The sequence below is a fragment of the Artibeus jamaicensis genome, unplaced genomic scaffold (assembly GCF_021234435.1).
Source record: "Artibeus jamaicensis isolate MK-2021 breed Jamaican fruit bat unplaced genomic scaffold, CSHL_Jam_final scaffold_660, whole genome shotgun sequence".
NCBI classification, from domain to species: Eukaryota; Metazoa; Chordata; class Mammalia; order Chiroptera; family Phyllostomidae; genus Artibeus; species Artibeus jamaicensis.
In genome coordinates this window covers 9,689,611-9,747,367 of record NW_026522052.1, presented here as the reverse complement: position 1 = coordinate 9,747,367, position 57,757 = coordinate 9,689,611, and the positions used below count along the sequence as shown (strand labels likewise).

The following is a 57,757-nucleotide window of genomic DNA, read 5'->3' as shown; positions in this document are numbered from 1 at the left end:
CACAGGGGGGCTAGAAGCCGCTCATGTAGTTGGGGGACCCCAAGGCGAGCTGATGCAGAAGGAAGTGCACCTCGGTGGGGTCTGAGGTGGGGGCTGCTGTTCAGAAGGGGGAGGTGAATGGGCATAAACACAGCTAGTGAAGGCCCCCCACCCCCAAAATGCCTTTGGGGAGAAGACTGAAGCAAAAGATGGAGGTGGACCTTATTGATGATTACCTGGGGCAGGGGATGGGGCCAGGGGTGTGTGTGTGGATGTGCTGTCAGTAAGGTAACATGAGAAGCCCCTGGACGGTGAGGGGTTAAAGAACCAGGAAAGGAGGAGCCACCGGAATTTGGTGCTGAAAGACAGGAAGGAACTTGCCAGGGGCACCCTTAGCCTTGTGGGTCACCCTTAACCTTGTGGGCTGGCCTCCTTAGCGGCCCAGCATCACCCTTCAGTGCTGACACAGCTATTTATGGATCAGAGGAAAAAGGCCTTCAACCGGCTCAGCACCCGAAGCTACTTCCTTCGAGAAAACAAATGAACTCAGTAAGGCATAGGTGAATCCTCTATCCTCCCCCAGGGCCTTGTTCAGGAGGCTAGGAGAGTCTGTACTCAAGACTGCTTGTGTCACTGTTAAACTGCGAGGGACAGGGACTCAGTCTCCCCTCCGAGCCGCCACGGAACCCTCTCTACTCCTTCTGGAGCCGGAAGATGGGTCCCTGGCCTCAGGGAATCTTCAGTCTAGGGTGAGGGCTAAGCCGCAGGAGCACAAGCTCCCAGTAACACCAGGTGCTGCAGGAATTTGGAGAAAGAGGAGGGAAGGGAGGGTTAAGCAGAGTTTTCCTGCATAAGATACAAAGATAACTTTCCAGTAGCGGGGTTGTTGAAGGCAGATCTAGGAAAAGAGAGGGCCCTGTGGGCGCAGGGGACTAGGGGGCCGAGGCTGCGGGGGTTCCTGTGAGCGCAAGGGCTCATCTGCAACTCTCTGCCCAAGTGGTAACTCCGTCGGTGCCCACGAGCCCACTAGTGGCCACGGCGCCTCACCGCAAGCGCAGAGGCCGGGCCAGGGACTGAACCCGCCTGCACCTCCTAGCGCCACTGGGCGGGTGCAGGAGGAGGCGGGACGCAGGCTGGGCGCTTCCGGGGAGGGGGCCGCTCCCTGGCCCGCGCTGGACTTCCCCTCGGCCAGGGCACCCAGCCCCGGCCCGAGCCCGCAAACACCACCACAAGCCAGTGCTGCGCAGGTGAGCGCATGGAGGAGGTGGGGGGAGGGGGGCGTATGCTGGGGTCCAGGGAGGGAGGGCGGGCAGCCTTGGGGTAGGCAGGTCCTGCGTCTGGCCCGGAGCCCGCACTTGGCCCTGCCCCGGGCGCACTTGCCATCCACCGCCTCCCTCCCGCCCCTTTACTTGCTGCCTCGGGCACCCAGAGCACGGAAGCAGGATGAAAAGGGCTTCTGAGACAGCTGTCACCATCCTGTCGCAAAGAAGCTGGTTTGGGGAGCCTTCCTTGAACCGGGGAGGAGGGCTTGGTCGGGTTTCTCCCACAGTCTCCCCTGCTGTGCTCACCACTTTGTCTTGTGACCGAGTTCCTGGGGGAACAGGACTGTCCTCAGGGTAATGACCTGCAGGCATTCCTGCCACAGTCATTTCACCAACATCTGCCGTGGGCTGGGCACCGTGAGAAGCGCAGGAGTGCCACCACGGAACAGGACAAATTCACCTCCCCCCTGGAGACAGGCGGGTAGGTGAGAAATCACAGTCCCACCTGGCCAGCGCAGCTTGGAGAGGGGAAGTTCTGTAGCTGCCCAGGAGGTACCAAGGGTCAGTGATGACTGTCACAGGAAGTCGTATTAGTTGGTTTTTAAACTTTTTTTCATGGCACAAATCGTAAGTGTACCTCGTACGCGAAACTTTCTGACCTGTGCCACCTGCAACACTGCTCGCTCTGCAGAAGCCCTTCTGCACCACTTCCAGGTGCCACACCCCAGCAGGGCTACTCTCCTGGCATCCAGCCTCCTCAAGGAGTTTTACCTAGTTTCGAACTTTTGATGCATGGAGTCGCACGGTGTGTACTTTTTGCATGTGGCGTTTTATACTCGACGTGTGAGATTCACCCATGTTGCATGTGGCAGGAATTCCTTCGTTCGCTTTGGGGTGCGACGTCCCACCGTACAGACAGGCCGCAGGTCATTTCTGCTGGACCTGGGGGGGGTGCGGCTCGGGCTGTTTCCAGCACGGGGTTGCCTTCCGTGGTGCGAAGGCGTCCCTGTGTTTGCCTTTCAGGGAGCCCATGTACGCGCTTCTGCTGAGTTTGTTCCCTGAGTGAACTTGCTGGGTGTGTCCGTGGTCAGCTTTCAAAACCGGTCCTACCGATTCACGTTTCTGCCTGCCATGTGTGAGTTCCTGTTCGTCCTCATCCTCACTGATATTTGATATTGTTTCATTCACAGCAGCCCCGCTGCTCAGGGTGTGGGCAGTGGTGTTGCAATGAGGGTTTAATGTGCGGTTACTGGTGACTAATGAATGACCTGTGCTTATTTTCCTGTCTGTTAGCCATGTGGGGGTTCTTTATTGTGATGTGTCTGTTCAGTTCTTCCACGCACTTTCAAATAGAGTTTCCCTCTTCCTCTTGCCAGTTTGTAAGAGTTCTTAAATATTCAGAATATGAAATAGTGATTGAAAGTGTAATTTTAAGATATCTTTTTTTCTCTCAGAAGATTGCCTTTTCATTCTCCTAATGACATCCTTTGACGAACAGAAGTTTTTTATTTTAATGTTGTCCAGTTTACTGGGGATATTAAGTCCAGTTTGAAAAAACAGTCTTTGAGGGAACTCAAAGTAGCTGAAGGGGGTCAAAAGGGACCAACTTTTGGTTTTAAAATAAAGTCACGAGGATACAGTGTACACCGTGGTGACTATAGTTAACAATACTATATTGTATACTTGGAAGTTGCTAAGAGACTAGATCTTAACAGTTCTCATCACAAGAAAACAGCATCGTAACCACACACAGCATAGTAAGCAGATTGTATACAGACAGGGTGGGGCAGAAGTAGGTTCACAGTTGAGAGTACAAACAGACACAGAGTTTATTCTTTTATTTTTTTATTAACTATTATTTTCTGAACAACTGTACACCTACCCTGTATATTGAATCATTATGTTGTACACCTGAAATTAACATGTCATATGTCAGTTATATCAATTTTTTGAAAATCAGGAAGAGTTTTGAAAAAATCAGGAAGGTAATCAAAGTTAGGAAGATAATTTCCTGCAGTTTCCTCCAACAGCTTTACTGTTACTCTCCCGTATATCTACTCTCCGCTTGAAATTAATTTTTTGGTATGGTATTTTGATAGGAATTATGTTAAATCTATAGATTGCTTTGGGTAGTATGGACAGTGTAAGGATATTGATTCTCTTTCTATCCATGAGTGTGGTATATGCTTCCATTTATTTGTATCTTCTTCGATTTCTTTCTTATCTTATAATGTTTCAAGTGCAGGTCTTATACCAGGTCTTGGTTAGCTCTGTTCCCAGGTATTTTAATTTATTTTTTGATGCAATTATAAATGGGATTGTTTTCTTTGTTTCTCTTTCTGATAGTTCATTATTGGTGTATAAAAGGCAACTGATTTTTGAATATTTTGTACCTTATTACTCTACTGAATTCATTTATCAGTTCTAGTAGGTTTTTTTGTGGAATCTTTAGGTTCTCTCTGTATTATCATGGCATCTGCAAATAAGGACAGTTTTACTTCTTTCTTTCCAATTTGGATTTATTTTATTTCTTTTTTAATTGATTTTTTATTTTTATACTTATGAGCTTGAGAGAGGGTGGGGGGAAGAGGAGCAGGAAGAGAGAGGGGGAGAGAGAAGGCCGGGGGGAGGGGAGAGAGAGAGAAACTGATTTGCTAGTACACCTACCCATGCATTCATTGGTTGACTTTCATATGTGCCCTGACCAGGGATCAAACCTGCAACTTTGGCGTAACTGGGTGATGCTCTAACCAACTGAGCTGCCTGGCCAGGGCCCTTGTTTGTGTTTTATTTCTTCTTCTTGTCTGTTGTGGCTAGGACTTCTGGTACTATGTTGAATAAAAACTTCCATTTAGTAAGTATTCACTTAGTAGGGAAAGTGGATATCCCTGTCTACTTCTTGATTTTAATGGAAACGCTTTTAGTTTTCCCCCATTGAGTATGATGTTAGCTGTGGGTTGGCGTTATATGGCCTTTATTATATTCAGGTAAGTTCCCTCTATTCCCACTTGTTGAGAGTTTTTATCATAAATGGGTGCTAGATTTTTGTCAAGTGCTTTTTCTGCATCTGTTAATAGGATCCTATGATTCTTATCATTCATTTTGTTTATGTGGTTAATTATTTGCAGATATTAAACTATCCTTGAATCTCAGAAATAAATCCTATTCGATCATGGTATGTGATCTTTTTAATGTATCCCTGGATTCAATTTGCTAATTTTTGTTGAGGATTTTTGCATCTGTGTTTATCAGGGCTATTGGCCCATAATTTTCTTTCTTTGTAGTGTTTTTATTTGATTTGAGAATCAGGATAATGCTAACTTCATAAAAGAGATTGTGGATCTCCCCTCCTCTGGAATTTTTTGGGACAGTGTAACAGGGAGAGGTGTTCATTCTTCTTTGAGTGTTTGGTAAAATTCACCCATAAAGCCATCCAGTCCAGGACTTTTGTTTGTTGCAAGTTTGTTTAATACTGCTGCTTTTTTGGATGAGATTGGTCTGTTCGGATTTTCTCTTTCTTCTTGATCAGTCTTCAAAGATTGTGCGTTTCTAAGACTTTATCCATTTCTCCCCAATTGTCCAGTTGTTGGCATATAATATAATCCTTTGTATTTCTGTGGTATCTGTTATTACTTCTCTTTCCTTTCTGATTTTATTTATTTGGGTTTCTCTCAAGTCAGGTTAAAGGTTTATCAGTCTTGTTTTTCTTTAAAAAATCAGCTCTTAGTTTCATTGATTTTTTTCTTTTTTCTTTTTGTTACATTGATCGCTTGTATTTTTAAATTTAGACTCTATCTTATTTATTGCCACTCTGACTTTTACTATTTCCTTCCATTTACTGACTTTGAACTTTGTTTTTTGTTTTTTTTAGTTCCCTTAGGTGTAAGATTTGATTGTTTATTTGAGATTTTTCTTGTTTCTTGAAGTAGGCCTGCATTGCTATGAATTTTCCTCTTACTACCACTTTTGCTGTGCCTCATAGATTTAGGATTATTGTGTTATCATTTTTCATTTGTCTCAAGGTATCTTTTGATTTCTGCCTTTATCTCATGGTTAACCTGTTCCTTGTTTCATAACATGTTATTTAGCCTCAATGTGTTTGAGCTTTTCGGGTTTTTTTTTTTTTCCTTGTAATTGATTTGCAGTTTCATACTATTCTGGTTGGAAAAGATGCTTCATATGATTTCGGTCTTTTTACTAAATTTATTGAGACTTGTTTTGTGCACTAGTTTGATCTGTCCTGGAAAATGTTCTGTGTGCAATAGTAAAGAATATATATTCTGCTTCTTCAGGGTGAAATGTTCGGGAAATATTAAATTTATCAGTGTAATGTGTCCTTTCAGGCCACTGTTTCCTTGTTGATTTTGTGTCTGGAAGATCTATCCACTGATGTCAGCTGGGGTGTTAAAATCCCCTACTATGACCGCGTTACTGTCAATTTCTCCCTTTATGTCTATCAAGATTTGCCTTATATATTTAGGTGCTCCTATGTTGAGTGCAAAAAATAGCTTCTTATCTGCTTGACGACTGTGTCTCCAAAATCTCAATGTATGACTGTTACTAAATCTTTTCAAGATTACAGCATATTTGAGTGTAAAAGTTCCACAGCCTCAGCTGCACAAGAACCGAAAAGTAACGAGCAAGGTGTGCCGGGGTTTTAGGCTCCGGGAAGTAGACAGTCTCTATGGCTAATGGGACTTATGTCGTCTCTTGCTCAACTATCCTCTGTCAAAGATGGTGTTATTTCCGGTGTTTAAACCTTTCCCCATTAGTCACAAGAGCTTATACCAACCCACTTCCAGTGGCATCTGCTGTTGGGCAACTGGAGTTTTTCTTAACCAAGCAATGAAAAAAGGCCATTACCCCCAAATCAGCACGCATTGCCAGAAGGGCAGGTCATTTTATAAAATGAGACACTGACACTTTTAAATCTATATCTGTTGAGTAGATTCAAGCATTATGTTAATTTTTGACCTTTAGGCTATCGTTAAAATATCAAATGGTTCTCTGGTTTATAAGTGTAGCAGGGACAAACAACACATTTTATAAGACAAAATGGAAAAAATCTCTGAGTCCTATAAAAGCCAAGTGAGAGAGTATGTTTACTGCTTGGGGGTGGAAAGCAGTATCTCTCGAATGGTTGAAAGGAAGATGTTGACAGCCAGTAATCCCCGACCAGGGAAGAGATTTCAAAACCTGGCCGAGGTTATCAGGCACGGCCCGGCCCCACAGCACTGAGGCTGCCTGAACCCCTGGGAAACTAGGCAGGGAGAGAAACACATCCATAATCTAATGTTTGTCTGTTAGTCTTTCTGGCTGGCTTAGCAGCTTAACTGCTGATTCCTGTTCCCATTCCATCTCCTCTCTCTGCCCCCCTTGCTGCTGTGGTTCAAGTTTTCTTCTTTAGCTTTGATGTATTTTCATGAATGAACAGCACCTCTCTTCACACATTCACCAGCTTAATGATGAACAGAGCATTGCTGTCCAACACAGAGTGACATTCTTTATATTTTGAATCCCTTATTTGTCTGTATCTGATGGTACAGGTTGCTTCTGTGTTAACTCCCAGGGGGCTGGTTTTGACCTTTGCAGATTCGGCAAAGTGAGGAAGCCATTCTCCACCAGCCCTTCACCTCCGGCCCTGTCTCAGACCAGGGCAGGCTCTGCTCCTCCAGGCGTCCTCCCAGAAACCTGGGCCGAAAAAGCCTCTACCTTCAGGGACGTCCTGGTCGCTGTGGTGGGAAGAGAACTCGGCAGCTCCCGCATCCAAGGTATTCTCGGTCTTCCGCATCACTGTGCGCATTTAGAAGCAGTGTGACCATTCCTTCCCCCCCAAACCAAAACCCTTGTGGAATGTGGGGTAGCCCTTATCTAAAGAGGGGTTTGGGGAGAACTGATGACAATATTTAGTCTCCTAAACCACGTGTGTAATATACCCCTCCAGTATCTAGATGATTTTTTTTAAGTTTTAAAAAAATATTTTGTTTGTTTGTTTATTTTTAGAGAGAGAGGAAGGGAGGGAGAAAGCGAGAGAAGCATCAATGTGCGACAGAAACATCGTTCTGTCACTTCTTGTATGTGGCCCAACAAGGGACCAAAGGCGCGACCCACTCCTGCATTCTGACCAGGAAGGTGAACACTGCGACCTTTCTCATTGTGGGGTGGTGCCCGGCCCACTGAGTCACACCGATCAGGGTTCTAGATGTTTTTAAATCCATACTAACCCACACTATTTTCTGAGCATTATATGCTGTGCACCATTAGTACTTTATGTAAGTGGTAATATAAGGGCTAAAGGCCACAGTTAATGAAAGGCGAGAACCCAGCTGCAGCCTGCACAGGCTGCAGCCTTTGTCATTATGTGGCACCGCTTCCCTGAGCCTGCAGCTGAGGGAGGAAGAGATGGATGCAGGGGTGGACAGAAGAAGAGAGGGAGGGAGGAGTGAGCTACTCAGGGGAAGGCCAAGTTAAAGGAAAAGTTTCCCGAGATTTCTTCCATGTGTTTTCCTCTTCTGCTCCATGTCTGTCTATCTGGATACAAAATAATTTGCCCAAATAGCAACTGTTCTCCCATTTCAGCTTTAACAGGAAGCCCCCGTAAAGAGCTGGCCGCCCTTCCCCGGACCCCGAATGCACGCCAGGCCCAGAGGAGCGGAGAGCAGGCGCCCTCCTGGTCATGCTGAGCACACACGCTGTACGTGTGGCCACCCCACTCAGGTTCCGGTTTACCAGAACCCTGCCCCAGTCACGCCAGTATCTTTCCCAGGAGGGTTGAGGGGCCCCTTAGAGGCTGAGCCTCCATCAGGCAATAGAGAGAAAGAACATCGGAGCCTGCCCCTGGGTCCAAGAGTAAGGTAAGTACAGCTTTCATGACCCTCTTTCTCTGTCTCTTGTAGGATGGCTGTTCCGTGGGTTCAAGGCTGGGTCCCCTCCCTTCTCCCTTGTCACCAATGCCTGGTCTCCAGGGGTTAGTTTTCAGCCTAACACTATGGCATCACCCACCTCCTTCCCAGCTTCTGGCTCCAGGTCCAAGAAGCCTTTGGGCAGGATGGCTGGTGAGTGGAAGCAGACTCCTGTTGCCGATCTCGCTCCCCGTCCCCTTCGCCCCTCCTCCTCCCCCTTCCCCTCCTTTTTTCATATTGTTATACCAAGGAGTATTTTTAAATTGAAATGCGATTGGCACAAAACATTATATTAGTTTCAGGTGTACAGCATGCTTCACTATATACATTGCAAAATGACCAGCACAAGTTTAGTTGACATCTGTTAGCATGCAGAGTATCTTTCCTGTGTAGAGAACTTACAGTACTACATCCACTTTCTGTACCCTACATCTCAAGACTTACAAAGCAGTCAGCGTTCTTCTGTCTTCCAGAAAACTTTAAGATAGTGGGAACTTTGGGCAAGTCCTGAAGACACGCCCAATAGCCGGCGCTGGGTCTGCCGAGTTAGGCGGTATTGGCCAGTGCAGGAAGATGGGCTGGATTCCTGGCCCAGGCCACCCTCTGTGGCAGGGAGGAGGAGGCCTGGGGAGAATCGGGCCTGAGTGGAGTTTCTCCTGCAGGCTGGCTCAGGCAGGCCCTGTCCAAGAAGTCCAAGAAGATGCCCGTGTCCCAGGAAGGCCCCGGCAGTGACGCTCTGCCAGGATGCTCACAGGACAATGCTCCGCCAACGAGCTCACAGGATGACCGCCCACCACAGTGCCCCCAGGACCACCCCCCATCCTCGGGCCTCAGTTCAGCTGCATTGGCCGAGTCTCCTGCCCTGCCACCTGCACAGGAGGGTGCCACCAGCAGCAGCAGCAGTAGTGGCCGCTGGAGCAGGGACTACGACGTGTGCGTGTGCCACAGTGAGGAGGACCTTGCAGCCGCGCAGGAGTTGGTGGCTTACCTGGAGGACTGCTCCGCCAGCCTGCGCTGCTTCCTGCAGCTGCGCGATGCGGCCCCCGGCAGCGCCATTGTGTCTGAGCTGTGCCGGGCACTGGACAGCAGCCACTGCCAGGTGCTGCTCATTACTCCTGGCTTCCAGCGTGACCCGTGGTGCAGGTACCAGATGCTGCAGGCCCTGAGCCAGGCCCCGGGGGCCGAGGGCCGCACCATCCCCCTGCTCGCAGGCCTGGCCAGAGACGCCTACCCACCTGAGCTGCGTTTCATGTACTTCGTGGACGGCCGGGGCCCAGAGCGAGGCTTCCGCCAAGTCAAGGAGGCCATCCTGCGCTGTAAGCTCTGCATGGAGGGGACCAGGAAGGGGTCAGCATCTGATATGCTTGGGCTCTCAGGATACAGCCCCTGTCGCCCGGTAGTTCAAAATGCAGGCTCCGAAAGCGTTGTTTCTTGGGCAGTGACTTAACGCCTGTGCCTGGTTTTCCTCATTGGGGAAATGAAAACGGTACCCTGCACCTCAATACGGGTGCGCCCTAAGTTGGCGTTCCGAGCAGGGCTTAGCAGGAAAGCACTCCTAACAAGGCACACGTCAAGTCCTCCATAAGCTTAGCCATTATTAGCATTTTTAGTATATTCGTAGTATGAGTTTCCCTAACAGAGGCCAGGTTGGAGCTGTCCTCCAAGAGCTGGGAAGATGCCAGGAGGAACACTGGTGTAGTAAAAGGCAAAACGGTGCAAAATAGCAGGGAAGAATCGCCTCCAGTCCGAGTACCCAGGGGAGGACATTATATGACAGTAGGTTGGGAAGGAAAATCTGTAAAAAGTTAGATGAGGCGGAGACCTGTGGCGGGAAACAGATGCTGCTGGGCTTGGGGAGGCTGGCAGGCCCTGTTATTCTTTTTGGTGTCTTTCAGATCTGCAGACGCTCAGGTGACACTTCTTTTGTCATGGTTGGACCCAGGAGGCTGGCGCAAAGCTGGAAATCAAGTTAGAGAGCCCAGGGCCTTGGATCCAGCAGGTGTGACAGGGCCTGATGAGCTGGAGCTGGTAGCACTTCCTATGTGATCTGGGATCAGATTGCCTAGCAGGCTTCCATTATTGCTGGGGACTCCCCAGGAAGGCCCTGCGGAAGCTGGGGATTCCCCCAGAAAGGTCATGAAGAAGCTGGGGACTCCCCAGGAAGGCCCTGGGGCAGCCAGAAACTAGCGGTGTAGGAGGGGTTGATACCCTGATGACCACCAATGTTTTGCCTCTTCCTTATTGGACGTGAGTCTGGCGCATCCCTAGGTCTTCTTCCCCTGGAACCGGGCACAGGTGTAGGGATGCATTCCTCCTGAACAGGTGCCTCACCTGATGCATCATCAGCCCGAAGCCTAGAGTGCGTGTCTCAGCATGGATGGTTTTTCCGGTTGCCTGGGAAGCCCTGGAACAGAGGCCAGGAGAAAGCCAAAGGTATCAGGTCTTTCACACTCACACCGCTGCCATTCTCTTCCCCTTCATTCACTTCAGAAAGCTACATGAAAATAACACTCAGCATTGTACCGTATTTATTTTTACTGCATGCATGTCGTTCAAGACTCAGACCTAGAAACCTTCCTGAATAGACAGTAGACTGGGAGTAGGTGGGGTGAGGAGAAAGAAAGCTCTGACCTTTTACCTTGGGTCAAAAGCCCACCCACCAATGCTTTGACATGTGGGGGCCTCGTGGGGGTCCTCTTCGCCGAGAGAACCAGCATTTTTCTTCTGGCAGGTGACTGTGTGCCTTGATGACAGGCAAGGTTTCGTTCATCTGTCCTCGGGGAAAGTTGGTGGTTGAGGCAAAACGAAGTTTTTGTTCCACCACTGTGTGCCTTTGTGCTTCTCTCACTGCCCCCTCCTTATACTGAAAAATATTTATACATATATATATTTTTTTGTAATTGAAATGCAGTTGACATGTGACATGATACTAGTTTCAGGTATAGGAGTCAATATTTGTATATATTGTGGAAAAAATTATATTTTTAGCTATGAATTATTTTATTATATACAAAAGGACTAAAGCGTACTATAATGTACACTCGTGTGCCTTCCACCCGGCCTAGGAAGCAAAACGTAACAATCCTTCGTATGTTCCCTTTGTGCCCTTAATTATCTCCCTCCCGTCTCTCACCGGAAGTAACCACTATTCTGCATTTCTCCCCTTTGTCTAGAAATGTATTACATACATATGCATCCCTTACAACATGCTCCTTTTGTATGGTTTGAATGTTTACATAAATAGCATTATGATGTGCTCTGCGACTCCTGTGTTTTTCGTGTTGGTGAGATTTAGCCACATTGAGGCACGGGACTGCAGTGAATCCACTCGAGATCCGTCGTGCACACATACCACTGAACCACACATTCTGCCGCAGATGGACGTTTGGTTTTTCTGGTGTTCTTGCCATTAAAAAGGAGCAGCTTTTTTGGGAAAAAAAAAATGAGTATCTTTGTACCTGTTTCCATGGGCATGATTTTCTAGGATTTAGCCTGGATGGGGAACAACTGGGTAGTGAAAAATGTACATGTTTAGTTTTGGTGAAAGATACCAGATTTTCTTCCAAGAGTCGTGGCAGTTTATGTTCCTACCATTTGTGTATGAGTTCCCGCAGTTTGATGTTCTTGCTAACACTTTAGAATGACCAGATTTGAAAATGTTTGCCAATCTGGTGGGTGAAAACTGGTATCCTGTTATCATAATGTTCATATTTTCCTTTTTACAAAAGATTTTTTAAAATTCATTTTTTAGGGAGAGGGTGAGGGAGGGAGAAAGAGAACGAGGAGAAACATTGATGTGCAAGAGATATGACTGGTTGCCTCTCTTATGCCCCCTGCACCGGGGACCTGGCCCACAACCCAGCCACGTGCCCTGATCAAAAATTGAACCAGCAACCTTTTGGTTCACGGGCTGGCACTCAGTCCACTGAGCCACACCAGCCATGGTGTCCTTTTTACCTTATTCATGATAATCTGATGAATGAATCCCTATATGATGATAAATCCTAACACTCAGCTTTAACAATTACCAACTCGGAGTCAGGCTTATATCAGCAGTTACCCTACTCGTTCCCTCACCCGCCCTGTCTTCCAAAAGCAAATCCCAGGCTTTATTTTATTCCTCTGTATTTAAGTATGTATCTCTAAATTACTAGAAGTTTAAAAAATATATGACAATATGATGGTATCTTTTAAAGGATGTCTTATATTTTTTTAATATAAAAACTTTCACCTATTACTTTGTAGTCTGTGTTTTTGTGTCTTACTGAGAAAATCCTTCCTTACTCAGAAGAAGGTATTTTCTTTCAGAAGTACTTCACATGCAGGTCTTTAATGCACCTGGTTGCTTTCTTTGGGTTTCTTTTTGTTGCTGTTGCTCTTGGCTTGTAAGTCAGGATGGATGGCCTTCCCCCATTTGAACAGCTGATATTTACTAATTAGTCCATTCTCCCCCAGATGACTGTAATGGCACTGTTGAATGTAATGGCAGTTTGTCACATGTGGCCTAGTCCTGGGTTCTCCCTCCAGTCACCCCCATTTCTGTGTGTGTCTCTTTGTTAGTGGCATGTGGCTTATGGTTTTTAATAAGTCCTGCTAACTTGTGCATCGCTCCTTCCTACCCTTCTCCTCTATCAAAATCACTCTTTTCTTGTTCCTTTACTTTCATAGAAATTGTTTATTCAGTTTCTAGGAAAATACCTGTTTTTGTCAAGTTCCGGGAAAAGGGAACTTGACATTTTCCTGTTTTGTTTTACTGTTTTTTTCTATTGGGCCTACACAGAGTTGAGAGATTCATTTGGGAGTTGAGAAAAACAGATTTTTTAATGATATTTCATATTCTTAAAAATGGTACGTGTCCATTTTTTGATGTCTTTAAATGTATTTCAGTAAAGCTTTATAATCTTTTTCTAGGTCACTCAGTGACACCTGTTATTAGATTCCTTCCTTAGTATGTCATATTTTCTGTTGTTACTGTAAATATTTTTAAATTGTTTTTGTCTATTACTGATAGAGAAGATTACACTTTATTTTGCATACTAATCTGATAGTAATCAACCTGCTGAATTATTTATTCTCTAAGGCTATAGATTTGGTTGAGTTTCTATAAGACAATCATAAAATATGAGACAATCCTAAAAACTCCCTTGTCCTTCTGTGTTGCCCACCAGTGAAATGCTGAACTTGACAATGGCAGCCATGTTTGCCTCCATGATTCGAAAGGGAAAACTTCAAACATTTCACCGTTAAACGTAACATTTGTTGTAGGTTTTTGGTTTGGTACATATCTTTTAAAAGTTGTAAGTATCCTGTTGTTTCTAGTTGCTTCTCTAGAATGGGTTTTAAATTTAATCTAAAATTCCCACATCTACTGAGGTGATGGGTTTTTCCTCCTTTTAATCAGCTGGTGCAATGAATAAAATTGTAAAGTTTTCTAATGTTAAGCCAGCTTTACATTCCTGGGGTAAACCCAGCTTGACCATGATGTATTTCTTTGTTATGAGCCGCAGAATTCGGACTGCCAACGTGTTCTTTAGGATTTTACATCTAAGTTCATCTGTAGGGTTGGCTCATATTGCTCTCTCTTGTATCATCCCTCTCTGGTTGTGTCACCAAGGTTGTACCAGCTTTATGAAATAGTTGGGGAGTTGTCCCTTTTTTTTCTGATGGAAGAGTTTAAACTTAGAATTAATCATTCCTTAAATGTTTGGTAGACTCATCTGTAAATCCATTCAACCTAGCATTTTCTCTATGGGAAGATTGACAGCTGAAACTTCAATGTCTTAAAGGAGTTATAGATCTATTTCTTTCTTCTGGAGTCAATTTGGCCTGGAGTTAAGAAGTCAGTAAAGCACACAAGAGCAGCTTGAACAGATTTTTCAGTTTGAATTTCCTGGATCACATGGGCAGTATGAAACCGAATTTCAATCCTACATGAAGATTGGCCTGTGGTTATTATACCTTTGCAGGTGATTTTTTGTCTCTCCTCCACAGCCAGATGTTGAAGCAGGCAAGTTTACTAAATATCTTGTCTCCTTTAGTGGGGCAGCTTTTGTTTTATTCATTTTTAAAATAGTTAGCCCTTGTATTGAGGTGGTGGCCCTTCAGAGATCTCTCTGGGGAGTTCTCGCTCACCAGACACAAGCTCAGGTCTTGTTTCCTATGCGCAAAACATCACATTTAAAGCCCAAGGCTCTAGATTTCTCGAAACCAGAGATCAGTCTTAGAACTTCAGTTTCTATATCTGCTTCACATTATATAAATTCGTGCTCCCACATTTTTCCTTTCAGATTTTTTTTCTTCTGAGAGCTGTAAGGTAACCAAAAGGATGTTTTTAATCATGCATCTGAAATTGCAGGTGTTTTTAGCTGAACTGTTTTTCGGATATCTGGTGGAAGTGTTTAGTCCTTTAAAAAAAGATTTGGGAGAAGTTTTGAGATTCAAGAAGACTGAAGGGGGTTGATGCTTACAGAGACTACGGTTTTCAAGTAATAACCTCCTAATACAGCACCGTCCACTTGAACTTGTTGTGATGACAGGAAATGGTCCACATCCGTGCTGTTCAGTACAGTAGCCACGATTCCTACGTGGCTCTCAAGCACTTGAAACGGGGCTGCATGATTGAGAAGCTGAATTTTTAATTTTAATCCTAATGAATTTAAATAGCTACACGTGGCTACTGGCTATCAAGTGAATAGGGCAGAGCCTTCTGATGATTCCCAACGAGCTGAACCAAAACCATCAACTGACAAAGGCCTCTGAGAACCAGCAGTGAGCTGAACAGTGATCTGTGGTGTTGGTAAAGGTCCCTTTCACTCTGCCAGCTCGTATTCCAGTAGGTCCTTTGATAGCTGAGGCCCTTGTGAGCTCATCCTTCCCTTGAGCCAGGGCTTAAGACTAGAATTCTGACTTTATGGATATTTGTTTTAAAGATTTATTTTTAGAGAGAGGGGAACAGGGAGAGAAACATTAATATGTGGCTGCCTCCCTTGCATCCCTTGCTAGGGACCTGGTCTGAAACCCAGACACGTACCCTGACTGGGAATCAACTAGCAACCCTTTTTCTCATAGGCCAGTGCTCAAACTACTGAGCCGCACCAGCCAGGGCTGTTTCCTTCGTATCATTCCAGTTTTAGGTCAGTGTCATCTCCAAACAGGCCCATGACCACCTTCTCTAAAGTCCTTCCTATGCCCAGCTCTGTCCCATTGCCCTGTTTATTCTATAAATAATACATTAATCATTGTCTGAAAGTATAGTATTTGTTCACTTCGTGTCTATTTGAACATGAATTCTATGAATATAGAGGTGTCTTCTGTCTTAACTGAGGACGGACTGAATAAGTGTCTGGCAAGTAGAAACGGAGGCCTAAAGAGGGTAAGTGACTTCCCCGATGCTGCACAGCTAGTCAGCGTTGGGGCCAGGCTTTATGGCTCCCAATTCAGGGTTCTTTTTGTTAAAATATAGCAACTCTGCTCAAATTCTTTTCAAGGTGCAAGGAAGAAAATTTTTAAAAAACCATGGAGGGGGGTACAAAAAGAAGAGGAAGGAAGGAAAAGAGGAAGAAGGCGCACACCTAGAAATTTTCATAAGATCAAGGCCTCACCATTCCAAGCTGGGTTTGCTGTTGCCATTTTGCTCCAGGACATTTTGTTTGGGGGTTGCACAGTTTACAGCCTATTGTATATTTCCAGAAGGTGAGGGGTATACCCAGGAAACTTGTCGACAAACAGCAAGTGTTTGTGGTTGAAGATAATTATTCCAGATCCTAAGCTTCCCCCTACTAATGATCTTTGCTTCATAAAACAATTAGCCTTTTATCCACCTCATCATATACGAGTATATTTCTGGTAGAGAAAATCAACGCCAAAGCAAACTGTCATTGACATCTAGTACACTTCATGATTTACTGACCGACTCAAAATTGCGCCCACCATTATTTTGTCTGAAAAAACAAACTCAATAAAACCAATGTTGGCAAAAATACTAGAATTTTTTACTAAAACTTGCTGTACCAACTCTTGACAAGATTTAGATCTGTGAAATAACACCAAGGGAAACGGGACTAGTCAGAAATAATGGGTACAAAAGAAACAAAGCAGAAACTGTAGATAAAATGCTCATATGTTCCCCGCCCTCCCCAAAGAAGAAACTAATAGATAAATCATATTCATGCTGCAAATCACACCTCGGGGTCGCATAGCAGACACGCAGGCAAGTAGGTACAGAGGAGGCAGAAGCCCCCAGGCCGCAAGAAGAGCAGCAGGAGATGGCAATGTAGTGCTGCCTTTGTTCACTCACCTTTCTATTCTGCAAGGACTGAATCTACAAAGAACTGAACGCAATGAAGATTCTGTAAAATAGACGAAAAACAATTTAAGTATTCTCTATAAAAATAAAGATCGACTAAGAAATGAGATAAGCTCAACCGATTAGTTTCAGAAGCATTCCTTCCACGTTAACTAATCAGCGTTGGTATAATTTTTGTTACAATGTTGGTATCCGAATAAGGTGTCAAAGCCTTCAGCTTCTGGCGCGGGCGGCTGGGCTGGCGTCCCCCGCACAGCGCAGCTGGCCCGCGCGTTTAGGCAGTCGTTGTCTCTTTCTCCTCTCAGCGCCTGTCTCAACTCCGGCGAACCAGCGCTAGGGTAACCGGGCAGCAACTTGGTGACAAACCGCCATCCCGACAGGTCACGGGGTCTGTGAGGCGTCAATGCCCAAAGCACGTAGGGAATTGTAGTCGCGGCCCGTCACGCAAGTGGGCGGGCCGCATCTGGGGTCTGCGCAGGCGCACTTCCGGGCGAACAACATGGCGGACGCGGCATCTCCGCCGAGCAAGAGAAAGCGCGAACTGGCTGCTGCCGGGGCGGAATCCTCGGGCACAGAAGACGAGACAGCCAAGGCAGCCGGCGTTGGGAATGGCACCTCGGCCCCTGTCCATTTTCCTTTCTCCGGCTTTAGAGTGAAAAAAGTGCTGAGAGAGTCCGCGCGGGATAAGATCCTGTTCCTACACGGCAAGGTATTACGGGCGGCTCTGGGAGGGGGCGCAGGTGTGTGACGCGTCATCGTTGGGAGGGCTGATCTTGTCGTCGCTCTGCCGGGCAGAACCAATCGCGTTATTGGGAGGGGAGGGTGAGAAAGGGCAGTTCCGAAAAGCTTTCGGTGCGGAGGAGACCTGGTCACCTCTAGAGTTAAGGAAGTTTAACTCGTGTAGGGCTGATTTTCCTAATTTCTCCTCCTCTAAAAATAACCACAAACACTTAATAGGGCGCATTGCAGATTTTCTTAAAAATCGTGTTACATTCTCCAAGTCATTCATCACTTATTCATTCAACCTGTAAACGTACTAGGAACCCAGTAAATGTTGCTGGACTGTCTTGCTCCTCGGTGCCTCCGGGAACGACAAGAGACTGTAGGAGATACGATCCCTGCTGTACAGGATTCCAGCCCTAACAGAGGAAACAGTTTATTAAATGAGTAATTCAATTCCACATACCATGCACTGACAGGCCTGCACTGAGCTAGGTACTGGGGATGTAGAGATCAAAGTTACCATCCCTGAGCTTCAGGAGTGCAGAGTATTTGGGGGCAGGCAGATACACACAGCTGGCTCTAATGCCACCTGCTCAGCTCTCTAGCAGGGACTGGGAGAGACTGGAGACCATCCTGAAACTGATGAGGAGGCCTAGCCAAGGGCAGGTCTTAGGGTTCCCCAGAACTGCTAGCAGGAGCCCTCATTTTGGGAGAATAGGGAGACCACACTTTTCTCCATGTCTCTTGTTTTAAACAAAGTTCTGTCTGGTTCTCTCAGCCCCATCTGTCTCTAGTCTGTAGCACCTGCCTGAGTTTAGCCACGAGGCTGATCGAGGTTGGAGTTAGTTGGGATGCCCGGATTCTGGTTTTATTTTCAATATTGACTGTCCAGGTGACCTTGGGCAAATCACTTAATCTCTCTAGACCTCCATGTCTTCATCTGTGAAATGTGGAGAATTTAACAGAGGCCTTCTGAGCTTAAAACTGAAGACAGCTGAGAAGCTTTGCATCTTTTAGAAGAAAGGTGTGAGCACTGCCACAAGGGTAATGATTTCTCCTCTTGGAGGAGGAACATCGATGCCATTGGTTAGACTTGCCCAGAGGGAAACTTACAGGGAAGGAAATCCCAAGGGTTGGGAATTCCAAGGGCCTTGGGAGTTTGTTCTCCAGGCCTCACCTGTGACTCTGCCTACAGGTGAATGAGGCCTCTGGGGACGGAGAGGATGCCATTGTGATCCTGGAGAAGACACCATTTCAGGTGGATCAGGTGGCGCAGCTCCTGATGGGCAGCCCTGAGCTCCAGTTGCAGTTCTCCAATGATATTTACAGCACCTACCACATGTTTCCTCCAAGGCAGCTGAGTGGTGAGCTAGTGGTGGCCCAGGTGGCTGCATGTGGGGAGGTTGGCATGGTGGGAAATCAGGGAGGGGTGGCTGCTCTCCATAACTGATTTGCGTGTCCTAGTGCAGTAGTTCTCAAAGGAAGGTAGAGGGGATTTTGTCCTTCTGGGAGACATTTGGCAATCTCAGAAGACAATTTTTGGCTGTCAGAATGGGGGAGGTAGGGTTCCTGCTGGCCTTTGGAGGGTAGAAATCAGGAATGCTGCTAACTATGTTGTAAAACGGGACAGGTCCCCACAACAAGAGATGTCGGTAGTGCCGAGGTTGAGAAACCCTGCTCTGGTGTAGTATTTTCTTTTGAAAAAAATTATGTCACTTTACTGAAGGATGTAAGAGAAGACAAAAATAAGTGAAGAGATACCATGTCATGATAGAAAGACAATCCTATAAATACATCAGCTCTTTCCCCAGTTACTCTGTAAAGTACATGGCACCCCTGTTAAAGCCAAACATGGTGGTTTTCCATAGAAACTGGCACACTCATCCTAAAATCTAGATTAAAGAGTGAAAGGCCAAGAAGAGCCAAGAAATTCTGTGGGAGAAAAATGGGCACGTGCTAGGGCTGAGGAAGACGCTTAGCACACCAGACTTATGATTCTACCTGGTCGGGCATGGGAGCTTGGCGTGTGATGAACCTGTTTTCAAATCAGAGGGTAAGGGGCGGCGTAATCAATGCATGGTGTTGGAGCTGTCAAGATGGAAAAAGAAAACCAGAACCTTAGCCTGTACCATGATCACATAAAATTTGGTTCAAATTTACGTGAACCAAAGATTCCATGTGAAAAAAATTGCAGAGGAAAATTAGGCTTATTTTTATGACCTTAGATTGGAAAACTATTCTCAAGGACCGAAACACACAAAGCCTGAGGGGAAGACTGGTAAACATGACATTAGAAATCTCCGTACTAGAAAATATGCTATAAGAAAGGTTAAGAGACAGCTAGGGAGAAGATATTTGCCAACCTATAAAAGTGACAAATATTAGCATATAGAATATTTTAAAATTCCCTACAAGTGAGTAAAAACAAGACAAACAGAAAAAAATGGACTAAAATATATAAAAGCAATTCAAAAGATTTGTAAAAGCAAATCACCAAAATTGTGTATTTTTATGTTCAAGGTCACTAGTAATGAGAGTAGGCACATTGGAATCATGAGAAACCATTGCACACCCATCACAGATGCTAAAATTTAAAGTCCACAGGTTAGGCACTTTTCAAAGAAAGAGGAAATGGAAATTGGCACTAGTCGTTTATCCCAGCGACAGGAGGCAGTGCGCCTGCAAGCAGCACTTGGATTGTGGCTCCTCAGCCCAGGTTGTCCAGGAGGCAGCGGCAGCAACAGAGGCCAGCCCAGCGTGCTACCAAGGCCACCTGACACCTGCTGTCGTCCTTCCTCCTTTCCCTTTCCAGTGCATACACTGGTTTTAGGAGGCTCCTGAGATTCGTCCTGCCAGGCATACTGTGGGTATCCTTGGTAGGGGTACCCCCGATGGGTGGGTATGGTCCTCCCACAGGTCCTGGGGGACACAGACCTCTGGCCCTGTTGGTGGTTGTGGGTAAGGTGGGTGTGGGGTTGTCACACCAGGGCCCAGATACGGTGGAGGGTTCCCTTAGTTCACTAGGAACCCGCAGAATATACTGCTCCAGCAAAGGGCTGGGCACCTGTTCGGTTGGGATGGAAGGGACGGGACTGCATGGATAGCACTGCACCTGCCTGGGACTGAGTGAGGAGCCGTGGCACCTCTGGTGTAGTATGTTTCAATGTGATTCATGGGAGAGAACAGGTTCGCCTACTAACTGAATAGTAAACGATTGTCAACACTTACTGAATCCTTACTCTTGTGCTAGCCACTACGCTAAATGTTTTACGTGTGTTATTGTACTTTGTCTTCAAAATAGTGTTGGGCCAAGACTTTCCAGGCAAGGGAACTGGGTTTTGAAAGGCTGAGTGACTTGGCCGCCATCACACAGCCAGCAGGCAGCAGAATCACCGAGGTCTTATCGTAGGTGAGGACTTGCTCCCCACACTGCTGTGAAATGAGCCAGGTGCCAGGTGCCAGGTGCTGCAAAGATCATCTGCTTCCCCGAGGAAACGCACTTTCCAGTAGGGAGACAAGTGTGCTTGAGGGGATGGGCTTGAGATGGGTAGGAACTCGGGTTAAAAGTCAGAGATTTTTTTGCTTGCAAGTTTTTTTAGCATATTAAAAAGGGGAAGAAGAAGGTTCCATGCTAAAAGCCAGACATGATGTGAGCTTTCCCCTTTAGAGGGTTAGATTTAGTAGCAGCTTTGGGGGCACTGCAGGGGGGACTGGCCGACCTGGAAGGCTCCTTTCAAGCAGGAAAATCTGGGGTCTGCTTTGCAGCACGTGTCCCTCTGTCTCTTTATTTGCCTTCTGTCTTTCCAGAACAGTTTGGCTTTACGGATATCCTGCCACAGCCTTTCTGACAGACTTTGTCTTTCCCACACCCCAAGAAAGGGCTATTGTTGTTCTTCGGAACTATGTATGAGGCAAGCAAAGCTTTCTAAAGCAGCCTGGTTCTGTGCTGAAAGAGAGCCAGCTTGATTGATTCAGATTGACAGAAATGGACAGCTGTATTTACTTTCCCTGGAACTGACATTTAAACAAATGTGTTCTTCAACACGGAGTGCAGGAGCGTGACAGAAGGCACTGTGGCCAAATGGCACTGGGGCAGCCCCTGACCACAGGCCCTGGGGCTTTTATTCTGCCGCCGCCCCCGCCCATTGCCTCCCTCCTGGCATCCCTCTGCCCACTTGCCCCACCCTCAGCCAAAATTAAGGTTCTCCACAGAGCAACTCTGTAGAATTCACAGCCTTTCCTTATTTTTCGAGAACTTGTATGATTACTGCACACAAGTAATGCTGGCCTCTCCTTGTCTTTCTTTTTGTTGGTCTCCCCCTGCCCCCCACTCTGCAACCACTGCAAAATGAGTCATCAGATGTCAGCTTGCTGCAGGCCCTGTCCCCATTCGGAGCCCAGAGTCCTTCTGCCTTTCCCCCAGTGCAGCCCACTCCCGCCTGGATGCCTCGGACGCTAGCTCATCTTTTCCAGAGCGGCCTTCTTCGCGTGAGCGTCAGCACGCACGCAGTGCGTTACACTTTTATCTCCCACGCCTTTCCCATGCAAGGTGTGGTGTTTTGGAAGTCAGCAGTGCGCCTCAGAGCCCCGCGCTCCCCTCTCGTCCTGTGTGGCTGTGCAGCCTGCCCCTGGATGGTCTTCCAGTCGGGGTCTGGCAAATGGTTTGTGGAAAGGACCAGAGGGTAAATATTTCAAGCTTTATGAGCCACAAATGGTCTCTGTCATATATTCCTCCTTTTCTCTTTCTTTTCTTAAATTGATTTTTGGAGAGAGAGAAGCATTGATTTGTTGTTTTCACTTATTTCTGCATTCATCGGTTGCTTCTTGTATGTGCCCTGACCAGGGATTGAACCCGCAACCTTGGCATATTTGGCCGACACTCTGACCAACTGAGCTACCCAACCAGGGCATATGCTTTCTCTCTTTTTTTTAAACAACACCTTTAAAAATGAAAATGTCACTCTCAGCTGGGCCAGATTCAACTTTCTGGCCACTTTGTCAGCTCTTCGTCAGACTTGCCCCACTCAGAAGTGTGGTCTGTGGCCCAGCAGTATTGCTAGCACCTGGGAGCTGGTTAGACATGCAGAGTCTCAGGCCCCTGCCCCAAGCCTCAGGCTCAGACTCTGCATTTTAGCAAAATCCCAGGCAACTCACACACACTAACTGGTCTTTAAACACATCTGTGTGCAGGTGATACCCATGTTTGTTTCTCTGTCCTAACCTTTCCAAGAACTCCAGGGTCACGTTATGATGAGCACCTATTGGATGGACATCTCCATGTGGAAGTCCCACAAGTACTGCATAGGCAAAAAGACTCGGTGTGCACATGTGTTGCAGAGCAGTTAGCACTTACTGAATAGTAGCTGCGTTGTTTTCCTGATGTATTGGGCTCTCTGCCGGATACTGGAGCTTCAGAGACAGAGAAAACACTATGTCCTCACAGTCCTGCTATTATGAAAAGGGGAAGTAAAGTCAACAGGGTTTGGTCAGTGCCTGGATGTAGGGGTCAGAGGTCACTTAAAGTTGGAGTATGTCGGACCCACTTCCGGTCCCCAGCAGCTTACCCATATTAGGTACCCAGTAAATGGCTGCAGAAGCATAAAGCCACAAGCTGACCATCTGTATTTGTTCCCGTGGGCCAAGCATCCCACAGCCTCAAGGTGGCAGCATTGCCAAAGTATTGCTATAGCCGCTCCTCTGACCTCAGTGCCAGAGCCTTTCCAGTCCAGCCTCTCCCATCTCCTTCCCAGAGTCGCCAGCACTTAACATGCCAGGAGGGACCTTAAAGTGTAGTTCCTGCAGCCTCAGCCCTCTGAGCTCCCTGCACAGTTGTCCCTTGATTTTTTTTTTTTTTTTTTTTTGCTTTCTCCAGCAGTTTCTCCAGACCTTCCCAGAATAGTGCCCTGGGGGAGCTCCTTCCAACCCCTCCCCCATTTCTGAACCGGTCACTTTCCATCTCTTCCAGTACCTCTGGTCACTGGCCAATTTCTTCTTCTAGCCTGAAGGTTTTGCAGTCTTCTCATTTATCCCCTCCAGATCTCACCCCGATTTATCCCCTCGTAACCCTGAGAGGCTGCTCCCCACTCTGTGACATAATGGAGCATGGGCATCGGTGTTAGGCATGCTTGGGCCCTGTCCCAGCACCAGCACTTACCAGTGGTGTGACCTGAGAGCAGTGTGCTGTTTGAGTTTCACTGCCGTGCAGAGGTTACACATAAATAAGCCTTGGGTCAGAAACAGCGGGGCTGGAATCCCGGCTTTGCCATTTACTAGCTGTGAGGAGTTGGGAAGTTTCTGTGTTCATTTAACAAAGACGAAGTGTGCGCCAGGTGCTAGATGCTATGTGTATTGGCTGGACTTCAGATAGCATCGCTGTCTTTGGAGTCCTGGTGGGGAGGCAGTCTGCCAGTCAGGAAACAGAGGTCTCCGGGGCCAGGACCAGGAGAGGGCTGCTGGGCTGGGTGCCCAGGAGGGCCCTCTGTGGGTGGCACCCAAACCAAGACCCGAAGGATGGAAAGGAACCAGCTGTGCAAAGATATGGAGAGGAGGGGCGAGGAGAATGTTCTAGGCCGAGGGAACTGCGCATGTTCTGGGGGTGGAAAGAGAAATAGAAAGGAGGCCTTTGTGTTGGGAGCCTGGCGGGCGGTTGGTGGCTGTGGGGTGTAGCACAGACGAGTTAGGGGAAGTAAGTAGTAAATTCACTTGGCAACCAAACACATCTCAGTTGGACAGTTACAGCATAAATAAGAAAAAATACAATTTGTCCTGGCTGGTGTGGCTCAGTGGACTGAGTGCTGGCCTGCCATCCACACGGTCACCAGTTCAATTTCCAGTCGGGGCACATGTCTGGGTTGTGGGCCAGGTCCTCAGTGAGGGGCACATAAGAGGCAACCACACATTGATATTTTTCTCTCTCCCTTCCCCTCTATCTAAAAATAAATTAAATGTTTAAAAAAGAAAAAAGAAAGAACATGATTTATTAGCCTCTGCCCACAGTGAGAAAACGCATGTTGCACTGTGACCCCGACCTGTGAATGAATCCACATAGATACAAGGGAACAAAAGGGGTGCAAAACATTTCTGCCCTTACTTTGTGTGATAGTCTCTAGTTTTCTAAATTCCAGTCTTGTGTGTTTCCTTTTTTATTTTATTTTTAATTTAAATGACCCATTGATAGAAGGTACATAAAGCATTTAGCACAGCTGCCGGCATGTGGCGTGTAGTTGCTGTTAGTCGTTTTCTACTACTGTTGACCCCTTTCAAAATCTGTGAGCCTGAACTGGAACAGTATCTGCAACAGGACAGAAAAGCTCCAGGCGCTGACCACGGGCAGGTTTCTTCTCTCCCCCCTGCGGCCATGCAGAGAATTGAGGGCTGGGTGGGCCGGATGGATGGCCCCTGAGTGCTGCTCCTGGCTCGAAAGCAGGGCAGAGCCTGGATCGCCTCCTCTTGTGGTTCTCACACAGTCACGCCTCTGGCCTGTCAATGGAGCCCTTTGATTGAGATCTTTGTTCCCTCTTACCTGGGAAGAAGGGGGCAGATACTCGGGAGAGGGGTGTGACTCAGAAACCCAGACTGGCTAAAAAGGCCAATTGTTTTCCCATTGTAGAGCAGGGGTGTGGAATCTCAGGTTCAGAGGAGGAGAAGGCGTTTGTTTGAGTGAGGCCAGGGCAGGGCGTGGGGGGATCCCGGGAACCCCATCACCTTCGGGTGCAGAGAGGTGCTCATGCTTTTAGCTACAGGCAGGGATTTCCTCCCTGGGCTATTTGAAGAGGTGAAACTGGGCCTCTGAGTTTAGAGTGAGGACTTGTTTGGGAGGAGTATTTGTATTTTATTTTATCATTTTATTATTTTATTTAATCCTCACCCTAGGATACGTTTATTGATTTCAGAGGGAGAGATGTAGACAGAGCCATCTTCATCAATGTGGCAAACATTGATTGGTTGCCTCCTATATATGCCCTGACTGGGAATCAAACCAGCAATCTTTTGGTGCGTGGGACTAGGCTTCAACCCACTGAGCCCTCTGGCCAGGAGTGGGAGGAGCATTTTAAAAGACTAACCAGTCCTATAAGAGTTTCCCTGGCAGCCTTGTTCATGGCAGAAGAAACTAGAAACAGTGGGAAAAAGGCTTTCATTCCTTTCTATCTGGCCACAGCCGTCAGGTAAACCAAGATGGGCGCCTACAAGCACATGCAGGAGCTGTGGGGGGGGAGCAGTCACAGTGATGCGCTTCCTTCTCAGGGCGCCTTGCTGGCAGTACCGCCCACTCTCTGCTCCACAGCGCCCCCCGCCCCACCAGGCCTGATAAAGCGCGGAGGCTGGGATACGAGGCCAAGCAAGGATATGTCATGTATCAGATTTGTGTGCACCGTTGAGGCCGCAAACACCCTGTTCCCGAGGCTGTGACCTGTGGCAGGCCTGTCCGTTATGGTGTTACCCAGCTGAAGTTTGCCCGAAGCCTCCGTTCTATTGCTGAGGAGCAGGCTGGGTGCCACCGCGGGGCTCTGAGAGTCCCAAATCTTACTGGGTTGGTGAAGATTCCACATACAAGTTCTTTGAGGCCGTACTCATCAATCCATTCCACGAGGCCATCAGAAGGAATCCTGACATCCAGTGGATCACCAGAGCGGTCCACAAGCACAGGGAGGTGCGAGGGCTGACATCTGTGCTCTGAGAGCTGTGGCCTTGGAAAGGGCCACGGTCCCAACCACACTACTGGTGGTCCTCGCCCTGCAGGTTGGAGAAGGTGCAGTACTCTCCAGCTCCACCGTTATCGCTGATTTTGTGTTTGTAAAATTCCTTCCTAATAATTTAGGACCAAAAAAAAAAAAAAGGAAACTAGAAACAACCTGGATGTCAGCTCACAATAAAATAGGTAAATAAACCACGCTCCGCCACTGTGCTGCTTCCCTACTGCAGTGAAAATGAATGAACTACAAGAAGCAAAACACGGGGTGCGCACAGTGTGACCCCAGATGGAGTTGAAAACCGACAGAACTAAGCAATGTATAGGGAGCTTACATACTTTAGGAGACTAGGGAGACAGAAGAGACAAGATTGACACCTCGTTCAGCAGCACGGTCGTGGGGGGACGGGCCTGAAAGGACACACAGGTCGTGGGAATGTTCTGTTTCCTGGGCTGTGCGCTCCATGCATGTGTATGTTTACATTTATTTTAGGTCTTTAAACGGTACACATTGTATATTTTATGTGTGTACACAAATATGTGTACTTGTACCTATACGCTGTTTTATGTGTGAATTATATTTTACAAATGAAGATTAAGAAAAATCGGCAGGTCCTTAGAAGAACGGATACTGTTTCCCCACTAACTTGTAGAGCTCTACCCTTGTTCTCCAGTTCAGTTTCTAGTCTCTGCTGTTGAACGTGACATGTTTGATTCGGGCCTCCTTCCTCTACATTTTGGGCATCAGGAGACTTCTGCTGCTGCGTTGCCGCCTTTCCTCTGTGGCAGAGGATCTCTGGGGTCTGACCCTGGTCTCTCTGGGGGCGACAGAGCTGTGCCTGCTGGAGTGCAGTCCAGGCTGGTGCCAGCCCCGGCGAGGCAGGGCAGTGTGGGAGGCCCTCCAGCAACTGGACAGAAATCTGGGTACCAGGCTCCATGGACCCGGCTCCAGCACAGACTGGCACGGGCCTCTTACCCCAGCCCTGTGCGTGTCCCTCCCATGGCAGCTGAGCCGAAGGACAAGAGTTCTCTGAACAATGACCAAGAGAAAAAGCCTCGCCAAACAGTTCTCTGCCTGAGTGAGTGTTGAAGAGCACTATCGTCTTCTAGCGTGAGAAACTCCCCAAGTGTGGCCAGTGTGGGACACCAGGGCAAGTCACGGGATGGCTCCGAGACTCCATTCCTCTGAATGACAAGTGAGGAACCCAGCATCAGGCTGGCCTGCCTCCGAGGGCTCCTGTGTCCTCCGAGATTATGTTGTCTCAGGTTTGAGTGGAACCTGGAGGTTCTTTGTGGCTGCTCCCTAGAACTACTCATCAGAATTACTAAGGAGCTTTCTCGAAAACAGGATCTGGACTGAATAAGAGTCTCTGGCTAGAACCTTTATCAGAGTCACACTGTCACACAGTCCAGTAATCAGGTAGCGCCAGAGGGCTCACGAGGTCAGGAGCAGGCTCTGGGGCGCTCTTCCCCACCCTGCTTGCTGTCCAGCTTCTGTAGCTGTTTCTTAATTTATCACATTCTGACATTATCAAATCCCCACACTGGGAGTTGAAAAGTTTAGCTTCTTTTTATCTCATTTTATTGCAAAAACTTTTGCAAATTGATCCACCAGCAAAAAAGATCACAACTTGACAAAGACTCAGATGATGGTTAGCATGTTTTAGCAATAATGTATTTTTAATTATAGTGGGTACCTTGTTCTTAAGACATAATGCTATTGCACACTTAACCGACTGTAGTATAGTGTAAACATCACTTTCATATGTACCGGAAAACCCAAAGTTCTGCGACTCACCTTACGTGACCTGGAACCAAACCGAGGCGTCTGCTAGGTCTGCCTGTACTTCTCTCACCCTCTGTCCCTGCTCCTCCCAGTTTTTGACATTTATGTTGTTATTTTTAGAATTCTAAAAAGTGGCCTTTGGAGTCCTACCTATACTGAGATCTACTTTAGGCTTTATCAGCATGTCAGGTGAGAATCTCAGGGCCTTCAGCCTTTCCTTCCCGATGGCTCCCCTGTCGCCAATTTTATTTTCCTTCAAAACATTAAAGACAATGATTGCTGACTCCAAGCATTCATTATGGCTAATGAGGTATCTGATGCCAATTTGATTCTCATTTCTTTATAGCTAATTTGCTTTTTGTTTTTGGTTTTATTGCTTTTTTAGTTTCCTTTTCTAGAAACTTACAGTATATTCTCTTGGGTGTACTGAAATTTTGTAAGGTGTATAGGTTGAACTTTTTTTCTTTTTTTCTTTTCATTTTGCTGGGTATTTTTTTTTGGACCCTGTTGATTTAGAGTCTTTGTCATTCTTCCACTCTACTTTTTAAAATAATCTCCTTATTTTCCCTACTGGAGACCCCGTTAGTGTTAGACTTCCTGGGTTGATGATGTGTGCTTCTGTCCCCACTCTTTCCATCTGGGTCTTTTCTTCCTCGACACTGGTGGATTGTCTGAACTCTGTCTTCTAGGCCCTGTAGTGAAGGTTTTAATTTGGCAATTATAGTTTTAATTTTCTTCCCTCTGGTTTGTTGATTGTTACCTTTTCATAGCATCTTGCTCTTGCTTTGCAGGGGCCAAATTGGGTTTACTTTCTCCAACATGCTGATTAGAATTGTTTTAAAAATTATCTCCTGACCCTTATGTGATCTCATTTCCTTTGGGCTCTGGTTTTGGTTGTTTATTTTGGTCATTCTTGTTTAGGCTGCTGGTTTTCCTTGAGTGTCTGGTGAATGTTTGTTCATTTTTATTTAGAAGAACCAGTCTGATAAGTCCAGTGAACTAGCTCTTCCTTTCCTGCCCTCTATACTTGCTTATTTAGAGCCCGGAGCCTCTGCTGGCTTCCCCTGGCTGGAAATCACTTCGACAAAGCCCCTCGCATGCTCTGGGTTGCAGCATCCTTCAGGGTCACTGCCTCTGTTCACCCTCTGTTCACATGCTGCTTTCTACTTCCTGACTTTGAGAAGTGCACCGCAGCCTCATTCTCTGCTGCCTCCCCATTCTTGTCCCTTCCCTGTTATGGGTTGGTTCTCTTCTGTATTTCATTACTGCTCTTGCACTGGGGTCTGGGAACGATGAGCACCACCATTAAGCAGGAGTGAGTTGGCAGCCTTCTGTGTTTATCGAGCTGTGCTGTGTGGGGTCTCTGTAGGTGTAGGGTAGCTTAGACCACAGAGAAGCTACTCCTTTGAGGGCACCTGCAGATATGGCTGGTGTTGGTGAGCTGAGATGGACAGACACCTCGGCTTCTCCCAGGTGCTCATGCACAGTGGGCGGGAGTACATTGGACTTGGCCAGAGCTGTGAGAGCGTAAAACTTGTGTCCCTCAGATACATGGAAGCATTTCTACTTCTTGGTATCTGATTGAGATAGTTGCTCACATAGCTGCACAAAGCGGTGCAAGAACATTCATTGCAGCACCATTTGTGAAAGGCAAAGAAAAAACAATCTCAGTGACCCCTGTTGGCAGCAGGGGTGGGGCTAGTTAACAAGGCATGGAGCATGCATAGGGTGGGCTGCTCCTTGATTGTCGCAGAGGGGGAAGGAGATTTGTGTGGACTGTCATGGGAGTGCTCTGAGGTCATGGGTAACCCAAAGAGGATTATCCCAGTTGTGCCAAAAAAAAAAAAAAAAAGGCTTTTATGTAGATACATTCATACTGACACAAACTCATTTAAAAAAAGACTGGAATAATGAACACCCAGCTATGGTCTGTATTTACCTCAGTGAAAAGTGTTGGAATTATTTAAGAATATATTCATGTGACATTTAGGTAATTTTTAGGATGTTACCCTCTTCACCAAATGAACAAAAGAAGCAGATCAAAGATTGACCTGAATTAGGGCCCCTGGCAGCTGCCTTACCTCACAGCCCGGATGACTCTCATCATTCAGGGCCTATCAGTTCCTCAACAAATACTGCATACACCCAAGACTCATGGACATCCGAGTCTGGTGATTGGCACCCACCCACAGAGACACACCTATGCTGTGCTGATATGGAGTACTTGGCCACTGGGGTGCGCACTGGGGCTGGTGGGTCAGCGTGACGGAGGTGACTGGTCCCACTCCTGGAGACAGAGGCCTCCTGTGGTGGGCTGGACTGGGTGATGGGAAGGTGGGTGACGGAGAGGGTGTGCCCGGTGAGGGCAGCGGTGTGGGAACCCAGTCGAGGGAGCTCTAGAGCAGGCATCTAGCATCAGGTGGGCTTTATTCCTGGGACAGGGAGAAGGTGAGGGAGCCCACAGGGGTCTCTCTTTACTGCTTTGGTTTCACCAGTCAATGCCACCTAAAGATGGCAGTTCTGTCTTCTTTCCCCGGGTGCTTCAGAGCCCCTGATGCCAGGAGTCCAGGCTCCCTCCAGGCTTGGAAGGACAGCGGGATGCGAACAAGCAGAAGTTGCACACAGCCCACCTGAATGGGAGTCTCAGCTGGAATCTGGGCTCCACCTTTCTCTGGCTCCCTGATTGGCCCCCACTCTCCTTGTCCTGTCCCCTCAGCTCAGAGGCCTTGAGTGCTGCTGCCTCCTTGCCACCTTTGCTAGAGGCCCTCTATTTGGTTCCCCATTGAGACTCATGGCTTCCACGAGGCCAGGAGATGCCATTGCATTCAGAGCCTAGGCCTTGAGTGCTGCTGCCTCCTTGCCACCTTTGCTAGAGGCCCTCTATTTGGTTCCCCATTGAGACTCATGGCTTCCACGAGGCCAGGAGATGCCATTGCATTCAGAGCCTATTTAGAAGTGGAAAATCCTGAGTTGTTGCATTGTGCCACCACCCCATACTAGAGTTCCCTTCCTCCCTGCCTCCCACGCAGAAATGGGGCAAGGTCCCAAGACTCTGTGGCAGTCTTAAGGCTCGAGTCAGCGGAAAAGTCAGCTTACTCAGGACCAGTGGGCAAAGGCAGATTACCCACAGGATAGCCAGTTCCATTTCATTCCTTGGCCCCGGCTGTGGCGGCCAGCCTGTGGCAGCCTGATGGTGATGCCCACTCTGGAGCCATACTTCTCAGGGAGCGAGGACCTAGAATTCCGGCAGTCTGGGGCTTTACCCCGTGGGGGATGTGTGCCGTGCCCGCCCCCCCCCCCCAAATGCACACACGTTGTGGCCGTTTCACTGATGTGGCACTGAGACTGATGCGCGTGCGCCTCTCGGAGTGAATGAAGGAGATGCCTTTATATGGGAAGTTGTGAGCGGCCGTGTGTGGAATTCCTGAGTGTTCACTCCAACGGCTCTTGTAGTCTGCTCTGTTCAAGCCCGGAATAATTTCTTCCTGCGCATGGGCAAGTGGGGTTCTTGCAGTCAGCGGCTCCATTATCTCATTAGATACCAACCCATGAGCCTTCTGTTAAAGTGGGACCTGTGGAATGCAGGAAGCCCTCCAGGCTCCCCGAGGAGCATTTCCTGTTCCTCAAGGACCATCTTCTGCAGGAGCAACAGAAGGCCACCCCTACCTCCACCCCAGCCATCTTCTGGGCTGCGTGCGGAGTCACCAAATGCGCCTGTGGGCCGCCAGGCCCTGTCACACTCCTGTTCTCGCTCCTGGATCTCAGAGAACTGAGGAGAGTGGGGGAAAGGAGCCCATCTGACCCAGGGTCTTGCTAGAACCAGCACGCTCCTCTTCTCGGCTCTGAGAGCATTGCTGTGCTCTCCCTGAGACCGGGAATTAGCGGTTTGAGGTTTGCTGTGAGTGGTTGAAGCTTCCAGTAGGATCCCGACCACACCCCTCAGCCCTGTTCCCCTTAGGCCTTGACTTCGCCCAGCACCCTGCCAAGGGGGCACAGAGCACTCCTCTCTGGCCTTCCACTGGAGTGTGGCTACCTCCTCTCCAGCCTCTGGCCTGTTTTCTGGTCAGCGGATGCCAGGGTGAAGAGTGTCACCTAGCCAGGGGAGAGCCCCAAAGCGGGGAAGGACGAGCAGTCCCTGGAGACCCCTAGCAGCCCCTCCCTTGTAGCTCTCCACAGGAGTTTTTTGATGGGGTGCTTTGCCAGTCTGGGCCACCTAGCCTGTCACCTGGGGGCTCTGCTTGGCTCTTGTGGAGGGAAGGTGGGGAGGGGCTTCATGCTCACATTGTGTTTGCTGTTTTTTCTGCCCTGCTTTCCTGGGCCTGCACATCTGGGTCAAATAAGTTGAAACTGGCTCATCATAATGGAGAGCAAAAGCCACAGACAGAGCCGTGGAAATGACCTCATCATGTGGAAGCCATCAGCGAGGGCTGGAAAGCAGTCTTGTTTGAACATGTGTATGGGAAGGAGAGCAGACTGTCTGTGGTTTGCATTTTCATGTTTCATGTGCAGCAGCATTTTCCTGGGGATTTGGCTAAGCCAGCTTTGGCAGAGAGCGAGGGAGGCAGCTGCTCTTTTCCCTACTTAGCCCTGCCTCCCGCCTCTGAAAGCAGTTGTGCTTTCATGTCTGAGTGGGGGCAGGGGGTGGTTTTATTTATTGGAGAAGGCCTTTTGGGAGACCGTGTGGAGGTTGATGGGCAGGACAGAGCTGTCCTAGCAGGGGTATATCAGCCTGCTCAGCTGAGCTGCAGAGAAAGGAACCTGTGTGTGCAAGGCAACTGCTCATCTGGTTGCATTGTGTGGCCATTCCCACTGCCAGAACATCCTTGTAGATCAAGAGCTGCAGCCCCAAACCCCACAGAGGCCACCACACCACCACAAGGCCCACGGCCTCCTTTCTCATCATCCAGCACTGTCATATTTGGTGGGGGATGAGGCTTGGGACCACACAGTCAGCCAAAACAGCCATTGTTCCCTGTTGTGAACAAGGCTGCCTGTAGTCCCCCCGCGCTGCCCCCAGAGCCTGTTCTAGCCCAGCTCCTGGTGCCAGTGTACCCTGGGGACGCCACTCCTCAGACAGCCCTCTGTTGCAGACGGAGTGGGCCTCTCAGTCCCACACTTCCCAGGAGGCCTGGCAGTGAGCACTGGGGCATTGCTGCTGCTGGAATCTGCACGCTCCGATGTCCTCCCCCACCTTCCAGTCTGCGGCCCCAGCCACTCTGGCACCTCATCACACCCTTTGGTTTTGCTGACGATGGTTTATGTGTCTCCAAGAGGGGTTTGCGACTCATCATGTTTCTCGAATCTGAGAGGGCTGCTTTTTGGAGAACATGGCTGCAACATAGGTGTCCTAGGAAAAGGCCTGAGGGAAGGTGGCCCTGTGGCATCGAGAAAGCGATTGCATGGAGGAGTCAGCCTGCTTGGGTTCCAGTCTCAGCTCAACCGCTGCGACCTCGGGCAGATTACTTAATCTCTCTGCAGCTCAGGTTTAAGGGGTGGCTTCTTTCTCTATTTATAATATGTTTGTTACTTAAGTGATACATATTTGTTTTCAGAAATATAATAAATAGCCCCCCCAAAACTAATGAAAATTATAGCACATAACCCCAGTTCCACTGCCCAGAGAGAACTCTCAACATCTCGGAATGTGTCTTGGTTTTCTGTTTTTTTTTCCTAGGTGCTTATGTGTGTGCAGCTGGGCAGGCACACATTCTTAAAAATAAAGTGGCACCGTGTGTACTCCATTCTGTAGACTGTATTGTGAGGGCCTCACGTGTCAGGGCTGTTTCAGGTATTGCACACACAGTGGACAAAAAAAGTTTCTGCTCTCAGCTTTCTCACGTTCAGCTGGAGGAAATGGACCATAACAAATAGGTCAAGTGGCCGTAAACAGGAAGAAATATAAAGCATCATGAGAAAAACAGGAGGACGGCGTATGGGCTTCGGTTAAAGGCGCAGTTCAAACGTCCACTGTTTCCTTTAAAACCCTCACTAAAAATGACATTAAAGGAATTACCTTAAATAAGTTTATCCATAAATACTAGAGGGAGAGAGAGGAGACAAATGTAGAAAGCGAGAGGGGAGGAGTAACCGAGCTGGCAGCTCTGAGAGACCAAGACCTGAGCTGGCAGAGGGCAGATCTGGGCAGCAGTCACGGAGCTCCCCGCCACTTCGCAGATGCTCCTCCTGGACATCAGGCTCTTGACAGGTAAAGCAGAGGGTCCGGGGGCTCTAGATGCAGTTGAGGCAGAATCATGGTCCTGAAGTGTTGGGGGTTAAATGGAAGTTGAGATCTTGAATGTTGAGGCCTTAGCTGGGTAGCCCAGTTGGTTGGAGCATCCCAATATGTCAAGGTTGAGGGTTTGTTACCTGGTCAGGGCACATACACAAAGCAACCAAAGAATGTATGAATAAGTGGAACAATGAATCGATGTTTCTGTTCCTCCCCGTCCCTCCTTCCCTCTCTCTCTGAAGTCAGTGAAATTTTAAAAAATCAGATATTGGATGTTGAGATGCCCCCACGCTCCCCTCTCCCCAGCTGCCTCTCTTTCTCGTCACTTGGGATGTTGTCAGCCAGCCTTCTGTGTCTCCCTGTGTGAACCCGGGAGAGTGGTCCGTGGTGCACATGACAGCCCCAGAGAAAAGACGCACGCTCTCGGAGGTCTGTCATGCAGAGGAATAGCCTGATCATCCTAAAATGAAGCTCCAGGTGAACTCACCTGTGCCCTCAGGGCTGCCCGTCAGCTCTTCCGTGCCCTGCCCTTCAGTGTGACCTTCAGTGTGACCTTCAGTGTGAGCCAGCAGGCAAGGACAGCCGGTCTTTGAGTAAAGCCTCCACGGGAAAAGGGTAAGAAAAACAAGGGAAGGAAAGAAACAAACTGCAGGAGGAGAGATGTGCAGAAATTGTCATTAGCCTCGAGAATTCTAATACACTGAATGCATAAGAACAAGATACTGTCAAGAAGGAATTTAAAAAAAAAACTCTTAGAAATTAAAAACTTAGCAGAAATGAACATTTCAGTAGGAAGGTAGATGAAGTTGAAGAAAACTTCCTTCAAACTAGAGCAAGAAGACATAAAGACGGAAAGTGGGAGAGAACAGAAAACTGAAAGAGGAACCAAAGACATTAAATGTCCAAGTAGGTGTTCCATAAAGACGGGGAAGAGAAAGTGGGGAAGGAAATAGGACAGTTTTGCCAGATAGAAGAACATGATTTTTGAGGTTGAAAGGGCTCAATAATTACCCAGCTCAGTGGATGAAATTAAACTGCCCCCCACCCCCGCCCTGCCAAGATCCATTAGCACTTGGGGACAGCAAGAAAGAAAAAGTCACTATGCAGGACTAGGGGTCTAGAATGACCTCAGGCTTCTCGACAGCAGCTTTGCCACCTAGAAGGTCACAGAGCAGCACTTTCGGAATTTGAGCCTCACTGCCCCTGACCCAGTTTCTTCAGGCAGACTTTAATTCAGTGTGACAGTAAAGACATTCTCAGATGTTCCAAGTTGCCAGATGAGTCTCCCTCACTCCATATCTCTGGAAGCAACTTGAGTTTGTGCTTTCGTGCTGTGGTTCTTGGTGTTTGGTCCCTCGATTGGCGGCAGCAACTGTACTTGGGAACGTGTTGGAAATGCAGATTCTCCGGCCCCTCTTCAGACTTGCACACTGAAGACTGAGAAGCAGTGCTTTAGCAAAACTAGGACATAAATGTGAAGAGGAAGAGGGTAGGTGCAGGAAACCAGTTCAAGAGAGACGGGGAGAGCTTCCCCATGAGGACCGTGCATGAGCTGGCAGGGCACCGCTCAGCACAGGCACCTGCTGGAGCAAGCCAGAGCCAGAGAGGCACGTTGCTCATGGGCCTAATGAGTTTTAACATCAAGAGGAGATAAGTAGCCCCGGCTGGCATTGCTCAATGGACTGAGTGCCAGCCTGTGAACCAAGGGGTTCGGTTTGATTCCTGGTTAGGGCACATGCCTGGGTCCTCAGTTGGGGGCATTTGAGAGGTGACCAATGTATGTTGCTCTCATACATGATGTTTCTCTCCCTCTCTCCCCTGTTTCCCTTCTCTCCAAAAATAAATACATTAAAAATTTAAAAAAAGATAACCAGGGATGTAGATGTGGTAATGAATTAGTGATAAATTTATAGAAAAGTAAACTTAGAAAAACAAACAAAAAAAAACCAACTGCATACACCAAAATTGTGCTGAGCAGGAGCAGTAGTCATAGAACACTACTCAGTAGTAGTGAACAGCATTTACGTCGTCCTTCACGGTGCCAACGCCGAGTCCTGACTTGCCCCGAGTTGTGGTGTGGCGGTGTGTGGTGCCAGCAAGGAGGTTAGAGAGAGACTGTGTCTGTGAGTGTGCGTGAGCGCTTTGGGTGGAGAGCTGGCGTAAAAAAAAAAAAAAAGCTAAATCCTTATCTTTTATAATGGGAGTTTAATAAGTAAAATTGAGAAGTCAAGGAGGGACAAGATACAAAAATATTTGTAATTTAGAGCTTTGTATGTACATAACCAAAGAAATGGGTAGAAGAGTTGGAAGTGGTGCACAGAGAGGAGCAGCAGACTGAAAAACAAGCTTCATTTGACTCTATGCTCGAATGCACCTTGAAGTAAAAAATAAAAGCAAAGTTTGAAAACTCAGGACAGGTAGGGAGCATCAGGAGGTCCTCTGAATATACAATGTTTCCCGTTACCTGCCATTTCCCTTTCTGTCGCTTTAGTTACTCGCAGTCAAACATTAAATGGGAAACTCCAGAAATAAACACTTCAGAAGTTTTAAATTGCACGCGGTTCTGTAACGTGACGAACTCATGCCCTCCGGCTCTGTCCCACCCAGGATGTGCATTTCCCTTTGTGCAATGAATCCATACTGCAGACAGTATAATGAGAGCTTATGAGAGAGACTGACCACACCGGTGTGGTGTATTATTACTACCATTTAGAGTAGTTCTTATTGTTGCCAGTCTCCTACTGTGCCTAGTTCATAAATTAAACTTCATTCTGGGCAAATACATATAGGAAAATGACATAGCATATATACGGTTCACTAGTATCCGTGGTTTCAGGCACCCACTGGGGATTTGGGAGTGTATCCCCGAGAAGAAGGGGGACTACTGTATTGTGGACATTTTTGAGGGATGGGTTTTGAAGGGGTTTGAGATTGTTTCAAGCTGTTTTTAAAAGAATGTCAGCAGGAAGAAGAAGAAGAAGGATGTTGCTTCTCTAGCCACAGGGAGAAGTTTCTGGGTGGGCAAGTGCCAGGGACTGCTTGCTCTGGGCAGGTGGCTCCCCAGAGTCAGCTTCCTAACCAGGGGTTGCCAGAGAGGGCACCAGGCAGGTGGTTGGGCCTCACCTGCTGACCTTTGGGGCTGGCACCGCAGTACCTTGGCCGGACCCCAGCCCTGAGCCAGATTGAGTCATGGGACTGAGAACACCGCAGTAAAACAAGGACATCCTAGCTGCCTCACGTTGATTTGAGGCATGAATGAGGTAATCCCCTCCCCGTAGGGCTCAGGACCGAGCGTCTAGCTCCTCTGTTACGGGGAACCATATGGGGCCAGAAGGTTCCTTTTTTATTAACTGTATTTTGAAAAAAAATTTTTGAACCCTACAGAAAAGTTGTAAGCATAGTCCAAAGAACTCCCTAACAGAAAAAACATTCACCATTTGGGTTTTTATTGAGTTTTTTGTTTAAAATTTTTTTGTATGTATTTTTTATTGAAGTGATTAATTTATTTAGTGATTTTTTTAATTACAGTGCATGTTCAATATTATTTTGTGTTAATTTCAGGTGTACAGCATAGTGGGTAGACAATCACATACTTTACAACGTGTTGTGCCTGCCGGGCAGCACACATAGTTATTACAAAGTTATTGGCTCTGTTACCTACACTGTACTTAACACCCTGTGACTGTTTTGTAAGCACCAATTAGTACTTCTTGATCCCTTCCTCATCTTCTTCACCCAGCCCCTAACCTCCCTCCCCTCTGGCAGCTGTCAGTCTGTTCTCTGTATCCGCAACACTGTTTCTGTTTCGTTTATTTATATTATTCTTCAGATTCTATGTATAAGCAAAATCGTATGGTATTTGTCTTTCTCTCACTGACTTACTGACATTTCACTTAGCACAATACCCTCTAGAGGCCCATCCTCGTTGTTGCAAACGAAAAGATTTCATTCATTCTTATGGCCGAGCAACATCCCATTGTGTACACGTACCTCGTCTTCTTTATCTAATGGTCTGTCAATGGACACTTGGGCTGCTTCCATAGCTTGTTGATGGTAAGTAGTGCTGCAGTGAACATAAGGGTGCATATATTCTTTTGAATTAGTATTTTGGGTTTCTTTGGATATATTCCCAGAAGTGGAATCGCTGGGTCATAAGGCAGTTCTGTTTTTCATGTTTTGAGGACCCTCCGTACTGCTTCCCACAGTGGCTGCATCCCACCGACAATGCACAAACATTCCCTTCCCTCCACATCCTCGCCAGCACCTGTTTGTTGTTTTATTTATGGAAGCCATTCTGGCAGGTTTGAGGTGGTCTCGTTGTGGTTTTAATTTGCACTTCTCAGATGATTAGCAACATTGAACATCTTTTTATGTGTCTTTTAGACATCTGTATATCTTCTTTGGAGAAGTGTCTATTCAGGCCCTTTGCCCATTTTTAAATTGGGTTGTTTGTTTATTTGCTGTTGAGTTGCATGAGTTCTGTATAAAATTTTGGATATTAACCCCTTATCAGATGTATTATTGCCAAATATGTTCTCCTGTTCAGTGAGTTGTCTTTTCATTTTGTTGATGGTTTCCTTTGCTGTGCAAAAACATTTTAGTTTGATGTAGTCCATTTGTTTATTTTTTTGCCTTTGTTTCCCTTGCCCAAGGAGATACATCATAAAAAACGTTGTGAAGAGAAATGCCTGAGATTGTGCTGCCTATGTTTTCTTCACAGAGCATCATGGTTTCAAGTCTTCCATTTAGGCCTTTAATCCATTTTTTGTTTATTTTTGTGTATTGTCTAAGAAAATGGTCTAGTTTCTTTTTTTTTTGCATGTATCTGTCTGGTTTTTCCAATATAGCTTATTGAGTAGACTGTCTTTGTCTCACTATATGTTCTTTCCTCCTGTGTTAAATGTTAAGCAACCATGTAGGTGTGGGCCCACTCCTGGGCTCTCTGTTCTGTTCCACTGAGCTACGTGTCTGTTTTTATGCCACTACTGTGCTCTCTTCCCCTTTTGTTAACACTTCACCACATCTGCTTTTCGTCATTTCACATACTCATACCATAATAATTTTTCACCAGTACTACTTATGGAAGAGTGAGTGACGGGCAGCATCACCTTTCGTTGCTAAGCATTTCAGTGAGTGTCTCCTGGGAACCAGAGTGGAATGACACATTTAAGGACATTTCTGTGCAAATAGTGTGTAACATACAGAGCATCATAAAATTGTACCAATAGTTTCAGTGCCTTCCAAGAAGCAGAACCCTCTGCCTCCGCCAAGGTCCAGGGCGGTTTCTAGTGCCCTTCCCTCTGGAACTGCCCCTCAGTCCCGCTGTCTCTCCTCGCTTGGACACTCGCGAAGAGTTGTACAGCTGCTTGTTTGTAGAATGTCCCTGGATTCGGGTTTGCTGATATTTCCTTGTGATTAGATTCAGGTTGTTGGTTTTGGCCAGAACACCAGGAACATCCATCATGAGGCACGTGGTGTCGGTTTTCCCGTCAGAAGTGAAGTGAGCTCTAATCACTTGCTATTTCAATACCCTTTGTATTCAGTAAGTGATCTGTGGGGAGATATGTAAAGACTGTGTGTGGGTATTCTGTCCTCAGTGTGTTTCCACCCAGTGGTTTGACATTTATTGGGCATCATCGGTTCTTGCCTAAGCTCCTTGTGAAGTTCGTTGGCAGGCTGACGCCTCGATTGGCATTTAGACAGACACAGGAGTTTGCTTTTGGCTGCCTTTGAGAAGCCTGCATTGATAATTATCCGGCAGGTTTTATCCCATTTGGGACAGAAATGCTTTCCTTGGGTTTAAGGTCTGAAAGGCCAGATTCATTGCCTCGTTTGTTCAGTGTTTGTTAAGTGCTTACTCTGGGCCAAGTGCTGTTCCGGGTGCTGCGGCTCAGATGATTTCAAAAATTTAGCCCTGGCTGGTGTGGCTCAGTGGATTGAGCATTGGCCTGCTAACCAAAGGGTCGAGGTTCAATTTCCAGTCAGGGCACATGCCTGGGTTGCGGACCAGGTCCCTAGTTGGGGGCACATGTGGGGCAACCACACATTGATGTTTCTCTCCCTTTCTCTTTCCCTTCCCCTCTAAATAAATAAATAAATAAATAAATAAATAAATAAATAAATAAAAATCTTTTTTAAAAGATTAAAAAAATCGATGTTTCTTTAAAAAAATTTAAAGTTAGACAAAATAAAAATTTGTTTTTAATTTTTATTTATTTATCTTTAGAAGGGAAGGAGAGAGGGAGAGAAATATCAATGTGTGGTTGCCTCTCGTGCGTCCCTTGCTGGGAACTGGCCTGCAACCCAGGCATGTGCCCTGACTGGGAATCGAACTGCGATCTTTTGGTTCGCAGGCTTGTGCTCAGTCCACTGAGCTATACCAGCCAGGGTGTCAAAATAAAATTTTCATCCTCCCGGAAGGTACATGGTAATGGGGGGACCAGACAATCAGGCTGCATTCTCTTGGCAGGTGTGGCGAGGGAAGGGGACAGGCAAGGGTGAGGGTGCCTGTCCCCTTTGCCAGCCAGGGCCACCCAAGGCCTGTGAGGAGCCTGACCTCTGGGCAGAGACCTGACCTCCACAGGAGGCCTGCGCAGCAGGGGGACAGCTGGCACGGGGCCTAGGAATGGGCATGTGCTTGGGTGACATAGTGGGGGTGTAGGCAGGTCAGCTTGTCTGGAGCAGAACGCCAAGGGGGAGATGGTGGCAAATGAGTTTGGGGAGCAGTCCGGACACCATAACACAGGCCTGTGTTGACTGCGATAGGGGCTGGCCAGGGGTGTCCCACCCAAGGGTTGCATGCTGCCCAGGATTGGCGATGAGCTCGGTCCAACGCAAAATCATAAATTTACTTAAAACCTTTTTTTTTTTTTTGCTCATCAGTTTTTGTTAGTATTTGTGTATTTAATGTGTGGCCCAAGACAACTCTTCTTTCAGTGTGTCCCAGAGACGTGGAAAGGTTAGACACCCTTTGTAGACAGTCTGTGTGTGAGGGAGTCAGCCCCTCAGGGGAGTAAGAAACTCAGCCAGCCCCACCCCTGACCCCAGCATGTGAGAATCCTGGCTTCCGGTGGTGGTCTGCTGGAGGCCGGCCCCCGGGAGGGACTGGCACAGAGGGCCGAGAGCACAGCGGTGAGGTTTCTGCCTCCAGGAAAGGGAGGACAGCAGGAAGTGAGCAGTTGGAAAATGTCTTTTCATTTTTTCCCTCCCACTGCGGGGAAGGCAGGAGGGGCTGGCCCGGGGAGGTGCCTGCTTCCCCAGCACCCTGGGTGGCTGGGGCGGTCTTTTGACAAGCCTTGGCAGACAGGGGCGCGCTTGGGGGCCCAGCAGCATTCTGATCTGGAGCAGCCAGGGAGCCCCAGACTGTGAGCACAGGCCATGTGTCCGTTGCCAAGAGGGCCAGGCTGTTCTCCAGCATGAGCTCTGTCTTCGTCCCACCCATCTCCCCCACACCAAGGGAGCACCATTGTTCACGGCTTCTCTCCCCTTGGCCCAGCCCAGGAAACTGGAACACTGGCCAGCCTGGGAACGAGAGCTGGCATTGGAGGAGCACTTTCTGGTTGGGGGGTAGGGCACTTTCCAAGTGCTTCTCATGTCCTGCTCGCTGACTTCTCACAACAACCCAGGGTTATAGAGCTTACTGAGTGCAGAGTTAGGATTTGAACCCAGGCTGATTGCTGCCAGAATCTCTGTTTTCTCCGCCAAGCTGCGCTGCAGACAGCTTGGGATTCCCCTACGGGCCACTGCCGGGCTGCTACGGTGCCATTCGTCCTAGTTCAGGCCATCTCCTGCCTCTTGTTGTGCTTGACCTCTGGGCCTTTGACCCCAGGCTGTCAGATGGGTGGGAGTGAGTGAGAAGTAGGGAACACCTGCTGCTGCTGCCTGCCTTTCAGCATTCAATACAGAGATTCCCAGGAAGTAGAGTGATACTCAGTTAGCGCCTCCGGTGGTCCATGTGGCAGGTGCTGTTTGATGCCATCAACAGCTCGGTGGGCAGATTTTATGGCCACCCTTTAACAGATGAGGAAGTGAGGCTTCGAGGGCCAGGTCGCACAGCCAGTGCGAGAAGAGCCACGTGTCAGCTCAGGTCCCATGTCTTCGCACCACCCTGGCCTCCGGAGCTGACGGAATAGGGGCCTCTGATCCCCCAGAAGACATGTGCTGGGTGTAGTTCACGAGGACGTCTCCCCGGGCTGGTGTCAAAAGAGCACCTGGTTCCAGCTCGTGTACCACACCTCGCAGTGTGACTGATGTCAGGTACTTCTCAGATGCTGTCTGCACTTTTCACCCTCCTGTGGAATAGGATTAGAGTCTCCGCCTTCCTCAGACCAAATGCGAACATATAGGTGGGTGGTTCTTAGTCGGTGTAGCGGTATGTAAGCAGAGGTGAGATGCGCCCTCTGGGTTTCTCCCCGATTCTCTGGACGAACACATCCACATCCAGAGTAAGGGCATTGGGGGAGTGGCAGGGGAGGCATGGGTCTCTCGAGAAACATCCCAGCTGGTTTTAAACACCGTTCCTTTCCTGTCCTTCATATCTTTGTTGACGGCCATACACAGGGGTGGCAAAAGTAGCTTTATAGTTGTTCTTATGGAAAAAGACAAATGCTACAAATAAATTATGCAATAATTAGTATATAAATAACACAAGAATAAACCTACTTTTTCCCACTTTTGTATAAATATTAGAGTGATGATAACAGTTGTAGCAGATGTTATTAGAAATAGGGAAAAGGACTTCACCGGGTGTATTTGCCCAGGGCCCTGCCCTGCAGTCTGTTTGGGAACACTGCCCAGTTCCCTTCTGGCAGAAACAGTGATTCCCAACCACGGGCAGATTTCTCCTCCAGGGAGTTTGGCAATGCCTGGAGATGCTTTCGGTAGCCACATGTGGGGCAGGGTTTTACCAGCACCACGGTCGGAGCCTGCAGTGCTGCTGCGTGTCCTGTGCTGCACAGGATGACGGCCCCCACAAAGGGGTCAGTAGGCCCGAGTGCTGGTGTCAAGGCTGAGAACCCACGGGTTGAAAATAGCCGGCTTTTGCATAGTAAATATTTGCTATCTGTCAGAGATCGTTCTACTTGCTTCACAGGTGTTAACTGGTTTAATCCTTCCAATCCTATGACTTAGAAGCTCTTATCGTCAGGTGGCAGATGGGAACTCAGAGGCATGGGAAGGTAAATGATCGGACTGGCATCCGGGCTCTGAGGAAGGAGCTGGAGAGGCAGGATTTGAACTCAGTTGGCTCCAGAGCTCGTGCCTGTAACCATTCACTGTGTATTCCGCCCTGCTTGGCAGTGAGGGACTGCTTGGCTTTAAACAAGGTTTTCAGCTGTGGGTCCAGAAACCCACATACCTAGAGATTTGGTGTGTGAGAGAAGTCGGAAACTTTTCATTTCTGTGCCTAGCAAATAAAGGAGGAAGCACGAAGGGTTGGGTGATGAGTTTTCCAGGTTCTGAGTGTGGCCCAGCTTTTTAATTCAGTGGCTCAGGCACCTGTGGGAGGGGATCGTGGGTGATAAGAGCCTCAGCCTTTGACTGCCTTTGCCAGGGGATCAGCAGTGGGGCAGAGGTTGTCCCCTTCCCCTGGTGGGGACCCAGCGTGGCTGGGCTGTGCAGGGAGTGGACCTCACTCCGTGAGCCTGGGTGGTGGTGTGTCATTGCAGATGTGAAGACCACCGTGGTGTACCCGGCCACAGAGAAGCACCTGCAGAAGTACCTGCGCCAGGACCTCCACCTGGTTCGAGAGACGGGGAGCGATTACAAGAACGTCACCTTCCCTCACCTGGAGTCTCAGAGCCTCAGCATCCAGGTGATTGGCCCAGAGGAGGCAGACCCGAGTGCTGTCCCAGTGGCTAGTGTGTCTCTCACAAGCATCCGTCGTGCCAGGGACCATCACTGTTCCCCAGCCAGGCTGTGGGGCTTTGGCGGAGAGTGCGGTGGAGTCCCTGCCTGCGTGGGGCTCGCCTCCTTGTGCAGGAGTCAGATAGCATGGAATGCATCCCTGACTGCACGGGATGCGACCTCATGAGCGCTGTGGGCAAAAATGGGCAGGGAAGTGGCATGAATAGCCCTGCGGTGAGGTGGTTGCTGTTCTGCAGAGGACAGTCATTGATACAGGAATTGACCTCAGTCTTGGGCATGCGCCTGAGGTTCCCTGAGGACCTCAAAGTGACCCAGTGCATTGGGGGTACGCCCTTGCCAGGTATCTGAATGGGCAACAGATGCCCAGTCAGGCCCGCCCCCTTCAGACTCGTATTCCTGGTCTTGCCTACAGCAAACCAGCCTCCAAATGCTTAAGCTCAGAGTAAAAAACTGCCCTTTGCTAGTTCTCCCTTGCATTCATTCCGTAGAGGGCAAGACCCAGTCGTCTCTGGGGGCTTTTGTGCAGACTTCTTCTTCCAGGGGCTGTGTTTGGGGGTTGGCAGTGTCTCCTGAGTGTCCTCAGTGACTGGGCCAGATTCAAGGCCATTTTAGCTAGCAGGTCCCGATTACTCCTTGGCCTAGGCCCAACACCAACCAGCGCCTCTGCCTCGAACTGGCTCCGTGTGAATGTCAGCATTAACTGATGGCTGAGTTGTTTTCTTGCTCGCTGTCTCCATGGCTTTCTCACTCACCCTTGTTCTCCTAGAGCATTTCTCATCCACTCTTCCCAAGACTCAGGTTGCAGTGGTGGAAGGTGTTCTGATACGGGGAACTCACAGCCATTTCCCCTGGACCCAAGAGAAGGGCGGGTGTCCTGGGCGTAGGGGCACTGTGGGCTGCATGTACTCGGGAGGAGGAAGCACAGGGAGGTTGGCAGGCTGGGCGGGGAGTGCTGTGTGCCCACGGCCCTCTCTCCCGGTCTGGCCGTATTTGCATAGGCTCTTCTGACTCACGCTGGCTGGATTTTTTTTTTTTTTTAAGTCCCAGCACTTGCTCTGTCCTCTAAGTGGAAAAGAGATGTGTCTCCATCTTCCTAGATAGCTTCTGTTGTCAGGGTCCTGGAGAAATCTCCTGGAAGATATGTTCTGTGTACCAGTTGCACGTCTGTGCGATTCAAGAGAGGAGCCCTTAATAGAGGCAGTGTGAGTCATGTGTGTACTTCTGCAGTGATTTAGATCCTTCTGGAAAATCATACAACAGAGTTCTGCTACTCTGCCTGCTTCTGTTTGACACAAGCACCGTGTATTCTTTCTTGACTGTTCCTAGCAAGTTTACAAGCATTTAGCTTAACTGGCAATAGTCATTGTATTTATTGAGCATCTACTATGTACAGGCCCTGGGCTAGCTAGGCTCAGGTGGGTCCCCAAGGTAAACACTGGTCCCTGATCCGGCCAAGATGGAGGCATAGGTGGGAACACTGTACCTCCTCACACAACCAAATTTAAGGACAGCAAATTTAAGGTAAAGATTTAGAAACAAAAACACAACCAAAACGGACAGAAAATTGAACTGTACTGAAGTCCAACAGCAATGAACCATTCATCCAGACGGGTAAGAGAGGCAGAGTCAGTGGTCGGTGGCCACTGAAGAGGGGTCACGGCAGGAAAAGGCGGTGGCTGCCCGACTAACCCAGGCACGTAGGCGGCGGTTAGCAGATCCCAGGTGTGGGGTGGCAATGGGCAGACCCAGTGAGGGCGCAAGGCGGCTGGCTGACTGTGGTCACATTCACGCGCAGATAAACCAGGTGAAAAAATGGACAGTGAAAGAGACCGCGCCACCCAGGGCCCCAGCGATGGGAATTAAAGCCTAAAAGCATCATCGATTAGAAAAACTTTCGGGGGTTGAGGTGCCGGGAGAGGCTCCCAGCCTCACAGGAGAGTTTGTTGGAGAGACCCACAGGGTCCTAGAATGTACACAAGACCACACACCTGGGAACCAGCACCAGAAGGGCCCAATTTGCTTGTGGGAAGCGGCAGAGGGGACCGAAATCCAAGAGAGCACGGGACAAGTGCCATTGTGCCCTCTCTGACCCCGCTCCCAGTCACAACCCAGCGACTGGGTTGACCCACCCTAGTGAATACCTAAGCTTTTGCCCCTCATACGTAACAGGTGCGAACAGACCAAAACATTATGGCTCAAGCAGAAGAACAGTGCAAAGCCCCAGAGCCAATACTTCTAAATGACAAAGAGATAGCCAACCTATCAGATGCATAGTTCAAAACACTGGTGATCAGGATGCTCACAGAACTGGTTGATTTTAGTCACAAATTAAAGGAACAAATGAAGGCTAAACTAATTGAAATGAAGGGAAATGAACAGGGAACCAATAGTGATGGAAAGGAAAGTGGGACTCAAGGGAGAGGACCAGAAGGAAGAAAAAAATGACCAAACAGAAAAGAATGAAGAAACAAGAATTCAAAAAAATGAGGAGAGGCTTTGGAACCTTCAGGACATCTTTAAACATTTCAACATTCCAATTATAGGAGTACCAGAAGGGGAAGAAGAAGAGCAGCAAGGGGAAAACTTATTTGAACAAATAATAAAGGAGAACTTCCCCAATCTGGCAAAGGAAATAGACTTCCAGGAAGTCCAGGAAGCTCAGAGAGTCCCAAAGAAGGTGGGCCCAAGGAGGAACACACCAAGGCACATCATAATTACATTATCCAAGATTAAAATGAAGGAGAGAATTCTAGAAGCAGCAAGAGCTAAGGGGACAGTCACCTACAAAAGAGTTCCCATCAGACTGCCAGCTGATTTCTCAAGACACCTTACATGCAAGAAGGGGCTGGAAAGAAGTATTCTAAGTCATGAAATCCAAAGACCTACATCCAAGATTGCTCTATCCAGCAAAGCTTTCATTTACAATCGAAGGGCAGATAAAGCTCTTCTCAGATAAGGTCAAGGAGTTCATCATCAAGTTCAAGAGTTCATCATCACCAAGCCCTTATTATATGAAATGTTAAAGGGACTTATCTAAGAAAAAGAAGTTAAAGAAACATGAACAGTGAAAGGACAACAAACTCACAGTTACTGAGAACCACACCTAAAACAAAAGCAAACTAAGTGGACAGCTAGATCAGGAGCGGAGCCACAAATATGGAGATCACATGGAGGGTTAGCAACAGGGGAGTGAGAGGAGGAGAAGGGGGGAGAAGGTACAGAGAATAAGTAGCGTAGACGGTAGGTAGAAAATAGGGGGATAGGCAAGGATAGTATGGGAAATGTAGAAGCTAAAGAACTTATGACGCATGGACATGAACTAAAGGGGGAATGGGGGAGGGGTGTGCAGGGTGGAGGGGAATGAAGGGGGGAATGGGACAACTGTAATGGCATAATCAATGAAATATATTAAAAAGAAAACACTGGTCCCTTCTAGGAAGACAGGCGTGGGGCTGACAGCCGCAGTGCAGTGTGACCAGCACTCTGGTGGTTTATATAGAAGGTGTAGTGGCAACACAAGGGGGAGTGGTCAGCTCACACAAGGGGACGGCCCACACAGGAGGGGACCCTCCAGCTGGCGGGGACAGATAGGAGTTTACCAGGTGGAGGAGGCAGGCGGGGCTTTCCAGGCAGAAGGAAGGGCAGGTGGAGAGGCACAGAGGGCTGGGGAGCTCAAGGTCAGCGGGAGACGCCAGGAGAAGGCCAGCAGGGGCCAGGAGGAGGCATGTGCCCTGTCCCGGGCCTCACACACCTTGCTGATTGCCAAGGTTGCCTGGTGTGATTTTTCAAAATACAGAATCTAGTCCATATCTGCTGGTTCAGGTGTTCAGGGAGTGGAGCTGAGAAATCTGAATTTTAAAAATATCTGTTGTGGCTGGTCGTCAGATCTGAGAACGATTGCCGTGGCCAGTGAGGGTCCCCCGAGCAGTTCAGTCCTGTGCGTCATGTGCTCAGAGTCAGACCATCGGCAGAGTGCGGTGAGGGAAGCAGAGGGGCTCTGAGAGCCCGCGTGGGTCTGGACCAGGCAGTCAGCGGGGAGGCTTCGGCAGCAGAGTTGAGAGGCGGGGTTTAGGAGATGGTCTGCGGGAGAAGCGGGGGAAGAGCCAGGGATGGCTCCAGGTCTAGCCTGCGTGATGAGTGGGCAAACAGTGGGGTTGTTAACCCAGACGGGGCCGGGGACAGCAGAGAGGGTTTATGTGCAAGACGGTGAGTTCAGTTTGGGACTCACTGAGTCCCCACGAGGTGCCAGGGACTGTTCTAAGCACTTTACCTGCATCACCTCAGGAAATGTTCACAGCGGCCCTGCAGAGATGGGGATTGGAGGCCGGGTGGTCTGGCTCCTGGGCTTTAGCCAACTATCTTCTTTGGCTCCTCAAACTTGGTGCTTATAACGTCTAGTAAAAACGCCCGGTAAAAAACGCAGCGGGACGTCTGGATTCGGAGCAAGAGACATCATTGGGCTGAACGTGCCGGTTGTCACTGAGTCAAGGCTTCAGTGTCAGCCAGGTTGGGTTCTCACTGTGCCACCTCAGAGCAGTGTGACACCGTCCTTCCCTCCCAAAGCCCAGTTTCCTTGTCTGGCAAAGGTGGCCGTGGTCCCAGGGGACACAGAGGTGTCGTGTGTCATGTGCCTGCTGCTGCTTTCTGCACAGAAAAGGCACCAGAGTGGTAGTTGCCATTAAGCACACCCATTTGACAGCTTGGGGAACAGGGCAGTGCAGAGCTGAGACACGTGGAGGGGCGGGCAGGTAAAGGGTGGCCAGCGGAGAGGGCCCAGCGGCTGGATGAGCAGAGAAGCAGGAGCATGAAGGAGGAGCACGATGTCCCAGGGAGGAGAGGGAGGTCTGGAGTGGGTGCCAGTGTCACTGCCAGGAGGCCCTGCCAGGTACCTTCCAGAGGCCGTCAGGGCCCACTCACAGGCCCGTCATCATCAGGGCCAAGTCTCCCAGCCCTGCTTTCCAGGGGTTCACTCCCTTTTCGTAACCCCCTAGGGTCTGTGTGAGACCTTCGCCAGCTTCTCCTGCCTTTCTCACTGGGCTTCTGGCCGAGACCCCATGTGCGTTTAGGTCCCTCCTGCTCCCCCAGGGGCCTTGCCCGTGCCCTGGAGTGTGGCTCCGAGACCACACTCTGGCTGAGAACTGTACGGACTCCCTTGCCCCTGCTTGTTCCTTAGCTGCAAAATGGGGTGCCCACAGCCCCAAATTCCCAGGATTGCTGTGAGGATAATCCCCATGAGGCCCTAGAGCACAGCCTGGCACGTAGTGGGACTGCGCTGGCCACTCCCCACCTGCCTGGAGCTGCTGGCTACCCCACTCTCGCACCAGCCTCAGCCTTGCTCTTACCTGCTCTTTCTCCCCCAGTGGTGCTTGTGGCCCCCGCCACCATTCTCAGTTCTAGTAAAGCTGCTCAGGCAGACATCCTAAGACTTCATTAGCTTTCACTCTAGACAGGAAAGGAGGGAGGTCAGCATTTCGGAGTCTTGTTTCATAATTACCAGGTTAAAAGTCTGTATCCCAAAGGGAAAAGTTTGGGTCCCCTTCCTCCTCCAGACCTCCCCCAGGGAGTGGGGCAGCCAGGGTGTTCTTGGGACGTGTGGGACTTTCTTCTTTGCAGTGAGTGGGCCCACAAGTGACCTGTCTGTGGGTCTTGCCTGTGGGGCTGGGAGGCCCGGCTATTTCCAGGCAGCTGTCCTCTGTTCCCAAACTCTTCATCTCAGAGAGCTGCACTTGACCTTGGCCATGCTGCCCAGGAGCTGAGGAGAGCCGAGGCTGCCGACTCCTGGGAGGAGGCACGCAGACTAAACCAGCCCCGGGTCCTGGCCTTGGCCTTTGCGGCACTGCTGCGCCACTGTCCTGGGAGTGGGCAGAGGGGCCCTCGGCTCCAGTGGTGTCAGCGCCCTGGCCACCCGTGCCCCTGCCGTGAGCTGGGAGGCGGATGGGCAGCGGCGTGAGCCCAGCCAGCCCTCTGCGTGGCTTTCCAGCAGGCTTCTCTCAGGGTTCCTGTCACCAAGCTTACTGACCTGGAAGGAAGTTTTCTTTGCAAAGGTTGGGGGGGGGGGAGTGGAGAATTGCTGAGGTCTGAGGTCTGTGGGTTTGAGCCCTGGGAAATAGGGGCCTTGCCTCAGCCTCCCTGTAGGAGGCTGCTGTAGGAAGGCTGTCTGGACCCTCGTTGTAGCTGTACCCTTGGCATCCATGCAGTGCCCAGGGAAGGGCTCCTGGAGCACTGTGGACAGCAGATCAGAGGTGTGTGGGCGGGCCAGAAGTCCTGTTGACAAGGTGGCCTTTAGGTCTGCTTTGTCACGCAGGGGCCATGTCAGCTGACACTGCTGTGGCTCCAGGTGGGCAGAAGTGCTTATCCAACCACTGAGAATCCCCGGGCAGGGCAGGAAGCCCACATACATCACTTTAGAACCCCCGCCTTTCCCCATCTGCATGGAGCCAGCTTCCTCTGCAGAGGGGTCTCCCAGCCTGGTAATGTGCTGTGGACCCGGCAGGCAGCTCACTCTTGGTCATGTGGGCAGTGGAGGGTGGATGCAGACCAGGCCTGTGAGGCCGCAGTGAAGTGCATGCGCACTGCTGACCCAGAGAGCCTGGAGAACCAGCTTGATCCACATGGTAGGGACCTTGTGCGGATGACTAGTGACCAAGTGTCAGCGGTGGGAGGAGGAGAGGTCTCTTCTGGACCCATGAGAGCAGATCCTGGGGCACAGGACCACCTGAGTATAGACCCCCTGAGGTCAGTGGCTATCCCTCCTGGAGGAGCCAGGGAGCTGCCCTAGCCCAGTCTGGGGAGTCTCCCCAAGGGGCGGTGACTGGATCTGAACCCGTCTCCTTCCCACTCCTTCCAGTGGGTGTACAACATTCTCGACAGGAAGGCGGAAGCTGACCGGATTGTGTTCGAGAACCCAGATCCCTCTGATGGCTTTGTCCTCATCCCCGACCTCAAGTGGAACCAGCAGCAGGTAGGAGGTTTCCCGCCGGGGTCCTCTGCTCTCGGAGTGCCCTGCCCCCCTGTTGCCAGCCCACCTCAGCCCCACCCTTCTTTCTCACTCTCTAAGCAGATTGTAATCCACCAGTGAGAGAGGTCTGAGCCCTGTGGTGCTCACGCAAGCCTGTTGTGCACTAATGTTTATATTCCACTGGGTTGTTTTAAAGCCCTGTCTCCCCCAGCAGCCCCCCTGCACTGTGTAGTGTGGGGGGCAGCATAAGGCAATGTTCGCCTAACCACGTGGGCCACTCCTTAACCCGCCAAGTGGCTTGGGTGGCCACTCTCACCTGCTGGAGCCTTGTGGTGGACTGTTTGCTTTCCTTCGTTCCCCTGGACACCCGCAGATCCAGGCAGGCCCATGGGCTGAAGTAGTGACAGGTGGCAGTCACGGGGAACAACCTGGTGTCCCTGACATTGCCCTAGTCACCGAGGAGGCCTTCTGGTGGCCCCGCCTGCCCCTGAGCCTCCCAGCTTTGTTTCCCAGCCCCCCGTGTGCCGGTGCGCTCTCCTCTCCGCCAGGGAGCGGCCTCCGGCAGAGCCACCTTCTCGCAGGCCCTCTTCACGCCGGGTAGCCTCTCTGCAGCTCCTCTCCCCATCCTCATTGCCCTACATCTGCCCACCACGCATGCCTCCTGACGTACCGTCTGCTATGTGGACAGACTCACGTGCCCTGACAGTACCAGACCAGGCAGAGCAGCGTCTTACAGGAAGTGCTGTTCCCACCGCAGAGCGGCAGTGGGCCACACTCGGCCTGCAGTGGGCCGGGGGCCAGGGGACGGCCAAGGCAGCCAGAGGTGGAATTGCTGAGTAGGAAGCAGTGAGCAGACAAATGCCCCGTCCTCCAGGTAGACCCTTTTATGTATTCCAACCTCGGGTTTCCGTTCTGCTTTTGGGGGGCCCTTCAGGTTGTTGTGCTCCTCCCGCAGTCGTGGGACAGGTGCCAGCATCGCTCTGGGGTCTGGGCCCTGTCCCCCGCCTTGGATGCCCGCTCTCTTCTCTCTGAGCTGTGGCCTGCCCATTAGGCCTTGGGTCCTCGCCGAGCTCACCTGCCGTTTGCTTGGTTTTGCTTTGGTGATTTCTGGACTTGCCATGCTGCTCTTCACTGCCAGAAAAGGGGGACTAGGAGGCTGTGGTTGGGGCAGAGGGCCAGCATCTCAGCTCGGGCACACAGGCGAGTGAGCACCAGCTGTCGCTTGTAGGAGACTAGAGGGAACTCCTGTGCATGGCTCAAGGGGTGGTGGGGAGTTTGAAGGGAGTTTCCAGGAGGCCGAGCGCTGTGTGATTTGTTAGAGTGAGGTGAGATCGAGGTGTGGGTGTTGTGGTGTAGAGAGGCTGAGAGAACACCTGCCCCCCGCCACCCCGCATCTCCTCCTCGCCCTGGCCTCCGTGTGGGAAGCCAGACCGGCTCTGGAGATGTTGGGGGTGCTGGGGCGAGGTCCTAGGGATACTAGTGGCAGCTCTGGACGGTGCCTTTGTGCAGCTCCACAAACCCCAGCTGCCCCTCAGCAGCCCTGTGCCTGGAGGTCCTGGGTGGTGCACTGGGTCATGAGGGTGGGGGTAGCATAGGAGGAGCCTCTGACTCACAAGACTTCTGAGACTGGGAGCGTGTGCTCTGCATGGGGACGGGACCAGCATCCTCCTGACCTAGTGCTGGCGGGCTTCCCGGCTGGGCTGTGCAAGGACGCACCCGCCCTCTGTTCCCTTGAACACAGAAAGGCTTCAGGAACCGCACTGGGCTTCCGGCCGCACTGGCCTTCCAGCCGCGCTTCTGGACTGACTCTCGGTGGCTGTGAGTGGGCAAGCTGAAACATCGGGCTTTCTTAGATGGCCTTGTAGGTGCCATGGTTCTCAACCTTTGCTTAATCAGCACTGGTAATGCCACATGTCACAGTCCCAAATCTTTGATCTGTGACAGAACACCAACATCAACAGTTCCCCGACAGACAGGCAGCATGTCCGGAGGGGAGGTAGGCCGGCGGACTTCTTTCCCTCACAGCCACGAGGTGAAGGGGGGTGCCTGGCGCTTTCCTCGGGGGGGCCTTTCTGGTCACCTGGGATCTCCCCTTGCTGTTCTTTCTCCCATAAGTGTATTTTTATATCATTTGTGTATATTTATGTAGCCCCCAACAGATGGCTCAGGCTTAGAAAGACTCTGTCCATCTGTCCATCCATCCATCCATTCCACGAATACTTATCAAGTCCCTAATGTTTGCTAGATACTGTGCTTTTTGGAGGTTGTAACGTCCCTTCCTCAGCTCTCTGAAGAGTTGCCTGTTTATTTGCTTGCTCTTTGTAGGCCCGGTTTATGCATGTAGGTGGTAAACTGCAGCTAGTACAAAGGGTGTCCATCCATTTCCCTGCCCTAAAAGAGAGAAGTTCTCCGTTCTTCCAGAGAGAGTCTTTGCATATTCTCTATGTAAGCATACACACAAACACACACATGCACACATGTGTGTGTTGGTCTAGACACACACACACTGTCAGTTCGTGGAGTGTAGGTGCTCTGGTCTAAGGTTTCTCAGATTAGGAGTCTGACCTTTCTGCTTGCTCCAGAGGTGGAGGCATGGCCAGCCGGTCTCGGTCTTGCTTCTTGCCAGGAAGCTATTACTTTGATGGCACCGTCCTGCCTTGTGAAAAGGGATGGATGGTGTCTTCTCCTAGCATGACTGACGGGCCAGCTTCTGGGGGACCCTCGCCAGCCCCTTGTCTCGCTTTGCCAGGTCATTTCTCGTGGCCAGGGTCCCTGTGGCTGCCTGCAGAAATCTGGGGTGTGTCCGGTATCGAAGAAGGACTTTCTTACCCTCTCCCCCCGGCCCATGAGCTGACACCCAGCCCCGGACGTCATTCCCCGTCATGTCTGTGGCTCGGGGAGGTATAATTTACTGTCACGTTTGGGGTTTGTCAGCAGACTCCATTTAAAACAGACGCTCCTGTTGTTTGGTCGTCCCGTGACAGTGACACGTGGAGCAGCTGAGACACTCGCAGACACCGCCTGCCCCTCCCCCCACCCCCGAGTTGAAACAGTTTTGTTTCCTGGCTGCTCCTTGGTCCTCCAACGAGCAGGAGTCAATGTCCTGGATACACGTCGTGAGAAGGGAAAGCGCAGAAGGGACCCGTGGGCACAGCTGGGTCACCTGCCCCAAGGTTCCCGAGGGAAAATGTCTGTGTCAGGGAGAGGCACAGCTGGGCATCAGGAACCGTGTGGGAGGTTTCTTTCTCACCTTTTAAATCGGGGTTCTTCAGAGGTGGGTCGGGTGACTCTCGGTGCCCAGAGTATCTCGTGGAGGAGCTGGCAGCTCAGACTGCAAGACCCAGGCCTCACCCACGGAGCCCTGCTGTCTGGGGCCTGCCTCGTACAGGGACATGGTACCAGCCCAGGCCGGGTCTGGGTGAGCGGGGCAGGAGCATTGTCCGAGCCAGAGGAGGAGGTCATTCACTGTCTTGAATAAGGTCTTGTTGACTTTTGGTTCTTTGTGCTGCTATGAACTCCAGGTTTTTGGCTCTGCTCCCGGAGGACAGTGGGAACAGCTGTCCGGGAGCCCGGGGAGATGGGAGATGGGGAGGAGAGGAAAGGGTCACCAGGCTCTGCTGGCTCCCTGCACACCAGCCTCTGGGGCAGTTGGGTTGTTTGCTCTCTCCTTGCAGGCCCTACATTCCGCCACCTCCGAGCCTTGGCTTTCACTGCTCCTCCACCTGAATGACCTTTCTCTAAGCCCATGTCTTCCAGACCCAGGTCTCCTGCCTCCTCTTTCAGGAAGCTCCTGTGGATGGCTCTCGCGAACAGTCTTTCCTCCTTCCTCCTGTTCGCACTTTGATCGCTTTGTGTCACACAGTTACTTGTGTGAGTGCAGTTAGACCATAAACTCTTGGAGGGAAAGAGCTGGCCTTGGCACTTTCTGGAACCCCATCAGCTCTGTGAGTGCAGAAGTACTCATCTCTGGTGTTCTTTAGCAGGTGGAATAAACAGAAGCCCCATTCCTTGGGTCGTCCCCACTCACGCATCCCGGGCACATGGTTACCCACGTGGTCTGGGGATCAGTCCTGCTTTGGCCCCTGCACTTGCCTGGGGCTGGTTCTGCAGGCCTGGGCCTGGGTGCTTGCCAGAAGCTTCCTTGGGGAATCCTGGGTTTGGCGTCCTCCCCAGGCCCTGTCACCTGTTGAGCCTGGTTTACTTCTGGTCTCTGCAGCTCGATGACCTGTACCTAATCGCCATCTGCCATCGCCGGGGAATCCGGTCGCTTCGAGACCTTACCGCAGAGCACCTGCCGCTGCTCAGGAACATCCTCCGGGAGGGGCAGGTGAGTCCCCCTGGCCGAGTCCCCTCGGAGCCCAGAGCAGTGGCACTCAGGTTCAGTGCGCTCCCTCCACCAAGGTCCTTGCCCCTCCCCGCAGGAGGTCTGCAGCGGGGGCTTCTTTCTGGACATCAGTGTGGAGGCCACACACAGGCTCTTCCGAGCCCTGTCGCCTGGTCCTGCCCCACCCTCCCACCCTTTGTTCAGCCACCTTTCTTCCCCACACTCGTGTTTTGTCTTAGGTCCCCACTTTGGCCCCCTGCCTTTCTCCGGCAGCCCCGACCTGGAACACCCATCCATCCCTGGATCGCCTGCCTTGCCTGTGATGGCCAAGTCACACGGCCAGGTCACACAGCCATATGTCTTGGGTAGCTGGGTGGCAGGCTCTGATGCTGAACGCTGGACCCTCCTCCTCCACCTGAGGGCAGAGGCTGCGTTCTCTAGGGCCTGGTTTTCAGGGACACCATCTGTCCGGGCTGTTTAATGACATCACAGGGCTACTAAAAGGAGTCCTGAGCTGAGGGATGATGGGAGAAGAGAGACAAGAACCCAGGGTGCTGGCCCTTATTTTGGCATTCTGACCCAAGCCAGTGGGCTGACCCTGGGCCTCACCTCTCTGGGTCTTGATACCTGCTTAGGATCCTTCTGAAACCTCCATTCTGTAGGGTGGTCTGAGCCTTTTTTCCACTTTGGAACATTTGAAGGTCCCCCCAAGCCCTCCCCCATTCCAGGGCCATGAGCGCTCCTCTCAACAGGAGCTGCCCAAGGCCCCACAGCCCGGGGAGGAAGGGCCCTGCCCTGTGCTCTCCGAGAGCCTTGGACCCGTTCCCTGTCAGTGCCCTCACCCTCCTGTCCCACCCGTCCTTCTTCAGAGGGACTGGTTGCTCTTATGAAACACTCTCTGGTGGCAGAGAGTGGTGTCTGTCTTTTGGGGAGATACCTGGCCAGCACATTCACCTGCCCTGGCAGCTCCAGCGGTCTCACCGTGCTCATCCCAGGAAGCCCTTTGGGTGCCCTGGCCTGGGTCTCACCCTGCTGCAGAGATCCCTGGGGTGAGCTCCAAACACAGAATGCAGTTCTGGGGTGTGCATGGAGCCCACTGAGGCCCTTGTCTTTTCTCCTCACCTCTGACCCCCCTTAGGGGTTTGCCCCCATTGGAAACCGGAGTCCCCTCTTAACTCCAAGCCTTGGACACTCCAGGAGAAGAGCTGAGAGAAAAAGCCCTACCCCTGAGCGAGGTGGGGCCCCAGGGAGGCGGGGCCAGAGCCGAGTCCGCCCGTCCTTTCTGCCCACCAAGGCCCTAGCTCCTCTCTCCGAGCTCCCCTGGGTAGCACGCTGAGGGAGGGCTCGGCTCTTTCCCTCCACTTGGTGCTGTCCGCGTTGACAGGTCAGGCACTGGGACTTTGGATTCCCAGAAGCAGCTGCTGGAGGAAGCAGATGTTTTACCCAGATTGGAGCAGGGCACCCTGAGCCGGGCAACTGCCCCCTTGCTTTGGGGGAGAGAACCTCAGCCTTGCCTCTGTCGCCTGTGTGTGTTGAATCTTAGAAAGCAGTTCTGGGGCCTGAAGCACACAGCGCCCAGAGGGCTGTTGGGAGGGTTTGTATCAGATGTAGGCCAGTCTGGGGTCAGACAGGTAGAGGGTCTGCTGCGGGTTTGCATACACGCAGCGACCCCTTTCCTGCCACCGCCCTTCTCACCAGGAGGCCATCCTGCAGCGCTACCAGGTGAAGGGGGACCGCCTCCGTGTGTACCTGCACTACCTGCCCTCCTACTACCACCTGCACGTGCACTTCACAGCCCTGGGCTTCGAGGCCCCTGGCTCTGGGGTGGCGCGGGCGCACCTGCTGGCGGACGTGATCGAGCACCTGGAGCTCGACCCCGAGTACTACCAGCAGCGCACCCTTACCTTTGCCCTCAGGGCAGATGACCCCCTGCTGAAGCTCCTGCAGGAAGCCCAGAAAAGCTGAGTCTGCCTGGGGCCACCCAGCGGAGGACACAGATGTGTGGGACTTGGGTGGAGGGGACTTTTTAGCACCAAATCCAATTTTTGTAGTGTGTTTTGTATTGGCTCATTTCTTGTATGTGAATAAAACATCGGTCTCATTTGGTGTGGACTGACGGCACGGTCTGGGAAGGCAGGTGCTGAGGCGGGTGGAGGGGCAGAGCCCAGGGAAGGCCTGGAGAGGAAAGGCCAGCCTCGGGGAGGGGGCGTGACTTCGGCCGGAGGGGCGTGGCTTCGGCCGGCCAGAAGGCTCCCGGGCCTGTGTCCGGGTCTGACCGAGCCTCTCCCTGTTTTCACTCCTGACCCGACGGCCATGTCCTTCTTCCTTCCTGGTGGAGTGCCCCCAAAACCACGTGTGAAAACTCTGGAAGTCATCTGTAGCACTTACTGGTGGCACTTCCTCTCTGCATTCCCAGCATTGAGGTCGCACCTCCCGGGTGAGTCAACCCTGCTGATAAACTTGTTGACAAGGATGAGGGCTTGCCCCCTGGAACTGGGAGGGATTTGATAGGAATCACGATGCAGGCCCAGAAAGCCAGCCTCCATCTCTGCGATTCGGTCAGTGGGTCCCTGGCCTTGAGGTTATTATCTAGGGAAGAAGACAAAACAAGTTCTCAGGAGCAGCCAGAAGATCAAGTATGAAACAGTGTGCCGGCAAGAAACTGATGCAAGTGCGGTGGCTCAGGGCCAGGGTGTGACCAGCGTCACAGGCCCCTGTTCGTACAGCCCCGAGACT

The 57,757-nt window shown here is 49.9% G+C and overlaps 2 protein-coding genes and 1 pseudogene across 7 annotated transcripts; all 3 read left to right on the top strand.

The window, feature by feature from the left end:
* The first annotated feature begins 351 nt into the window (after positions 1-351).
* TIRAP (TIR domain containing adaptor protein) lies at positions 352-11,400 on the top strand. 5 transcript variants are annotated; one of them, XM_053659418.1, is made up of 8 exons: positions 352-528; positions 2,265-2,376; positions 6,834-7,012; positions 7,245-7,373; positions 7,821-7,935; positions 8,138-8,296; positions 8,806-9,459; positions 10,039-11,400. In XM_053659418.1, the coding sequence occupies exons 6-8, from the start codon at positions 8,230-8,232 to the stop codon at positions 10,056-10,058; spliced, it is 741 nt and encodes a 246-aa protein (XP_053515393.1). In that variant the 5' UTR covers positions 352-528; positions 2,265-2,376; positions 6,834-7,012; positions 7,245-7,373; positions 7,821-7,935; positions 8,138-8,229; the 3' UTR covers positions 10,059-11,400. The 5 variants fall into 5 exon arrangements, with proteins under 5 accessions (XP_053515393.1, XP_053515394.1, XP_036990152.2 ...); XM_037134257.2 differs by lacking the exon at positions 352-528 and adding an exon at positions 539-1,226; XM_053659419.1 differs by lacking the exon at positions 2,265-2,376.
* A 5,466-nt stretch (positions 11,401-16,866) lies between these two features.
* DCPS (decapping enzyme, scavenger) lies at positions 16,867-57,122 on the top strand. 2 transcript variants are annotated; one of them, XM_037134249.2, is made up of 6 exons: positions 16,867-17,157; positions 18,367-18,535; positions 43,541-43,686; positions 50,587-50,700; positions 54,914-55,024; positions 56,720-57,122. In XM_037134249.2, the coding sequence occupies exons 1-6, from the start codon at positions 16,948-16,950 to the stop codon at positions 56,984-56,986; spliced, it is 1,017 nt and encodes a 338-aa protein (XP_036990144.2). In that variant the 5' UTR covers positions 16,867-16,947; the 3' UTR covers positions 56,987-57,122. The 2 variants fall into 2 exon arrangements, with proteins under 2 accessions (XP_036990144.2, XP_036990145.2); XM_037134250.2 differs by lacking the exon at positions 50,587-50,700.
* Positions 23,026-28,084, top strand: LOC128626556 (60S ribosomal protein L15-like; annotated as a pseudogene).
* Positions 57,123-57,757: the final 635 nt, after the last annotated feature.

Bases quoted from the DNA above. Each gene is read 5' to 3' on its own strand.
- TIRAP (XM_053659419.1), top strand. From the start codon at position 8,230: ATGGCATCACCCACCTCCTTCCCAGCTTCTGGCTCCAGGTCCAAGAAG. The intron at 8,297-8,805 runs GTGAGTGGAAGC...TTTCTCCTGCAG, and splicing joins GCCTTTGGGCAGGATGGCTG to GCTGGCTCAGGCAGGCCCTG. The intron at 9,460-10,038 runs GTAAGCTCTGCA...GGTGTCTTTCAG, and splicing joins CAAGGAGGCCATCCTGCGCT to ATCTGCAGACGCTCAGGTGA.
- DCPS (XM_037134249.2), top strand. From the start codon at position 16,948: ATGGCGGACGCGGCATCTCCGCCGAGCAAGAGAAAGCGCGAACTGGCT. The intron at 17,158-18,366 runs GTATTACGGGCG...CTCTGCCTACAG, and splicing joins TCCTGTTCCTACACGGCAAG to GTGAATGAGGCCTCTGGGGA. The intron at 50,701-54,913 runs GTAGGAGGTTTC...TGGTCTCTGCAG, and splicing joins TCAAGTGGAACCAGCAGCAG to CTCGATGACCTGTACCTAAT.